The sequence below is a fragment of the Amblyomma mixtum genome, chromosome 2, assembly GCF_055824585.1.
Source record: "Amblyomma mixtum isolate Tamu chromosome 2, ASM5582458v1, whole genome shotgun sequence".
NCBI lineage: Eukaryota > Metazoa > Arthropoda > Arachnida > Ixodida > Ixodidae > Amblyomma > Amblyomma mixtum.
Window position 1 is genome coordinate 135,100,377 of NC_143013.1, and position 61,492 is coordinate 135,161,868.

Sequence of the window (61,492 nt, forward strand, 5' to 3'; positions counted from 1 at the left end):
TGAGGGTGAAAAATGACGAGGTGTTGTAGAGCAGAGCTCCAGAATAATTTCGACCCCCTGGTTATCTTTAGCGCACACTGGCATCGCAAAGCGCACGTGCGTCTTTGCGTTTCGCCTCCGTAGAAACGCGGCCGCCGCGACCGGGTTAGAGCCCAGGAAGTTTGATGATCGATAAATGTAATCGATCATTGGAATTAGTACTTGGTAATTAAAAGCGCTTTATTTATTTTTGACGCTGAGTGTGCCGCGCGGCATAAAACGTGGTGTTAGTGACTAACGGTAGAATATGTTACAAAAACGCATGAAGCCCGGTTGCGTGTAAAAAGTCACATAAGCTTCGGGCGTAAATGTTTTTCGTTATCCACACGTGCAAATTAGAGTCATTGTTGGCAGACAGGCCTGCCTCTTGAAGAACTCGAGCGCGCACCAGAGAAGTTCCTGGACATGTTCACAGAAGGTGGTGGACATTGGTGTCGGAAGCGGGTGCTTCGCAGTGAGGGCATTTTTGCGGCGCAGGAATCTTGGCACTTTGCCACTGGTTGCGAACTGCAGGCGTAAGGGCCACTCCGACACGCAGCCGCCTCAGAGAGACCTCTTCCACCCGTGATAGGTTGGGGGGAAGGGGGTAGGTACACGGGGGAATAAGAGCACGTGTACGCTGCCTGAGGGAGGCTGAAGATGTTAGATGTTTCAGAAGTGGATCTGGTGGCAAAGAGGCAGGTGGAGTTTGTGGAATGTCAGTGGCACGAGATGTCATGTCAGGTGCGATGATGTGGACATCTGTGCGAGCTTGTGCCCAGTGAATGAGTATAGGCACCGGGAAAGATTTGCAAGCAGCATGTATGGCCTGGGAAACCCGAAGGGTACCGCGGACTCACTTTAGATGCTTCACGGCTTCTTGTGAATGGGTACATAGGTGCACCTGGTTATAAGAAGGGTCGTCAGGTAAGGCTGTGATGGCATTTAATATCGCTTGCAGCTCCAAAGAAAGAGACGATAAAATGTCAGTAGAGTAGGTTTGTCGGCCGTAGAGCTGAGGGTGGGTGGGGTTTTAAAAGTAGTTGATCCTCCTGTTGGGGTTATGGCAACATCTGTGTAAAGAGTGCAGCTGTCATGTTGCGTAGAAAAAGTTTGTGGTAGCGGCGGCGAGAGGAACTCCGACTTCTTATGACGAGCAGGCTTGTTTGATGTAATGTGACAGTAGTCCCATGGAGGTGGTTGAGGCACGAACATCGGACGAAGAGAAACTTTCGTGCTCTATTGGTTTCTCTCTGGGTAATTAAATCTTGAAGTGTGTTAAGCTGCGCATGCTCTTGCAGCAGACAAATAGGAGTTGCTCGGGGTAGGCCAGTAATGACTCGCATGGCTTCGTGGTTGAGTGCTCCAAGTGTGCACCACTGTCGTTTAGTAAATTGTTGGAACTGAGCCTGGTATAGGAGCCGAGGTTGAAAGACAGTACGAACAAGTTGACGAGCTGTATCAGAACGGGCACCTCCAGAGCGATTGGCTATCCTGCGGATGAGGCCAAGTGTGTTTATAGCACTTTTGCGCATTGCTGACAACCAAGTCGTGCCCTTGCCTGAAGCATGAACGTGCAGGCCTAAAACATTGGTATGTTCCACCTCAGGAAGTGGGGCATTGTCAATAGTGAGCACGAACGGTGTGGCTTTGAAAGTACGGCGGCCAGCTTTATTGCCCACATGGACATAGCAGGATTTGGAGAGGTTGAGAGAGAGGCCAGTGTCGGCAAGATAGTTGTGGAGGATATTGAGAGCATTTTGCCGGGAGTCTTGCTGCACGTGAGCTGAGCGATTTGTGGACCAGAGAGTAATATCGTCTGCATATGCTAGAACCTGAACATTAGGAAGGGTGGAGAGACTGTTGTCGTGCCGGCGCCCACATTTCGCTGGCGGGCCTGTCTAAACAAGCGCTGCGCGCTCGCCGACGCTCAAAGCAGGCCCAGACTTTCTCGGACAAGTCGCGACATGCAGCGTGACTCATCCCGACGCCGCGGCGCCGACACGGACCCTTCCTCCTCTCCTCCTCTCCGTCGGTGCGAACTCCTCCGCCGCTCGCTGGCTCTCGACCATTGGTCTTATTTGAAAGGTGGCCAGTGATTGGAGGATTTGAACGGCTGGCTGCCGTAACCGTTTCCAGCGGCTTTAAAAGCGGAGCCGCGCTGAAGCCGAGCAGCAGACGGGCAGCAGAAGAGCCATCACGCCGGAGCTACGCTCGCCGCCGGGGCCGCCCTTCTTCTGTGTGCTAGCCCGTGGTGCTCTTGGCCCTTGTATCATGTAAAAGCCCTTGTACATACTGTACATAAAAGTTATTTGACTCACCGTCGCCTCGACCGTTTCCTGGCTCGGACCACCAGTCCCAACAGTGGTGGCAGCGGTGGGATGCCCCAGTCCCAACAGTGGTGACAACGGTGGGATGCCTCAGTCCCAACAGTGGATGGCAGCTGCGGGATCGACCGGCGTCAGCTACCTCGGCGCGGTGAGTGCCTGATGTTTTCCCCTCAATTCGCCAGACTGCTCTAGCACAGGTGATTGTAGTCTAGAGTAGGGCTGTGTGTGTAGCACTGTAGAGAGCTTTGCTGTTTCGAGCCAAGTCGGAGCGCTTTGAAACGAAAGCTGGTGCAGAGGGAGTAAACGAGGCGTTGTTGGAAAGAATTACTTGCGCGTGTCGTACTAGTAGCGCTATAGTAGTGAACGGCAAGGGAATTCTAAGAAAAGGGCAAGCTACAAGAGGCTATTGTGAGCGATGGAGAACTTCAAAGTGAAGGAACTCATCGAAATTTGTGAAGAGTTGGGCATTGATTTGGGCCCCGCAAAGCGAAAGCAGGCTATTCTTGAGATCATGCGAAAAGAGGAAGTAACGGCTGAGGAAGCCAATGAGGCCTGGGATGAGATCAAAGAACGCCGTGAGAGCGAGGAGGCCAAAAGACGCCGTGAGCGCGAAGAGACAGAAAAACGGCGTGCTCGCGCTAAGAAACTGATGGAGCTGGAGCTTGAAGCGCATGAGATCGATTTCGAGAGATATAAAACATTGTCCGCTCTGCATGAGACCAACGGTCAGCAGCTGAGAGACAGGCCGCAGCCCTTCGGGATCGCCGAAGATATGGCGAAATATTTGGCGGAGTTCGAGCGCGTCTGCGAGAGAAAGCGCGTTGAGCGGAGTGGTTGGGCGCAGCAGTTGGTAGCCCTGCTTTCTAGCGAAGCGTATGACGTTGTCAAGCGCCTGTTGGACGGCGGCTTGGCGGACTACGATGAGCTGAAAAGCTCCTTACTGACAAGATATAACGTGTCACCGCTGGACCTTCGCCAAAGTTACCTGCGAGAGTATAGCACCCCATCGTTTTACGATTTTCCCTACCAGTTTAAAGCCGACATTTTAGAATGGCTCGAAAATGCGGAAGGTTCGGAAGATCGGGACACAGAGGTAGAGTGCGTCGCTGTGGAGCAGCACTGCCAGTGCGGCACAGAGGAACGTAGTCCGTACGTGGCAGATGTAACTGCTGCTGTAACAGTGGGAACTGCCCCGCATTCGCCAACTGAGAAAGCCTCTATACGATCGGAAAAGGTAGTCACAGCATCGGACGATGCATTTACAGAGGTCTCGCCCATTGAAATTGTGGCGGAGTTACCGGAAAGCAAATCTCCTAGCGTGTCGAAAGCAGGAGAAGTTGCCGAACAGGGCAGAGAGGACGTCCGTCTGGACATTAGTGAAAACGCTTGCGCCGACGCAAGCGAAGTAAACGAGGACGGCGCACCGCGTTGTGCAGCGCGTTCGGCAGAACTGCAGAAACCCGACACTTACGATCAACGGAAGCAGGCGCATGTAGAGTTTGCGGACGCTGAGTTGTGCGTTAGTGTTTCTGGCGAGGAATGCGAAACGAGTCCCGTGCTTTCGCACTGCTCTGAGCTTTGCGACATTCCAGAAAGCAGCTGCAGTTGCGGGAACACCGCGACTGAGTGCAGAGCCGACCCTCATCCGAAATTGGCTGAAACGCGTCAGGAGCATGACGAGAGCTGCGTGTCAGCAGTAAAGTCAGTAGAAAACACTGGTTCGTCTGCGCCTGAAGAAACTAAGGGGCTGGACGACAGTGGAGAACAGAACGTTCCAGACGACATAGGGGCTGTAGACGTCATTCCTTCCGTGAAAGATGAGGACGAATGCGCACTCAGAGACGCTGAGCAGGAAGAGCGCAGCTTTGAGGAACTTAGTGAAGGCGCCAAAGACAGGTCTGATCTAGGTAGCGAACGTGAATCGGCTGAGAATCGTAGTGACATTGTCAGAGAACAGGAACCTAGGCGACGAAAGCAGCATGTGCTTCCTCAGGAGAAAATGATAGGAAAGAACGAGAAAGAAAGCTGCAACCGGAAGGAAAGTAACAGCCAGTTCCGAAAAGTGAGCTATCACCACAAGGTGACCGACAAAGAGTGCTGCCGCCAAAAGGACAGTAAAGGCAAGCTCGAGAGAGAGAGCTGTCACCGAAAGACGATGAAAGGCAGGCAAAAGAAAGAGTGGTGCCGCCGAAAGATGAAAGGCAGGCATAAGACGGGCGCTGCCGAAAAGAGAGAAGGGGCAAGCGCGCGGAAACGGGTTGCCACCATCGGAAGCGCCAACGTCGCCGGCAAAATGACTAGTAAAGTCAGTCACGTTGTTAGCCCTGAAACTAGAGTTGCAATCAGAGCTAAAGAAATGTGCGAAGCATCACTATCGCGCAAAGCGAGGCGCATAAGTGTGTCGGGGCACATAGGTCTGGGCAGTAGAATAAACTGCAAAAAGAAATCGTGCAAACATTCGCGCGGAAAAGTGCACCCAGGCACCAAACCGAGATTCAAGAGAGCGCTGCCCGGGAGGCGAAAAATTAAGGAGCGGGACAAGTGTGAATCTTGCCGCCAGCACAGAGAGAGCGAGAAGCGCAAAGGCACGTGCTCTCATGCGGGCTCTCGCTTTCCGCTGCATTCACGGGAGAGACCGCGCTCCCACAGAAAGCAGCACGCGCGCGCATGGAAAACGCGTGTACGGCTCAAAAAGTGCGAGATCGTACGTAGCCGTAGTGACAGAGGCAAGAAGGAACTGCCTAAGCGCTCGACCAAGCTTAGGTATCGCGATGGAAAGCCGCGAGTGGAAATAACACCATTTAGTAGGCGCAAAATCAAAAGACCGGGTAGATGCGCACTTCGCATCGAGCGAGAATGCAAAAGGGTGCGCGAGAAATTAAACCTCGTGGGTCTCACTTACCGCCTGAGACAAACAAAAAGAAAGAACGGTCCCATCGGAAGCGTTGCGCACTCGCTATGGAACGTCGCGACTGGCGCGCGAAGCGCAAAGAAAGGGACAAGTTGCCAGTCTATGAAAGCGAATCGCTCTCGTACTGTAACTCCCGTAGAAACTGGAAAGACAAGTACAGAGAGAAAGAAAAGCGCGTATACCGCGAAAGAGGCAGAGACATTAGCTACCGCGGTGGTAGAGAGAGAAAGAAAAGCGCGTCTACCGCGAAAGAGGCAGAGACGTTAGCTACCACGGTAGCAGAGAGAGAGAGAGAGAAAAGCGCAGCACAGCGAAAGAGGCAGAGTCACTAGTTTCCGCTGTAGCGGGTGTCGTTTACCGTCCGTTAGAAGCGAGGAAAACGCGAACGTAGACGCACTAAGCCGTGTGTTCTAAGCAAGGCTGGCTTCGCCTCCTCGTGACCTACATTTTGTCTCTTCGCGAACAGCTGTTAAGTTCGCTCGTAGATCGGGAAAAAAATTGATATCCTCATTTGTGGCCTCAGCTGAGTGTTTTCCTGGCCGAGTGATCTCAAGAGAGCGAATTTATTTTCCATTCATTTCATTCCGAGTGTTTCATGTGTTTGACACTTTGTTTGAGTTAATTACTTTCAAGTTCTTGTATCCCACATGTGTCTCTTGTTGGAGAGGGAACAAAAAGGGGACATAAATGTAGCCAACAGAGATTTGAGACTTTAAGTCTGGTGTATTGACGGGTGACAGAAGGCACTCGCTCGTGTTGGGTGTTGCCTGTTGTCGGTCGGTTCTTGGCAACATGCAGAACGATCAACGACCGATGCTGAGAAGCAAGCTCTTCCGAAGGACCGAGCGAAGCTGACCCAGTCACCTGGGCGACAAAGCTGCGGAGCAGTAATCCTGTACTGACGAGCGGGACCCGTTCTCGGAAAGGAGCCTGGAGCTACCTGCGGCTGAACACCGGACGAGAACTTGGAGGAGCCTGGCGTACGAGCGCGCCCCGCATCCGAGCCACGCGGAAGTAGCTCGTCTTCGTGGCGCATTGTCTGGCGGCGGTGGTGCTGTCGTGCCGGCGCCCACATTTCGCTGGCGGGCCTGTCTAAACAAGCGCTGCGCGCTCGCCGACGCTCAAAGCAGGTCCAGACTTTCTCGGACAAGTCGCGACATGCAGCGTGACTCATCCCGACGCCGCGGCGCCGACACGGACCCTTCCTCCTCTCCTCCTCTCCGTCGGTGCGAACTCCTCCGCCGCTCGCTGGCTCTCGACCATTGGTCTTATTTGAAAGGTGGCCAGTGATTGGAGGATTTGAACGGCTGGCTGCCGTAACCGTTTCCAGCGGCTTTAAAAGCGGAGCCGCGCTGAACCCGAGCAGCAGACGGGCAGCAGAAGAGCCATCACGCCGGAGCTACGCTCGCCGCCGGGGCCGCCCTTCTTCTGTGTGCTAGCCCGTGGTGCTCTTGGCCCTTGTATCATGTAAAAGCCCTTGTACATACTGTACATAAAAGTTATTTGACTCACCGTCGCCTCGACCGTTTCCTGGCTCGGACCACCAGTCCCAACAGTGGTGGCAGCGGTGGGATGCCCCAGTCCCAACACTGTGTATCAGAGGAATGAATGCGATGTTGAATAGAACTGGGGCTAAAACTGAGCCCTGCGGTACACCCCGATCAGAAATGAAGCGGCCTGTGGGTTTACCATTGACGCGGATAGCAAATGTTCGTTGCGAAAGAAAGGCATGAATTGCTCGACAAAGCTGCAAGGGCATGCCAAGTGATTCCATAGTGTTGAGAATGGCTGCGTGGAGAATGTTGTCGTAGGCTTTCGTTATGTCTGTTGCCAGGACTGTGCAAACGAGACGGCTGTGAGGTGAGCGACGTAACACTTCGTTGGCAAAGCGGTCAAGACCATCCTCAGCTCCGTATCCTGGTCGGAAACCAATTTGAGCAGACGAATATTTCTGATGATGGTCGAGCCACCAAGAGATTCGAGTGGCAAGCAGTTTTTCATAGAGTTTAAAAATAGTTGGGGTAAGAGAAATCGGTCGTAGGGCTCCAAGAGTTGTGGGTGGTTTTCCGGGCTTTGGTATCGGAACAACCACTGAATGTTTCCAATCGGATGGCATTTCGGATGGCGAGTGTTACCCTCGTGTCTTCTTCCACGATTTGTTTAAGATTGTGCGAAAACATTATTTGCAGCAGTGCTTCGGAACTAGAAATTTCAACGTTCCCAGGTAGGAGTCTGTCCCAGTTAATGCTAGGCAAATTAAAATCTCCGGTCATTATTAGTCTGGTGGTACGGTTCAAGTGAGTGGATAAGAACATATTAAGGTCATCCAAAAACTGTGGTGAAGTGGCAGGCGGCCTATACACTGCGCCAACAAGGTAAGCAACACTCGCATAAGTAATTTGGCACCAAACTGTTTCAGGCAAAGTGCACTCGACCATTACTGCATCTATAGATCTTTTGACAATGACTGCAACACCCCCACCACGAGTATTCCTGTCCCATCTGAACATCTGGTAGTTTGGGGGCACTATACAGTGACTAGGCACACCGTGGTTTAGCCATGTTTCGGTTACGACGAGCACGTGTGAACTTTCTGTCATTAATACATATTCTAACTCGGTTACTTTGTTAAAAAGGCTACGAGCATTCAATGATAAGATTCGTAGCTATGACGGGGTGAGTTCAGGTGTTGATTCGCCGGAATTATCCGAGGTGTCAGAGCCATCATGCGAGTTGCCTGCTTTTCGAGTGCGTTGCTTGAACTTATCTCGGGAGTTCAGGAGCGAGCGTGCGTTTTTCTCGTTGTCCCATGTGTATAACTTGTCATTTATTTTGAGCTTGTCGTCGATCAAAAATACCTTCTCGCCCTGCGCCCTTTCAGCAAAGGCACTTTCCCACAACTTCCTTCGCACCGCTACCGTTTCCTTTGCATAGTCATTGCTCACACTAACCGATTGTCCTTTCAGTTTGCTGCAGTTCTTCAGCACTTGTTGCTTTTCTCTGCTGTCATAAAATTTCATAATAATTGGCCTAGGCCGTTCTTTGTTCTTTTTCCCTATGCGATGGATTTTTTCGACGGTTTTTACTTCAACTCCCAGCGTATCATGAAAAATTTTATCTATGACAGCTGCCTTTAACTCCTTCTCTGAATCGCCGATTTTTTCAGAAACACCAAAAACCAGCAGATTGTTATGACGACTATAGTTTTCATACTCAGTCAGTTTTCTGGCCTGTTGCTGAACTGTTACCTCAAGATATTCAATTCTTTTGTTCAATTCTTGTATCACTGCCAGACAATCAGTCAGTCTATCAGTCTTTTCATTCAGCTGACCAATATCCTTGCTGATATTAGTCAACCGGCAGTCAGACGCGGCTTGATTATCTATAATCGTCTGTAACAGCTCAGCTGTCTTAGGTCCGGGGTTTTCTTCTATGTCTCCCGACATCAGCAGCATCAGCACGGACCAACAGTCAATAACAATGCAATGAAGCCTACCAGGGCACGGCAGGACGACTAAAAATCTATTGTCACTACGGTAACAGCAGTCTGTGGATGGGGAACCAACCTGCACAAACAGCAGCAGCGGGTGAGCCATGCTGTCCGCAGGCCAGATGCCGTGCCCTCTGATCTGGTCGGTGTCGCGTCGTTCCTTAAGTAGATCGGCTGCTGGTGACTTCACATCTCGTGGTCGATATCCCTTGATTGTGTTGTTGCTTGTGACGTGGCACGCGCAAAGCATCAGGGGTTGTATCACGGTGATGTTGGTCGTTGATACCGGGGTGGGCGTCGCATGCAAAATCCACGGCAGAACCTGCACAAACAGCAGCAGCGGGTGAGCCATGCTGTCCGCAGGCCAGATGCCGTGCCCTCTCAAGGGCACGGCATCCCTGCATAGGCCGCCTGCCACTTCACCACAGTTTTTGGATGACCTTAATATGTTCTTATGCACTCACTTGAACCGTACCACCAGACTAATAATGACCGGAGATTTTAATTTGCCTAGCATTAACTGGGACAGACTCCTACCTGGGAACGTTGAAATTTCTAGTTCCGAAGCACTGCTGCAAATAATGTGTTCGCACAATCTTAAACAAATCGTGGAAGAAGACACGAGGGTAACACTCGAATCCCGGTCACTTTTGGACTTTGTGTTTCTTTCGGGCAGAGTGGGTGAATGTACTGTGTCTGTTAAAGACGGGATATCTGACCATAGAATGGTTTCTGTGCACATTCCGATCAGAACAAACACTCGTGGCCAACCCTTTGTATCTGTGCAATTTAAGGCTTATAGGCAGGCAGACGACACATCCATTCAAGATTTTGTACAAATGTCATATAATGAATTCGAACATGCCTGCGATTGTGAACCAGTTGAAGACCTATGGCTACGTTTCAAGAATATCATAAAACATTGCGTTGACAGATTCATTCCAACTCGAGAAAAGAAAATAAAACCCCGTAACCCTTGGATTAATCGACCTATTATACACATTAAGCGCAAGATAAAGAGGCTGCGCAGGAGAAAAGACAGCTCAGCTGAGGTGTCGAAATTGCGAAGGAGTTTAAAAACGGCTCTGGTGGAATCAAAAGAGCATTTTTTTAATAAAAAATTAAGTAGCTTCGTTAAAACGGCACCTCGGAAGTTTTGGCTTTACCTTAGTGGCAATAAAGAGGAAATCAATAGAATTCAAATTGGTGAGAACATAGTAACAGAAAAAATAAAAATAGCAGATCATTTCAATAACTTTTTCCAGTCTGTATTTTCTAAACCAAGCAATGATGACTGTGACGCGTACCCGCCTTCCTCCCTTTCAAGTTCGATGGAAGACCTGGTCGTGACTCAGGCCGGCGTGTTTAATCAATTGTTACTTTTGGATTCTAAAAAGGCTAGCGGGCCGGATGGGATTCCAACCCAGTTTTTAAAGCGATACGCTGAGTGGATATCATTTTTCTTGACGATAATCTTTACAAAGTCCCTACACACTAACTCCTTGCCACAAGATTGGCGGTGCGCAGTCGTAACACCTGTTTTTAAAAACGGCGACCGACTACTCGCAAATAATTATCGCCCAATTTCCCTGACAAGTATCAGCTGTAAACTATTGGAACATATCATAAGTAAACATATACTAACTTTCCTCGAGGATAACGCGTTCTTTTATCAGCATCAGCACGGGTTCCGAAGAGGGCTATCTACCATAACACAGCTCATAGAAACGATACATGATTTTAGTTCAGCCATAGATGCCCAAGAGCAAATAGATGTCATTTGCGTAGATTTTGCAAAAGCATTTGACAAGGTTCCACGCAGTAAATTACTTTTCAAGTTACACAAAGCAGGAATTAGCGAAACCATTCTTAAGTGGATTAAAGCCTATTTGAACAATCGCAGGCAGGTTGTGCATGTGGATGATTGCTTTTATTCTACATTAGAAGTATTTTCTGGCGTTCCTCAAGGGTCGGTTTTAGCTGCATTACTGTTCCTAATTTATATTAATGATATTAACGAGGTTACCGAGTCTCCCGTAGAATTGAAGCTTTTTGCAGACGACTGTTTAATTTATTCTCGAATAACACAAGCTGCCGACCAAATTAGAATAAACCGTGTCCTTAATTCCTTGCATCTTTGGTGCGAAAAATGGGGCATGGAAATTAATTACACAAAATCAACTTTTACGCATATAACTAATAAGAAGACTGTGCAGTTATTTTCTTATAATGTTGGAAAAAATAATCTAAAAAATGTTGATACCTTCAAGTATTTAGGCGTCACAATTGCACATAATCTGCAGTGGCATAAACATAATAACGTGTGCTCGACAGCTTCCCAAAAACTTTACTTTCTGAGGAAGAAATTGGAACATGCAACAAAAGATGTCAAACTGATAGCTTACAAAACATTCATCCGCCCATCCTTGGAGTACGCTTGTGTCGTCTGGAGCCCGCACCAAAAAGTTCTAAAAGATAAACTGGAACGAATTCAAAGAATGGCTGCTCGGTTTATTTCGTCAAGATACAGAAGAAGGGACTCAGTGACGGAAATGCTGAACTCATGTGGGCTCGAGTCACTTCAAAATCGGAGAAAAAAATCAAGACTAAAGCTTTTCTTTCAAATAATTCAAGGGCACTTCAAGATATAATCAGATAGATATGTTCAGCCTCCGGGAAGACGCAGCGCGAAAACAAGCCACACTCGATCAATCAAGCCTTACGACTCACGTGTTGATGTTTTTCGTTACTTTTTTTCCTGATGTCATCGAAATGTGGAATGCTTTGCCAGTTGAAGTTGTCGAGCAATCGGACGTGCACAAGTTCGAACGTTCTATCGATATTTTGTGTCGGGGGCACCCAACTTGATGTTATGAGACATGAATTTTTTCTGTTGTACATTGCATTTGTATTCCCTCCCTGTAACGACCCTCAAGCGAGGGTCAACAGTATCAATAAAAAAAATTCACTGGATGTCCAGATTTGGTTAAAAATTCTGAGAAGTGAAGTCCATGCTTCACCTTCTATATTCCGGAATAAGGCATAAGGTACATCGTCATGACCAGGTGCAGTGTTAGGACGGATGTCTTCAATGGCAGCTCTAAGCTCAGCCATGGTGAACGGGCAGGTGATCTCATCCTCTGTCTCATGTTTAGGACTGACTGGAACAGGCGCAGGTGAGCAATCATAATTTGGAAAGAACTGAAGTGCAGCTTGCGAAGCGAATTCATCTGGAGAAAGACGAAGGGCAAGGCGAATACTTTCGGCATAGTCTTTGACGGACGGCTTGCGTTCCATGGAATGAAATACACGCCACAAGTGGCGGTTGCCGACAGGGGTGTTGAGTTGAGAACACCACTCTGTACAGCGCTTGTGCAGAAGACGTTTAGAATACCGACGGGCTTTAGCTGTGACTCTATGAAGTTCCGTTCGTGCGTGTTGATCTGACGGATGGTGAGTGACGTATACGTCCAGCTGCTTGCGCCTTGCCCAGAGATTAAGCAGGTGAAAGTCAGGATTTGGTTGGTCTTCGTTGATAGTAGAAGAAATTGTGTTCTGAGTTAAGACAAGCTTGAATGTAGAAACGGCCGAGGCAGGAGTTATTGAGAGGAGGCGACCATCCATACGAAGACTGTCCCAAGAAGTGATATGGACCTTGCGGCGAATTTTACGTAATGTACTTGAGACAAAGTCAATTAGAATGGGGGAGTGATCACTGCCCCAGGTGTCTGCTTCGCAAGACCAGTGAGGATTGCCGGGACCCAGCCACCAGGTAAGGTCCGGAGTTGATGGAGGAGCACGCGGTCGGATATAATTAGAGGAGTTGTTCAGAAGTGTAAAGGACTGGTCGAAAAACGTGTCGTAAATCTGATCTCCACGTTTAGAGTTATGAGTGTATCCCCAGGCTGTATGTGGCCCATTAAAATCTCCTCCAACTAGTATGGGTACACCTGGGTAGGAGGTGCGTAGATGGGTAAGCCATCCAAAGCTCAGTAGAGAGGTTTGGGGCCGACCATAAAAAGAGACCAATAATACTGGAGTACGCTGCGGCTTAGTGATAATGGCAATTACTTCTTGACGGGTATTGCACCAACGAGATAGGTCCACGGGAGAATGTGGTGTCGAACAATGAACATATATAGCTGCTTTTCCAGGAGCAAGACCACTTCGGCGGTCGGGTATTGATGGACAGTGATATGCACAATAACCAGACAGAGGAAGCATGGCATTATGTTCCTGTAGAAGGAAAGCCCAGGCAGAGAGTTTGCCGTCTTGAATACGCAACTTCAATTCAGGGAGCTTATTAGTAAGACCCCGACAGTTCCATTGTAGCACATGGGAAGTAGCGTTAGTGGCCATTCGCTTGCAAAACAGATGCAATCATCTGAGGCAGTTGCTGCAGCAGGATAATCAGGGATGACATTGAGGTTGTAGTTGCAGATTGCTCGGGTTGTTCATATTTTGAGCCTGAAGGTTGAGGCACTTGGCAGACAGGCGCAACTGGGGGTAGACGCAGACGTTGTAGTAGGAGAGAGCGACGTCGGCATAGCTGGTCAAGTTGTTGGCGAATGCTGGCGATCGCATCATCAACGGCAGATATCTCATCAGACATAGAGGGGTTTAGCGGAGGAAATTCGTCTTCCTTTTTCCACTTGTTACGGGAACCTGACTTTAAAACAGAGGCATAGGAAGGGCGGATACTAGAAGGTGAGGGCAACGATGCTGGCGGTTTTTCAGTATCATCCGCATATGTGTCTGCCGACAGAGCATCAAAACGGTTGGAGATCTTTACTCCAGGCTGAGTAGGCGCAGCAACCGGACGACGTTTCTTTCGAGGGCATTTAGAATAAGTGATGTCGTGGTCGTTTGTCTTACAAAAAGGACACGTGAATGAGGGAACGCCATCCGCTGGTGGTTTGGGCAGAGTGTCTTGCGATGCAGGGCACAACTTTTTGATGTGACCTTGTCGCAGGCACCGATAACAGAAGACTGGTGCAGGACGGAAAGGCTTCGGATGGACGATTCGTCCATTATAGAAGAATCGGGTGGGAAGTTCTAACGGCCCCGCAAGCAGAAGAAATGTGCTTCGGTTCCCTAGTCGGCGGGCATTAAGCACTGAGTGGGTGTCGGAGTACAGATCCGTCATCACTTCCTTCGGAGGCGCGTTAGGTTCCAGGTCATAAATTACACATCTTTGCAAGCCGGGTCCAGATGCTAGACAGGCGTGCACAGGTACATACTGTGACTCGCTGATATATAATTTGTCAATATGACAGATCTTTTCAGCATCGGCAAGTGACGCTACTTGAGCAGTGATGGAGTTGGAGGGACGATGGTAAATAAAACCGCGGTACCCTGAGACGCCCAGTGCACGGTCAATGAGCTGCTGCACCGATCTTGAAGAAACTGACGTTATGTCGTATTGCAAGGTAGGCTTAATATGCACTCGGAAGGAGCGATTAAGTTCAGGGAGTGAATATTTCGATGCTGTCATCTTTGAAGGGATAGGATCGCTTGGAGTGGCCTTTACCTTTTTCGCAGCCGGTTCAAAGCTGGCATCAGAGACAGTCCGCGCAGGAGTGGGAAGGAGAGGTGTAGGGGTAGGCACAGGAGTAGGCAATGCGGTAGGGGTGAACGATGATTCGTCCCCTGCAGGTGAAGACGCTGACTTGAGTAGTGACGAAATACCGGGTGCAAGAGGAGTTGAGGTGCTGAGGATACATCCTTGAGGTGGAAGGGTAGGCGAAACAGCAGACGTATTAATAGCAGGATGTGTCCTTTCCATGTCATAATTACTGTCCATGTCCGTAGGCCAGGCTAAGGTAGGCCTCCGCGCCTCACAAAACGAACGTAGGCATTGTGAAGGCAGCGTCGGAGGGTCCGTCCCGAGATCTTGTGGCGTTCTTGGGATCTTCAGGCAACGTGTAGAGGTGACGCTGTGGCCGGGAAGATAAACACAGCACAAAAAAAGCTCAGAAGTAGCAATCGGTACAGACAGGGCGACCGTCCAATTTGGTCTTCATCCTCTTCCCCTTTATGATTGGCACTTTATGATTGGCAATTGATGCATGCGATTTCGGAAGCCGCTATCGCGTCTACTCTTAAAGAGTCCCTGAAAAGGGTGTTGGAGGATGTCTATAAAATGCGTGCATTATGTAGAGTACCGAGCGTTTATGTCGCGTACAAGACCTCAAAAGTATAGTGCATAGAATATACTGGCTAGTGTCTCGAGCGGAGAGGTCTCCCTATGGGAGGAGGTAGCAGCGCCAGCGCTGTCTTCCAAATTTCGCCGCCAGAGGGCGCTGCCTGTCGTAAAGGTGCTGGATTGCTGCAGTTGCCCAGCCAAGCCTTGTGTGTGTTGTGCAGTCTGTTTAGCTTGCGTCTGCGCATTTCTGTGGTGTTGTTTGCGCTGTGATTTGAGCCCATGAATTGAAAGTTGAAGCGACTAATCATGCTTAAGGCGAAGCATCAAGGCAGGGAGAAGACTTGCTTCGTTCCGCTTTGTCAGAGCGGCTACCGGTCGAATCCGGACAAGGTTTCCATGTTCGGCGTGCCGTCGGACCCTGCACGGCTTGCGGAGTGGGAGCGGCTAATCAAGCGAAAGGATCTCAAGCTGACTCCGACATGTGTTGTCTGCGAAAAGCATTTTGAGAACACCTTCATCGAGAGAACATTCAGAGTTACGGTGGACGGTGTCGTCAACGAGCTCGCCAGAGAGAGACCGCGCCTTAAGTCCGACGCAGTGCCAACGGTGTTTGCCAATTACCCGAAGCACCTTCTGCCTAAAAGGACACCGAAAAGGAAAGTGAGAAACCTTTGCCACCAATCTGCGGCTAAACGGCAAAAGTGCGGTGCCAGCGAAGATCTCAGGAACGCGTCGTCAAGCACACTTGGCGATGCAACCGAGGAGCCGCCAGCATCAGAACAGCCGAGCGACAACCCATGCCCACAGCAGCAGCCGTGCTCTATTGAAGCTCAGCACCCCTTTGATGCGATTTTTATCCCTGCAACATGGATTAAGTTGTCTGAAGCTCCAGCTGGCTCTGTAGCCTACGCGCGTTACCGGGCCGAGAAAAATAACTTTGCCGCTTTGAACATTGAAAGAATGGTAACGTTTGGAAGTGCGATGCCCGAAAACAGCTCTGTGATGGCTACAGTGTTTTTTCGTGGAAAAGAAAAGAGCAAGCATGTGCTTGCAAAAAGACTTGAAGCCGAAGAACTTATCAGGCAAAGTGCATTGGAGGTTCTCTGTGGTGGATGTGGCCTGAAACCTGATTCAGATAAGTGCACATCCTTCAGGGGATTGTACTTTGCAGAAAATTGTCGCCTGACCACCGAATCTGAAGGGGCGAGCTGTGCACAATGCAAATACCAACGGAGACTTGCACAGAACAGATTGCGCAGGAAGAGGATGAAGAAACAGGCATTAAAAAAGACAAACAAGTGCAATATTTCTGGTGCTCTGAAAAGAGCAAAAAGAAAACTGGCTGGCGCTCAACAGCAAGTGGCACAAATGAAGGCGCAGAATGAGGCCCTCAGCGAATCTGCGGTAGAAGCAAGAATCAAATCCCTTCCCCAAAAGCAGCAGCTTGCTGTTAGGACCTGTTTTCACGCTGCTCGAGGGAGATCTGTCAAGGGCATGACATATGATGACAACTGGATTGTTGAATGCATAATGATGAGAATGCGAAGCCCCAAGTTGTACGAGTACCTGCGGAGGGAGAGCATATTTGTTCTGCCGGGACAAACTTTGTTGCAAAAATATCTGCAGCGGTTTAAAGGTGGATTTGGACTAAATCCAAATATCTTCTCTGCTTTAAAGGAGAAGACAAACGACATGGACGTCTTTAGCCGCCACGGAGGCCTGCTCATTGACGAAATCAAGCTTTCAGAGCACCTCAACGAGAAGTCAGCTGGTAAGTCCGTGCTCTCTGTCCAACATAAGATTCGTGTAAGCATACACTGCACCTGAAAGGTTGTGCTTGCTTAGTTGGAAGTACCCAGGACTAAAAGCTGCTTTGAGACTACAGTCTTATTTGTGCTATATGCTTGTTCGTTTCTTTTCTCTTTAGGCGGCATAGAAGGCTTCGTCGACCTTGGGAAACACACGACAGATGACCAAAAGGGTGTCCTGGCCGACCATGGAATGGTTGTGCTGTTCCAACCTTTCACAGGTAAGGTTCATCATTTCAGAGTATGTTGTAAAAGTAGATCATTTTTGAACATTTTTACTCCCTCAGGAAGCTTGACGCCAGTCCTGGGCGTGTTTGCTTCGAGAGGCAACGTGAAGGCCCCCACACTAGCAAAGATAATTGTTGAGAGCACTGTTCTTGCAGAACAGGCAGGCCTCTATGTGGACACCATAACATGTGACGGGGCCACATGGAACAGGAGCATGTGGCGTATTTTTGGAATACAGGGTAAGTGATTCACTCTACGTAAGAATGGGCACAAATTGCGTTGACATTTATGCATACCTATAATGCAATTTTGCATAATTGAATGATGCATTCACATTTGCATAGCTGTAGTGTGAAATTGAAAATAAGTTTTTGAGGAAAGGAAATACCACAGTATCTGTCTGGCATTGCTCTGTAAGGTAAGGGATAAAGCAGGGAGTGAGAGAACAAAGAGGTGCCGTAGTGGAGGGCTCAGGAATAATTTCGACCACCTGGGGATCTTTGACGTGCAGTGACATCGCACAGCACACTGGCGCCTTTTGCGTTCCGCCTCCATCGAAACGCGGCCACCACGGCCTGGTTTGAACCCGGGAATTCCGGCTCGGTAGCCGAGTGCTCTAACCACTGAGCCACCGTGGCAGGCAGCTGCAGTGTAAATTTACTTGTAATTGAATAATGCATGACACGACTTTTCGGTGAATTCTGGAAATGGGGGTCACATCAAGATTCCTATAGGGGGTACACCCTTCGAATCGGTTGCTATTGTATGAGTACTACATACGTGCAAGCAAATGCTGTGACACTGGAGTGTAGGCACATGCATCAACAGATTTTTTCCTAAACCTAGTAGGTGTGATGCACCACAATGCTTTGCCGGTGCATGTCATTGAGTTTCTTTTTTTACTTTGAGATACAAATAATGACAGTAAGCTGTAATGTTTTCTCAACAGGCTCTGCTGGCCGACTGAGATGCAGCACGAAGCACCCAGTAGACCCGCGAAGGCAACTTTATTTTGTATCTGATTTTCCTCACCTAATCAATAATGTGAGGAATGGATTTGTGACCAAGGGTTACATGACACCGTCTGGACATGTACACTCTGGTATGATTGAGGTCGCATGGAAAGCAGATTGCGAGCATGTGACGCTCAAGGCAATGCCAAGCATTACGCTCGCACAGGTGAAACCAAATTCATTTGAGAAAACGAAAGTCGACCTTGCTTTTCAATTTTTTGGAGATGAAGTGATTAAAGGTATTTTTCTCCAAAGGAGAAAATAACCTCTGTGTACAAAAAAATGCAGCCAACAGAAGATGTTTTGCTGCGTTTTAACAGACTAATCCGTGTGATGACGTCGAGAACAGCCGACAAAGCACTAAGGCCCAAGAGTAGCAACCAAGGGTTTTTGGAGGAATTCTTAACTTATTTGGATAAATGGGAACAATCCACTCAGTCAGTCGGGGGTCGCTTTCTTTCTGAAAGCACGGCTGCTGGGTTAAGGGTGACAATCAAGAGCACGCTGGATTTGCTGAGCTACTTAAGCTCAACTGAAGGCTTCAAATACCTGTTGACGAGCCGTTTAAGCCAGGACAAACTGGAAAACTTCTTCGGTATAATTAGGCAGTCGTCAGGCTGCAATGATCACCCGACTGTTTCACAGTTTTTGGTGACTGTTAATCTAATGGCATTCTACAACCTGGCCAAGTCACCAAGGGGAGGAAACTGTGCACCAGACGTAGTAAAATCATTCCTGAGCCAGCCGTCATTGAAGGGCGCACCCCCCAAAACTCTCTTGCCATCTATAGATGACCTGTTCGAGAGAGAAAAGGTCGATGAGGCTGAAGAAGTGATTTATTTATTTATTTATTTATTTATTACAATACCCTCAGGGCCCGCAGGGCGTTATAGAGGGGGTGGGTGTAAAAAGAAAACAATACATATTAAGAAGTACAGGCAGAAGGCAAATTCATGATGCGACGCTTGTTCGATGATATGCTTGGTGATAAGTGGCTTGGAAGATTTCGCGTCTTCAATGCAGGCGATATGGGGTGGAAGGTGGTTGCACTCAGTGCTAGTCTTCGGTAAGAAAGAATTAAAAAGTACATTCCTTTTACAAAATGGGATGGAAACTTTATGCGGATGGTCAACACGTGATGACAGGTATGATGGCATAGAAGAGAAAAATTCCTGTTTTAGTGTCTCGTTATTAAAGAAGATGCTGTGGAAAAGACTGAGGCGTGAAATATTTCTGCGAACAGCAAGATTAGTCAGACCAAGTTTAGTTTTCATTAAAGAAACACTAGCCGTGCGAGAATAATTGGAAAGGATGAAGCGAGCTGACCGGTTCTGAACAGATTCTATAGCATCGATTAAAGTGAGTTGTGCGGGGTCCCATATTGATGATGCGTATTCTAGTTTTGGCCGTATTAGTGTCTGATATAAAAGTAACTTCAAATGGGATGGAGCCTGAGAGAAGTTTCTGTGTATGTAACCAAGAGCACGGTTTGCATTGTTAATAACATATTCTATGTGCATGCACCAGGATAAGTTGCTAGTGATGTGAACACCCAGATATTTATAAGATGAAACGTTCTCTAATGAAACTCCGTTAATCTTGCAATCGAATGGTTCAGACGGGTTAGATTGGCGTGAGATGGACAGAATTTTGCACTTTGATGGATTGAGAACCATGCACCATCTCTGACACCAAATTAGGACTTTATCAAGATCGGACTGAAGGAGGGAACTGCTGTTAATGTTATGTATTGCGCGAAAAAGAACACAGTCGTCAGCAAAAAGCTTAAGGGAAGAGTTAATGCCAATCGGAGGTCATTAATATATATAATAAAAAGTAAAGGACCCGGAACAGAGCCTTGGGGAACACCAGATGTCATGGCACATGGGGATGATAGTCATGATACAGCGTCGTTAGCTGATACAAACTGGGTGCGGTTAGTCAAGAAACATTCAATCCACTTGAGAAGATTAGGGTCAATATTCAGGGAACTCATTTTAAGAAAGAGTAAGTGATAAGAGTAAGTGATGAGATACCTTATCAAAAGCCTTAGCGAAGTGAAGAAAGATGCAGTCGGTTAGTAAACCAGTATCTAAAGACGACGCTAAGATATTAGTGAAAGATAAGAGTTGAGTCACACAAAAAAAATTTTTTCGGAACCCGTGCTGACAGGAGCTTAAGAAAGAGTTACTTTCCAAAAGAGAAGCGAGGTAAGAATATATAATGTGCTCTAGAAGTTTGCAAGAAATGCTTGTTAATGAAATTGGTCTGTAGTTAAGGGGAGAATTCGGATTACCTTGCTTGAAGAGTGGAACCACCCTCGCTACCTTCCAGTCAGCCGGCATTGTGGCGTGTTCGACAGACTGGGTAAAAAGACGCGATAAATATATGCTGGAATAAACAGAAGTGTTCTTCAAAAACTTCGAATTGATCTTGTCGACACCGCAACTGGACGATAAGTTGAGAATCTGGATTAACGTCACAATGCCAGCAAGATCGATGACAATGGCGTCCATCGGAAAAAAATCGTACGTAAGCACTTCTGGAACGTCATCGAAGGAACAATCAGAAAACGATTTTGCAAAAGCAAGGTTTAAGGCAGTACAACATTCTTCAGATGTCATTGTATTCCCAGCACTATCAGAAAGTTGAATGATTGTTCGTTCTTAGGGCCTGATAATGTTCCAGAACTTAGATGGATTAGTAGAAAGGAGTGATGGCAGTGTGTTATTTAGGAATACACGCTTGGCTTCTTTGATAGCTAGTCGGTAAGCTCGGAGAACTTCAATCAATCAATCAATCAACTTTATTCAGCATTTTTTGTCCTGAACAACAGAAAAGAAATGCTAGGGTAGGAGCAAAAAGCCACAAACTCAGTAGCTTGACGAGGCTCCCACCCCTAATTGACAAGGCCAACAGACTGTCACGTTATCACATATATATTGCCACGCGCCTAACGCGCCGCGCGGCCTCCGCGCTGAGTCGAAGACGACGACGAAGCGGCGGTGGGCTCTCGTGGCGCGCTGTTCGGTTCTGTGTCGTGGAAGCTGGCTCCATAATTAAAAGAAGGCTCCCGGTCTTGGGTTCTTCCCGACGTCTACCTTCACGGCTCGTCTGGTCGTGACACTGGTGGAGGTGCGGCCGATGCCGCACCTCCTGAGGACGACTCGACGCGTCCGCCTCTTGTGACCACCCCTGTCCATCGTGCCAGCCGGAGGATCCGCGGCCTGTCCCCCGAGGCGCTTCCTATTGTCAGCGCGCCTTCAACTACCACTCCACTCATGGCGACGCCACTGCCCGCCCTGCCTACGACTGTCCCTGCAGCCAGCCCCTCCTATCTCACCCTTCAGACTCCACGCACGCCTAAGCCCTTTCACGGCGACCTGTTTGAAGATCCCGAAGACTGGTTGGCTCACTACGAACGGGTCGCGACCTTTAACTGCTGGGACGACGCTACAAAGCTGCGTAACGTTTACTGCGTAACGTTTACTTCAGCCTTGAAGACTCTGCACGAACGTGGTTCGAAAACCATGAGACTACTTTCTCTACGTGGCCGGACTTTCGACGTCAGCTCCTGAGTACGTACGCCAACAGCGACCGCCGGGAGAGCGCAGAGCGTGCACTGTCCTCTCGAATTCAGCTTCCCAATGAGGGTGTTGCCATGTACGTCGAGGATGTGAAGCGTCTTTGCCATCGCGCCGATCCGGCCATGCCTGAAGAAAAAAAGCTGCGGCACCAGATGCGCGGCGTAAAAGACCAGGTGGTGGTGGTAAAAACGTTTATTTCCTCTGAAAAGAGGGAGTTACATGGAGGTTGCTCTGGAGTCAGGCTTAGTGCCCTTCCCCTCACAAACACTAGGTGGAGTCCCTAGTACGGGACCCCAGTGGCTTCCGCTGCCGCCATAGCTCGTTCGACCATCGCCTTTTGGGCTTTCAGGTCGCAACAGGCGAGTAGGGTCGCCTCCCAGTCCTCTCGGGTGGGGTTTGGGTTTGGAGTAAAAGCAGGGTTGGAGGGGCACGCCCACACCATGTGGTAGAGGTCCGAGGACCTCTCCCCACAGTGCGGGCACTCCCCGGAGAAGGCAGGGTCAAAGTGCTTTAGCGAGGCCGGGCACATCATGGTGTTCGTGACAAGGCGGAGGAACAGGCGTTCTTCCGCTCTCGTTAATCCTTTACATGGGTGGGGGTACAGTTTATGTCTGTCTTGGTATAACTGCGTTATTTCCCTGTAAGTGTAGGTCGGCGTGGCTTCCGCTACTTCTTCAGAGGAGGCGGGGGACGAGGTTGCCCGGTTAGAGAGCGCGCGGGCGGCTGCATCTGCTGCCTCGTTTCCTCCTAGCCCCGAGTGGGCCGGAGCCCAGACTATGAAGCGGTGGGATGGACCTCCTACGTACGAGCTGTTTTGCAGTAGCCGGTAGGCCAGGTACGGGACCCAGCCCTGTTGGACGTTCCGACACGCCCCTCGCGAGTCGGTTATGATTGTCTTGGAATCGGAGTGTGTTGCCGCTAATGCGATGGCGACTTCCTCTGCTTGAGTTACGTTTCGGGCTTTGAAGGTGAGCCCGTTCACCGTTTTGGACTCGTGGATCACCGCCGCCGTGTACCACCCGCCTTGGTGCGGGCCGGATGCGTCCACGTAGTATACCCCGGGTTTCCTTCCGTAGTGGTGAGCTAAGGCCTCTGCCCTGGCCCTGCGTCTACCCTCGTGGTCGTCCCTGGACATCTTAATTGGGAGTGGTCTTACGTGCAGGGCGTAACGCCACTCCTGAGGGAGTCTTACTCTCTCCTCGGTTAGAGTCGTGTGTTCTATGTGCAGACGGGCTAAAAGGCGGCGTCCCAACGGCGTCTGCGATAATCGCGTGTATTGACCTGTGAGGTGGGCTTCTCTAAGTTCATCGAAGGAGTTCGTCATACCCAGACCTTGGAGTCTCAGGTTAGATGTGGTTATCGGGAGGTCGAGGGCCTTCTTCGCCATTTTGCGTATTATCACCTCGATGATGTTCTGGTCGTGTTTGTTGAGGCGGAGATAGGGGGTCGAGTACAGGATTCTGCTTGTTACAAAGGCATTGGCCAGCCGCAAGGCGTCTTTGCTTCGCAATCCCCCTTTCTTGTTCGAGACTCTGCGGACCATTCGGCCCACCTGATCTCCCACCTTCTTTAGTTTGTCGAGCGTGGTCGTCGCCAGCCTACGCTGGTGGATGAAAAGACCTAGGACTCTAATTTCTCTTCTTTCGGGTATCGGTTCCGATCCAAGTCTCAATTCTATCTTGTTTGTGCATTTTTTGTTGGGGCGAATGTGCACGAATTCGGATTTTTGAGGGGAGCAATGAAGGCCACATCTTTTCGCGTACTCGTTCACCGCGGTGGCCGCCTCCTGCAGGCTGGCCTCCATTTCTCCGAGAGAACCCTGCGTGGTCCAAATGGAGATGTCGTCTGCGTACAGCGCGTGCTGCACACCCGGGACTTTCTCCAGGTGGACCGGCAGGTTCTTCATTGCCAAGTTGAAAAGCAGGGGGGATAGCACCGCTCCCTGTGGCGTCCCTCTCGTGCCTAATAGAAAGGGGCCGTGTTCCGCGTTCTGGATCCTCACGTAGGCCTGTCTGTCCGTGAGGAAGCGTTTTATGTACTCGAAAGCTTTCTTGCCGCATCCCGTCTCTGATAGGTGTGTGAGGGTCGCCTCGTGTGTCACATTATCGAAGGCTCCCTTCAGATCTAGGGCCAGCACTATCTTATCCCCGTTCGGATATTCGATCGGGTTTAGTACCTCCCTGCTGAGCTGCAGCAGGATGTCCTGAGCCGATTTATTTGGTCTGAAGCCGTACATCGAGTCGGCGAAGACTCGCTTGTTTTCTAGGTACTCAGATAGTCTATCTCTGACCATAGCTTCCATCAGTTTGCCCACGCACGAGGTGAGAGAAATAGGTCTGAGGTTATCCGTATCTATGGCCTTGCCCGCCTTGGGGATGAAAGTTATCAGCGCCGTCTTCCACTCCGTGGGAAGTGGAGCTGCGCCCATCCAAACCGAATTAAAGTGTTCTAGGAGGGATTCGTATGCGCGGTCCGGCAGATTGGCTAGGAGTTTTACCGAGATCCCGTCCCTTCCTGGCGCGGTCCCGCGTTTCATCCTCGATAGAGCGGCCTTGAGTTCGTATATTTTGAAAGGTTCGTCCTGCTCAGCATTTTGGGCTCCACTGTATATGTAAGCTTCTCCCCTTGGATCTTGGGTCGTGCTCAGGTACTGGTCCCGAAGCTTCAGTGCGAGCTGGGCCGTAGTTCCTTGAAATGCATGTACCGCTCTCTGCAGGTGCTTCTGCGTCTCGGTGCGCGTCTGGTTTGGATCTATGAGCGCCCGGAAGAGGCGCCACGTGTTTTTGCTAGACATCTGCCTAGCGGCCGCGTTGCACCTATCTACCCAGTTCGCGTCCGCGAGTTGCGCCGCGTACTCCGCCGCTTCTTTAGTGATTGCAGCTATCCGAGCTCTTAGCTTTCGGTTATGCTTCTGTCTACGCCATCTTTTGACCATGCTGCGTCTGGCTGCCCAGAGGTGGAGGAGGTGGGTGTCCACGTCCGTCACCGCCTCTGAGAGCTTTACCTGCGTCTCCGTCGAACGCAGGTTGATCAGCAGCTGTTTTGTCCAGGCTTGATATCCCTGCTCCTGGATGGAGCTTACCTCGTATTCCTTTCGAAATTTCGTCCAGTCCGGCAGCATAGTGTGCCCCGTAGGCCTGGTAAGGGGTTTCGTACGGATCGTTATGGTGATCAGGCAGTGGTCACTACCGAGAGTTTCCTCCGTATTCGTCCACTCCACTCGCCTCGCGTTTTTCGTGAAGGTTAAGTCGGGACACGTGTCCCTCTGCACCGAGTTCCCTATCCGCGTGGGGCACGCCGGGTCAGTGTGTAGGGTTAGACCTAACGCGGACGCCGCCTCCGCTAGCTTCCGTCCTCGTATGTCTTCTCGATGATAGCCCCATGAGGGACTCTGCGCGTTGAAATCTCCCATTACTAGTAGCGGGTCTCGTCCCGCTTCCCTGATAGCTCTGCTCAGGAGTCTGGAGAAAGTTACGTTTTTTGCTTTAGGTGGGCAGTACACGTTCAGGATGTGTAGCGGTGAATCCTCCTTCTTCAGTGGCAGAAGAGTCACCATCACGTGCGAAAAGCTGGTTTGTAATGTAAAAGACCAGCTCTTATCCGGCCTCGCGCGGAACCCGCCCAACACCGTCGCGGAGTTCCTGGCCGACGCCGTGCACATGGAGAAATTGCTGCAGCAAAGATCCCATCAGTGCGACCGGCAACTGCGCCAAACGTCGACTCTATCAACGTTGGACCGGTTCGACCATGATCCCAGGACGAATCCGGACGTGTCCCGTGTGCATATTTGCAGCATGCCGCTCCATGCTCTTCCACATGTCGGTTAGGAGCTCGACGTTGCCACCGTTGAGGGCTGCACACCAATATAGGTGATTGCTGGCTGGCTGGATCCACAGTTCTAGCCGACTACATCCAGCTCTTTTTGCATGCGCAGCCAGCTTCTTCTTGATGCCTGTAAAGGAGGTGTAATAGTTTATTAATGAGAATTAAGCCTTCATAATATGCTAATCTGGCTTTTGGGCTTGCCCCCCGAAACGCCCGCTTTCTCTCCCCTCACCTGCAGAACGCAGGGAATCTGGTTTCGAACAACAGTGCCTATCCGCAATGTCTGCAGGCATGGTGGGCCCTACCCTCGTCATCATTCACATCAAAAATAGCCAGAAAGAAAAGCGAACAGATGAAACCTTCCCCCATTTTTGTGCCACTTACATTTCAGCAACTTTTCCCACTGCTTCACTATTTGTTACAATTTTGCTGTCCGGCCCCTTGTATTAAGTCTTCTTGATCCAGTGAAATTTAGTCTAAAATTTCACCGCATTCTGCACAACATCATTGAGGAAGCAGTCTTATCTGTGAAGTGTGGTAATGAGCATCAGATATTTTCATTCAGTGCTACCTTTTGAAATGTGCCAACAATCAAAGTAGTGCTGGATGGTGGGCTCCTGTGTCCGCATGTACTTGGTGACTTGGACATGCCGGTCAGTTGTCACCGACTTCACCTTGAGCCCCCGCTCCTTCACCATTTTGAGGCTCTTCACAAATGCATGCTTTTCCATGGAGGTGCTCGATTTGACATCTGCACACTTGTGAGAAAAAAAAGCTAAGTTACATCACAAAGCCACTTTATTAAAAAGCTCTAACCTACCTCCCCAACTTGCACTTGCTCGAAGTGAAGAATTTTGTTGAGCTGGGCGACATGTACAGAGTAAGCCAAATATTTTGCCGAAAACCCTGGCGAATCGCAGCGTCCATCGCCAGCCAGGTCCACAGTGCAGCCCTCCAACTGCTGAAACAGCTCTTCCTGTTGCTGTTGCCAGATCTGGTACAACAGAGGTGCAGATTTTAAACACCATATCAAACGCAGAACACTAATGCACTGCCCGTTTGCTTCTTTCTTTAACAGGTGCCATGAAACGATTTTGAGAACTTTTTTTCAGAACCTCTTTTCGGATTAAAAATTATTGCTGCGTCTTATGGAAATTCAAGATTCTTTGAGGTCAATCTAGCTGTCATCATAAATTCATTTCATGGACCTTTTATGTATGTGGACCCCGAGATATTGGTTTAGTAATTCTTCGTTTGACAATGCACAACCTTTCTCCTACCTTGTCGATTGCAGGAAGTAGGTAGCCTCGCTGGTAGTTATAAAATGTTCGTGGCGTGAACACCTGCACGTTTGCGTACTTGAACATTCGGAGCACTGAGGTGGGGCTGGTGCCAGCAAGTTGTGAAGGTATAGGATGCGCAATCAAAGGACGAACCACGAAGAAAGACACAGAGACACACACAAGCGCACTGGAACTTGTCTTTGCGCTAGCCCGGCGCTGTTCTTTCAAAATGCACATCCACCTAGCTTCCGAAAGTTGCGCGGCAAGGCGTGTGAAAGCACGAAACTTCCGAATAGCAAGCCATTCGGGGTCAACTGAAAGGCACACAGACCACAGCCAGTCTTGGTAAAGACGGACTTGCCGCCAAAGCTCCGAGCGTAGGAGTTTGAGTCTCTTGACATGACCCCACGAAGGCGATACAGGACCGAAGAAGGCACTCACATCTGCAGGGACAAGTCCTTTACGGATGGAGAACCCGTACAATCTTGCTCGGCACGTAGCATGGATGGTGTGGCTTAGTAAAGCGCTCATGAAGGTAGAAGAAGGGGAGGACACACAAAAAGAAGGGCCTACTGAACTAGAAAGGAACTTCAATAAAACTTGGGTTGGGCCTAGTTGGTACATGATGTTGTGAAGGTATAGGATGCGCAATCAAAGGACGAACCACGAAGAAAGACACAGAGACACACACAAGCGCACTGGAACTTGTCTTTGCGCTAGCCCGGCGCTGTTCTTTCAAAATGAACATCCACCTAGCTTCCGAAAGTTGCGCGGCAAGGCGTGTGAAAGCACGAAACTTCCGAATAGCAAGCCATTCGGGGTCAACTGAAAGGCACACAGACCACAGCCAGTCTTGGTAAAGACGGACTTGCCGCCAAAGCTCCAACAAAGCTCCAAAGCAAACAACATAGCTGCTGACATCAGCACATTGCCTGCTGCTTTGCCGTTTATCATGGGTTGGCTTGTCCATGTTAGGGTGTGGTTGTTTGCACAAAGTGTCTGTATTTCAAGCCAGGTGCCAGACACACGACTCGCACTTTTTCAAGCGGCAAAGCACTTGCGGCACACTTGAAATAGTTCGGATAGACAACTTTCAAATATTATGAATTTTCTTTCATCCTGAGGGGGGACTTCTTCAGTGCTGGAGTCAAGTCTGAAACAATATAAAGTGAGTTTTAAAGGTTAAATTGTCATGTCTTATGCTGCTGGAATAACTGGAGGCTAGAATTTAACAGGAATAAAGAGCAGTAAATGTAACGGCAGCCCACACTGACACTATGTCTTGAGTGTTCTAGTGCACATTTTTGCATGCTGTGCATTTTTTTGCTTGTAAGTAATGTCAGATTTGCAAAGCTCCAAGACTTTTTGTCTCATTGACGCTGCATGAGCAGCTCCTTGTGCCACTGAATACTGTAAAAACATTTCGATGGATCAAGATCTGCTTTATGAATATTCATACAGTGTGAAGTTGGACAGCTGCTGAGAGGACATGTGCATCACCGCAATGCAATTATGCGAGTGCAGACAATATGATACTCATGCCTACCCCTACCCAAGAAAGGGGAGGACATCATTATGGTGCTCTTCCATCGCCTAAATGACTGATCTGATTTTTAGTCATGCCGCCATAATGAAATGACATGCAATGCACATGCTAAAGGGGTGCACATAAAGTCGTAATTATTACCCAAGGAAGGTCTCGTTAAGTGATGGGAAAAACTCCGAGCTCTGCCGAGTGTTATCCTCTTCTTCACAGTCTGAGGCATCAGATTGTATTGGGGCTAGATGAGTGTCGTGGAGCGAATGGGATGGGAGACGGTGCTCGACCATCAGTTGGTAGTGAGGAGACTGTTTGGGAGGGAGAACGTGGCAGAGGAGAAGAAAGCGGTGGTCCTGTGTAGGCTGGAGCAGCACTTGTAGTGGTGCCAGCTTTGCAGTATGTGCCGGTGGACTGACAGGCATCTGTCTGCACATGCATATCCTTTCTCAGGGAAATGTGGAGGTTCACCTGTGTATCTGAAAAATAATGAAGAAAATGAAACTCATGCTGTGCCAGTGCTCTTTGTTTATGCAATGTTGATATCGCATAGTCATTGACACCACATTAAGAGCTACTACCAAACAATATCAGCTACACAATCACTACTTGCGTGTAAAATATGTGATAGCCCTCTTTGGAGGACCAAACAGTGATTTATACACACCTTCCCAGCACTTCCCCAGATTGGAACTGACACAACACGAATGCCTCCACCAGAATTTCTCTAGCATTCAGTGATACCACTCGATAATGAACCAAGTGGTGCTCCTTAATTCCCTTTCCCCCTTCCTAAGACCCGGCAAAATTATTGCAACACAATTTATTCTCGTGGAATGTGGGAAGAAAACGAACACACCGCTGCTGCGAGGAAAATCTTACATTGTGTTTGCACATCAACGCCGTCGGTCTGGCAGGCAACAGTGCAGGTATTCATTGATGTTTGTGTGGAGCTCTCAACCATTCGAGGCGAAATTTGCGCCTCTTCTGCTGCCATGACAACTTCCATATCCTGCGGTTCGGGTGTGTCTTAAAAAATATAAAGCTGTTAGCAACCGAAAGAAATGACAATAAACTGTAACACAACTAATAATTTTCATCACGCGTACTTACCTCGGACGTTCTCCGCTTTTTTGGCGGTGCATCGGGACAGAGGTTTTGCGTCGGTACGGCGCCTCGCTTGAGGCGAGCGGTCTTCATGTCCATACCGAGGCTTCGGAGGACGTCCAGGTTCGTTTCATAGTCGCCCGGTAGAAAGTGCTCGGAGCACACGAACCCGGTCTGACTGACCATACCCTTTGGACCATCGCGGCTAATTGCTCGAAGCCACACGGCTCTTCGCTGCGGGTCATCGGGCAGCTTGTGGAATCTAACATTTCCACTCCGGTAAGTCGTGCGACACTGTCTCACAACGCACACGGTTGGCATGGCGTGCACCCAAACGCGGAGAACACGGTGAAAACCACAGCGTAGCGCTGCCACAACAAAGAAAGAGCGGCGTGCTGTTGCGAGCTACCGGAGGTCCGGGTTGAATCGCATTGTCGGGTTGAAAACCGGTTACTATAGTTCATGTAAACGCCGGAAGTCGGGTCGGACTGGACTCGACCTCTCAACTCCACCCAAGGGGTGGGTTGAAAAGCAGCCCCCTCCGTAAATAACGCATAAACATTCACACACAGGTTTCCGAAAGCATTTTTTTGCAGGGGAGGACCGAAGCGGGAGCCGGTTTACTAGGTGCGCACCTCGCAGGACGGGCCATGAGAGTTGACTCATTCGTATCTAGCTCATATAAATGGAGAGGCGTCGAGTTTAGCTGACCTTGCTTTACTCGATCCCTTGACTGAATCTGTCGTTGTTGGGTTCATGTAAACGAAAAGACCCCACGCAGGACGGAGAAGCGCAACCGAAACCGATCTCAGGCCAATGACCTATTGACGACCACGTGCTGTATCTTACTGAGTACAATTGCGTGTGCAAATAATTGCCACGCCTTTGTTTTACTTTCTGACTTTAATACAAACCTATTATTTTGGGATAATTGAAACTGAGTTGAATCTGTTTCTAAGCGTCTTAAAATGACGTAGTTGAATAGTGCTTATGTCTGCCGATGGCGCCGCATGGTCGTTTTATGAGGTCGAAAAGGCAACTATTTCTAACGTGCTTTATTAAATGCAGACTCAATATTGCGCCGAAATATTTCGGAATTGGCATCTCCAATGTTTATTGAAGCAATGAAAATTACAACCGGGCAGCTTCATTTTCTTTTCACAACCCCTTTAACTGTACTCGCTGGCCAAAATGATCGTGGATGCAGGGAGTTACCGCAGTAGATGCAGCGTCCGTCATGACGCACTGAAGAGCTGGCGTTCCCGCGTTGAGACTTTTTGTTACGTCCCACGGCGTCGACTGTTGCTGCTGAGCCAACTGTCACATTTTCACAGGGAAGAGGTACCCTCGAGGCTTGGGCAGCCGTGAAGTTGCGAAGGAGTTCCTGATGCTGCTGAACCGTCTCTTTAAGGCGTGCTTTTGCAACGGCGGATGCAAGAGACAACTTAGAGTCCATCTGTAGCGACTCTGAGAGTTTTTCGCCTGTCAGTCCGACGACGAACCTGTCTCTGATAAGTCGTTGCTTAAATTCGCCAAAATCGCACCGGTCTGCCAAGACATGCATCGCCGTCATGAACTGGTCTTACTGACTCACCGGGCATTTGATGTCGCTTGTGAAAACAAGCGCTCTCGTACACGACGTTGACCTCTTTTATTAAATATGTGTCGAACTTCTCCTTGACGACGTCGAACTTCTTCGATTCCTCGTCTGAGAGACCGAAAGTGGCAAAAAATCCGCTGTGGCTTAGCTTGGTTAAAAGCCCGGTAATTGCGAAAGCAATATCCGTACCTACGCCATGGTTCAGCTGGTAGTGTAGCTGGTGGTGGTGCTTGTGGTTAGACTTGTGGCGATGCATCTGTTATACAATCCAATGCAATCCAATCCAATGTAATTTTTTTAATGCGACGTTGATTGCATAAAACGGCATGTAATGATAAAGAGGATGCCTAAATAAATGAGTAAAGGTTCGCTGATCTAATGAAATCGAGCAGTAAACGATGATGAGGCCCTTGCGTCCAAGCGGTGTATGAAGCACTATTATCGGGCGAAAGGCCCGCAATTCAATGTAATCTAATGTAATCTATTCTAATCGAATTCAATCCAGTCCAGTCAGGCCGCCGTTCATGTGCACCGCCATCGCACACGGACGGCGCGAGATCACGAAGCAATGTTAAGCCGCTGGTGGTTGGCACAGCTACTGCTTTCTAGCGACGTGAGCCGAGCCTAATCTCGTCAGCGTAACGCCACAATCGCGCTCCTAGCGGAGAGCGCAGGAGTTAGGCGCCGGTGGTGGCACCGCCGCGGCTTGCGGCGGCGCGAGTCGGTCGCCCTTAGGTCTCCTCGATTTGGCTGCACTTTCTGCACTAGTTCACAAAAGTGCCGTGCTAGTGCAGCGCCAGTTCTTGCGGTGCGAGTGCAGCGCGACACTAGCGCTCTTCGTGCAGCGGCCGAATCAAGTGCACAAGTGCAGTATAGTGCAAGCCTTGTCGTCTGCTGGGTCTGCTGTGAGCATGTTGTGAGCGCCATGCGTCGCTACGCCGCACGCCGTCAAGTCTTGCCGTGGTAGCCGTGCGCCGTTGTTTGCAGCCTTCGACTGGCCGATTAAACCAGTGCTTAAACAAGTGATTTTAGTGAGTGAATCGTGGACGAACGTGACAGACGGTGTTCAATTAGCCATGGAAATAGTCGAAGACGACGACAGTGAAGTGCGCGTAATGTGTGAATCGCGGAAAAACGTGGCGGACATTGTTCTGTTAGCGATGGAAATTGTAGAGGACGACGAGAGCGACGACGAGATGGACGCGGAGCTAGAAGCTTCAGTTGCCCTTGCGGCATGCAAGTTACTACGTGTAGACCGCAACCGCATCAGTGGCTACTTCGAAAAGGTGACGTCCAGATACTTCAACTTCGAGTTCAAAAAGCTCTTCAGGTTGTCCCGAGAGACTTGTGAACTCGTGTGTGAGCGCTTCAGGCGTTCTTCCTCGTATCCAAAGGCTGTGAGCGGACGGCGGCAAATTTCTGCCGAAGAGACAATTTTGATTGCCCTCAGCTATCTCGGGAATCAAAGCAGCATGAATTCTGTGGCCGACCGATTCGACGTGACCGAGTCTTCTGTTGTGTTGTGCCTTCGGAGGGTACTGGACTTTCTGCTGAACATCAGCGCCGAAGTAATCGCTTGGCCAGACTGTACAGAGCTGGCCCGTAGCAAGGCACGTTTTCTCTCTAAGAGTGGTGGGAAAGGTCCCCGCAATACTGTTGGCTGCATTGATGGCAGCCATGTCGAGATTAGCAAGCCCGAAGACTCCACTGCTTCCTATATCAATAGGAAGAAGTGGCCGTCGATAATATTGCAGGTAATCTGCAACGACCAGAACAAATTCCTGGATGTATTCATTGGATTCCCCGGCTCTGCGCACGATGCCCGCGTGCTGAGAGAGAGTCCCTTCTTCTCGGAAGCCACCACAAAATGCGGGGACGATTACATACTGGGTGACTCGGCCTACCCGCTTCTTCCGTGGCTATTGACGCCCTACAGGGACAATGGGTCAAGCTTTCCTTCCTGGAAAAAGAAGTTTAACAAGTATCATAGCCAGCAAAGAGTGGCTGTAGAGAATACGTTCGGGCTTGTTAAACAACGCTTCAGGCGGCTGTATCTGACGCCAAGAGCATTCTGCAGTGATGCAAGATTGTACTGGGCGCCTGTGTGCTTCACAATTTGTGTAATGCCGAAAGAGATTTCATGGCCGAGCTTGGAGACAACCCTCACCTTGACGATGTCGGCAACGACGATGAAGATATCGGAATCACCTCACCAGCGTGCTCTGAGAGCCGAAGGCAAATGATTGCTCAGCATCAGTGCTAGAAAAACTCTTTGCCCGACACGTTTAGATCTCTACTCTTTATTAGAGCGGACGACACTAATCAGCTCCTTCAGTATAGCCATCCTTTCTTCGTGTCGTTTTTGCCGGGCAGCCTCCGCATCGGCAATTATTTTCAATAGGCTTTCTACAGGGGTGTCCCTGCGACGCCTTTTTCTTGGTGGCTGTGGCTCTGCTTGGGGCTCGCTGCTGGGTTCAATTTCTTCCCTGTAAAATGCATGAGAATGACTTCCCTTCATGTCTTCACAAATAAAAACAACTTACCCTGAGGCAGTGTCTTCTTGTTCAGGGGCTTGCGGGGCAGTAATGACTCTGCCCTGTGTCAGCAGCACAGTTGGCGAAATGTGGTGCTGTTTTTCCAGCACCTCCGCCAACTCACTGAAAAATTTAAGAAGCTTTTATAGCTGTTTGAAAAAAAAAGAAACACAAAATTGAATGAATTTACTTACCTCTCGAACTCGCATGATACTCGAGAGTGGCCCGATGAATTATTTTTCGCTTTCGCGTTTTTGTAACTTCGCTCTAGCGATTTCCATTTATTCTCTGCCTGAAGCGCAGTCACGTTGCTGCCGAACTCGGCATTTATGAGGGCCGCCAGCTTCGTCCACATGAGCTTTCTCGTTCTGTATATGTTGGAGTAATGCATGTGCACGCAAGAAGCCAAACAAATTAAATGTTACTGCTAGATATATACAAATTTGTTTACTATAGTAATGCACGACTTACCTGAAGCCGCCTTTCTTGCTCCCCAACTCGAGGAACTCTTTATATCTTGCTATCAGAAAAAGCGTCTTAGGCCTCGGCCAAAATCCTCTTTCCCCATCGGGCTGGGCCTCGGCGCTCGGACTTGGGTCTGGCATCGCCAGCTGTGAATTAGCGGCTGCCGGGGCCGCACCTCTAATGTCGGCTGCCGGGGCCGTACCCCCTTGGCTTCCGTGCAGCTGGGCACTGCCATCTCCGTCGGCCTCGTTCATAAAACGAACGCTGACGCGGAGGCCGTCTACGAAAAATAAAGAGTAAAGAAAAAAACAGGATCAGCAAGCCATTGTGGCAAAAACAGCAGTGCGAACTGCGCGCCCGAGAAAGTTACCACACACGTGCTATTGTTGTTATCACCGTCACATGTGCTCAAATGGTGACACTCACCTTCGGTCTCGTATAGCAATCCTCCTTGCTCCCCTGCCGCATGGACCCCGTTCTCGTCAACGACGGGGAACACGTCCCTTTCTCTGTCATCGATAAACAACTTCATGTCGTCTGCTGTGGCACCTCGTGCACTGAAGTCTGACTGAAGTGAACTGACAGCGGCGCGAGTGCAAACGTGCAGAGAACTCGTGCACGAAAAGGCTTGCACGATGTCAAATGAAGTGCGGCGGTGCAGGTGGCGCGCGCTGCACTCGCCAAATCGAGCACCAGAGTGCAGCACTCTTGAACTAGTGCAGAAAGTGCAGCCAAATCGAGGAGACCTCTTCTCTTCGGCGTGACGTCACACCTGTTGCGCTCCTAGCGGAGAGCGCAGGAGTTAGGCACCGGTGGTGGCACCGCCGCGGCTTGCGACGGCGCGAGTCGGTCGCCCTTCTCTTCGGCGTGATGAATGCCGCGAGCACCCTGATAGCGGCGTCCGGCCGCTATCGGGGTGAGCGTTCCAACCGAGCGGAGACGCATCGAGAAGCAACGAGGTCCGTGTCCAAGCCCAGATTTTGGAGTCGTCAACGTAATGGACGATACCGAAGGTCCTTCCCGCCTCAGACCGTAGTAGATGGCCACGCTGCCACCACAAACGCGCTGCAGTCGTCGGAGGCGCTGAGGAATGCAGGGTGCGAGGCGAGGAGTCGCCTATTGCCACGAGCTCCGCTGCCGCGAACGTCGCCTCGAACAGAGGCATCAGTACCCACGAAACACAAAACGTCTTACGAACGTCTCGGAACAGCTTCAAATGACTACAAACGTCTTGCGCTGTGTTCAAACGTCTCGTAGATGTCGACAAGAAGTTTCCTCTGCGGCGTCTCTTAAACATCTGCGGTCAGACGTTTGCTGTGAAACTTCTGTGAAACATCTGTAGTCAGATGTTTTCTAGACTTGTTTCTAACACGTGGAACTTGAGACCACGTCAAGGAGATGCGCCAGTAATCAGCAGATTTGCCACCGTGGATTAAACATGCTGTAAATCACGGCACATAAATTAGATGGCTCTCCTGCTTGACGTTTCGAAGAGCAGGCGCGCCGGTGCAAAGACCGCGCTCTTTGTATTCGAACACAGAAAGCGCGTTTTCTCCTACGGAGCCCGAATCAAGTTCCACATCGAGTGCAGCTAACCCGCCACTCGTAAGGCTGGATTTAGGTAATTAATAATGGCCCTGAAAGCCGACGTGAGCGAAAAAATTTGCTTCATGTTGCGAACGCCTCTGTTACGCCTCGGCTAGCTGGCGGCAGCATGCGGATTGACAGGCGCAGCGCACGCTGCATTCGCCGCCTTCGCCGAGCTCGCTCGTGCGGTTTATCGCGCAGATCACCCGCGCGCTATCTTTTCGTGGCGGCGTATCTTTGGAGGCAATCTTTCTTGAGTCACGCCGCAGCTTGCTGCTTGGTGTCGCTCCGCACGGTGGCGATGCAGGATAGTTTGCCAAAGTGGTTTTAGCCGTTTAAAGCAGAAAAAAAATCTTAGTGGAAGCTTCAAGTGCTTGTTTTACATCAAAGTATTAGATTCAATTTCTTTTTTGGTTCTTTGATGATTTGTTTATTTCTACGTTTAGAAATTTAGTACTTCATTTGGTCATTTGGCGTTGCAGAGGCTAGCGATAGCTACGCGCGCGAAGCGGATGATGCGCACGTTGTAATACGTTTCGCTGCGCACTTTTTTCCGCGCTGGTTGGCACTTCACGCCGCTGCAGTTTGCATTTTCCCCTTTTTCTGCGGTATCGTTTACTTCCAGTGTTGCACTGAGATGTGAGCCTCGTTTTCCGCAAAAGTAAGTAACCTTCTATTTCTCTTCTGTGGTGAAAGTATCGGCTTTGCCGGCTAAGCCACTAACGCGCCTGATTGAACCTTTGATTTACAAATAACAAACCAGTATCAGCCAGTGTGTTACATACCAAAGTGCAGCGTTGAATGTATTAAAACAGGGCATTTGCATGTATTTGAGCTTTTGTTAAGTGGATACAACTAGGCTGCTATTGCATGCGAGTTGCTTTCTTTACCAAGGCGATGACAAGGTGAACGGTATTCTTGCCAAGGACTCTCATCTGGCCACCTGTGAGCTCCAATTCTCCTTGCTGTGATTGCCGTCAGTGAAACTCGCGTTTAAAAGGCTTTGGTTATCGTAACTGCGTCAAGCTTTTAATTCATTGCGATTGAGAGCCCCGGCACAAAGGTAGTTTATTCAGTGGTGCTGCTCTGTATGTGTGCAGGCTGTTTGACAGTGCAGTGAAGTACTACGGCTCTTTGCAGGCATGACAGCTTTTATTTTTTGGAAAACCATTGCACCGTGCACAGCTGGCGTTGTCCCTACTTCACTGTGTACATTTCGTTTTGGGTACAGGCTGTTCAACAGTGGTTTTCAGAGGACCTCCTTGCCTGCTCAACTTCTCAAGTTTTGGTAAGCACACTTTGCAACTCCTTCCTTTTCTTTCACTTCATCATTTCTTGTATAGGTCTAGGCTCTTTGCTAATGTTCATTCCACAAGCCCCATTATTTGTTTGTCCTTTAGAACTTCAACTGTTTGCCGGAGGAGCAAGGACCTGGTCTAGTTTCACGCAAATTAATAGCAGCACCTTGTACTTGGTTGTTCAGACGACTTGGCCTGGAGATTGTTTCAGTTCTGAGGTGGGAATCTGGACTAATGCTTCTTGTGCAGTGGTGTAAGTAATCTCTTGCAGTGGTGTAAGCAATCTCTTGCCCACTGTTTGAGCTTCATCGTACAGATTAGAAAGGGCTTCTTTGGCAATGCAGTGTTAGAAACCTTATGCACACGCACTTTTATTTGTCTTATCTTTCAGATGTGCCCTGTGTGGCTGTCAAGTTAAGGTCCAAGATTTAACACATCTCTGGTGTATACTGAAGTGATGCAGGCATTACCAAGACAGCAGCATCTCTGCTATGTTTTCATGTGACGGTGCAAGATGTCAAACATCAACCACTTTTGATTCAGCCACATCTTGCAGGTAAGAGAAAGCCTGTTTGCAAGATGCAGCTTAGGAGGTTCTATGAGTACAGTGTGCATCACAGTAAGGCAGTGCACTTGCTATTGACTGCTTGGCTTTCAGTGTCCATGCATGCTGTTTGGATTTTGCTTCTGTTAAAGGCCTCCACAGTGATTGACTTCTTGAGTTTATGGTGAGCCGTAGTACTCTGCTGAAATGCCGCTTGCAGTGACATCATATGCATCTGTTTTTAATTAACTTATTTTATTGCCTGTGCTGTCACTCCTTGCCATTTCCTGGTCTTATTTGCTTCAGACTCCTCATTGGCCATTCTACATGCACCTGACTGACTGTGCTTTTGGCTACTCTAATATTTTTCACTTCTGCAGGCTGCTGAACAGAGCTGGATTTGATTTCCCTTTGTTACCATCTAGTTGGCATCCACCTTGCAAGAAAAGCGATTTTTGGAACACCTAGCGAGCTCTTAGTGCCATCCACATCACAGCAACTTGCTCATCAACGCATCCGTTGTGAACATGCCCGGGGCCGAATGATTTTTTGATTTAACAATTGGTTGCTGCTCGACACTTTCCCGCCATCCAAGTGCTTACCGTTGCAACGTCAGCCAAACCAGTGAAGCTACCTCCCCCGTCCATGGCTTCTAACATTAATTTCCTGATCCTTTTATTTTTTTTGTGTGGTTGTATATGCACTGGATTCAATGAAGAGTAACGCAGTGACTGAAAAGTGTGCTAGCACATGCATTTATATCTGATTACTACAGCCATACATCCCTTGTAATGTGGGCTCATTGTTCGGGTCATTGCAAATCAGTTTTGAGTTCATTTTTGAGTGGTATATACCAGAAAAATGAACTATAACATTTTTAAAGCTTTAGAGGGTTTAAAGGCAGCACTAAAATCAGTCTTGAAATGCGTAAAATAATACAGGCACCCATTTCGGGAAAAAAAAAGGAACGTCTAAAAAAATTCTAGAAAAGTTCTACCTCAGAAGTTTTCTAGCCGTATACAAGCGTAGCGTTAGCAGAGCTAATAGAGGGCTAGTAAACGTCTAAGTCTAAAAAACTGCTTAGGTGAAACTTCTTCTAGATGTCAAGCTTTTTTTTCCGAGACTTTTTTTAGACGTCTATTAGCGCTTTTTGTGTTTCGTGGGTAGGGCCGTGAAGCTGCGCAAAGGACTTGCGATGCGCCGCCGCGGCGTCAGTTCCAAAAGGAATGGTATGGGCACGTAGGTGCGCGGGAAAGCTGCCGTGAATCCGTAGCTACGAAGTCCACGACAGCCCAGTTGGCGCAGTGACGAGAGCAAGAACTGCCGCGCTCTGGGGCTTGTGCTCGAACGTCTGGGGCAGCGCGAATAAACGTGCTCAAAATGGCTTCCGTCCAGCGAGGAAGCCGGGCGAGCGACGGGAGGCCATTACTGCACTTCTGGTAGACAGCGGCGCAGCGAGGAGTGCCGATAGTCGGAGACGCCTGGAGGGACCACCACACAATGTTGAAGTTGGGCGGAAACTGGGAAAACGCTAGAAGACGGGAAAGCTCCGCCGCTGCCGGCGACGCGATGAAAATGCAGACCGCCGTCGCCTGCCTGCAGCAAGGAGCCGACGGCCACGTGCGAGAAACGCATGCGCCGAGAGAGATGCGGGGTTTACCGTTTCCTTCGGCTGTTCGAATGAAACTGCTGTTTCATCTCTCAAAGCGACGAGTGCAAGAGCAAAACCTTCTCTCCCCGCAGCTTGTGGCGAAAGGAAGAGAGAAAAGAGAGCGAGGAGTCGATTTTTTTTGTTTCTTGTTCAAAACCATTGGTCCCGAAAACGTTATACCCAGTTGCCTTTCTGGGACCAAAATGCATTAATTCGTTTTTGTTGCTGCTTAAAACTCGAAAAAACGTGTCTAGACCTTTAGTGGGAGCACTGCCTTTTTGCTTGTGTTTCTATGTCTTGCCTCTATGGTCTGGAAACGTTTGATAAATGCTGTACTGGGACTTGGACATTCCGTCCTTTTGTGGAGTTTGTGAGGAGGTTTTGCGTTTGTTGGGCGAGCAGATCGCTCGTGCGTGTCTCTTAATCTGTACGGCCCAGCATGCCGAATAAACATGTTGCTTAGTCGCTCTGCCTCTGCTTCGCTCGCCGCGGCTACAATAACCACCCAATGTACTCGATACACACCTATGCATGAAATAATTCAATAAATTTCAGTGCTGTATACCGTTTTGTGCATATTGTTTTTTTTTGCATTTAATCCAGGGTCCAACGAAAACCCGTCTGGTCGGGAAAATTCATGGCGGGAAATAACAGCGCCTACCAATCATTAGACACAAACAAAAAGAGACGCTTCGCCATGCAGAAAAAGTCTGCTCAACCCCGAAGCAGCGAGCGGCTGATTTGACGACTACACGACGTGACCTGTTGTCCTCAGGCTATCCCAGTTCGGTAATTCGGACCACTGAAAATCGCTTGGCGCATCCAGCACCGGAACAACCCCAGCGACAGGAAATAAGAAAAAGGGTCGCAATACACTATAAAGCGAGAGCCTGTTCCGCATAATCCGGTCCTGTGATGTCGACATCGCGCACATTCCTACGCACAAGCTTAGACACGCGGTAGTGAAAGTGAAAGGTAAGCTGGGAAAAGACAAGTTCCGTGGCGTTGTCTACAAAGATCCATTGCGCTGGCTGTGACCAAGCGTACATAGGTGAAACGTGTGATTTTCAAGATTGCAGCAGCACAACAATGATGTCAACAAGCGGCACGTGGCAAAAAACGCACAAGCAGAACATGCTGTTTCCACGGGTCATGCCATCGACTGGGATAGCGCGAGGATAATTGGAAAATAAAAGAACAAGACGACAAGGATTTACCTGGAATCCATTCATATCCAAACCACGTCAGACAGTAAACCGTAACGAAGGAAATCTATCCCCGATCTACACGCGCGCTGCTTACGTGATAGCATATAAAATGAACTCTCACTTTATTCGCCCTTTCATTGTGAACAAGGCTCCCGTAGCGACGCCGAAACGTCTCCTTTTGTTTGTGCCTAACGGTTGGTCAGCGCTTGTTATTTCCCCTCAAGATTGCATCTAGTTCCTTGGCACTGCTGTAAACATTTTTTCATTGCAGTAATGCTAACTGTGTGATAATTATTGCACGGATCTTGCCACGGACTTGGACGCTATCTGAGGTCCCAGCCGCAGTGCGTGACGATATTTCATATGGATTTTTTTTTTGCAAATAAATTTACTGTGAAACTAGTTTTTCCTGTCATTATGAGACCATCTAGTGCCTGAAAATTGGAGCAGATTAATTGATGTCTGCTAACTGGACTGGACCAGTTGGTGTTGGCCAATTGTTATTCTTCAATGATGTTGGACAATTGGAGTGGTCCAAATGGTATTTTCCAATTGTCATTTTCTATTGGTATGTTCCAATGGTGTTAAAAACACATTTGGAAATTTCGTGGCTTTTTTTTACTGGCGTTAACTCCAGCGTCATTAGAATGGTGATGCCATTGGCTCGAGAGCCACTTACGAGGGGTATTCACTGCCACCTTCTTCAGTTGTATCTGACTATTGCGGATATGGTCAATGTTGCATTGTTTTTCTGCTTTCCATGAGCTCTCAAAACGGTAGGAGTTGGTGAAAGCACGTTTTACAGTGGGAGTAAAAAAAAAAGGCATGTGGGGCCACATGCATTCCAGCGGGCATTACAGCAGTTAATAGAAGTCGTATCAATGTAGCCAATACATATAAGCACATAGTGGATCAAAATGGAAGCTCTACTTTTCCTTCATTTTGTAGAAATGTCGTTAATTTCTCTGTGTTTTCCTCTGTACAGAGCCAGATGTTTGAAACACAACAAAATATATTTGAATCGTGTTTTGGATGCTCCAGTTCTTGGGAAAGTATGTTTAGTCTTGACCTTTAACAAACCACACAAATTCCGTGTTGAATTTACAGTCTCTGTCGAAATTATATGGCCTAAGGAGTTCACTTCTGAACTGTGTAGTGGGGTGTTTGTAGCACACATAGAAATATCATGTTTCTTGGGGTCACTCACCTTCTAGTAATTTCAAATGCTGGTGATCCACAACGAGCTGCAAAGCATGGCACAGAAACAAATGTCCTGGGCAACATACTTATGAAAAAGGCTGTACCACACTGACATGTGGCAACCTGTGCAGTATGTCAGTAACCAGCATTGACAATTCATGTTTACATTGCATGCAATTGATCTATACAACAATTTTGCATGCATTCCTAGTATGCACGTGTTTACAAGTGCTGTCTTTTAGAAAAATAGTTCTGGCATCTCTCAAGCTGTTCTATTTATTTATTTACGAGATACTGCAAGCGAGTTCCCAAGCAACAGTGGTATACATGAAAGATACATAAGTGACATAAAAATAAGGATAAAAATACAGCTAACAAACCATGATAACATACTTGTGCAAACTAAAGAAGTACATTACACCTGAACGCTGGAAGTATAAAGTCAACATGTGTGAAGTACTACGACTGGTTGCCACATCAAACATTTGGAAACTTGAAATACTCAGTTCCAGCCTCACTAGAGGCTGGAGAAAGCAGGCAAGTTATTTCAATTAGCTGTTGTACTGAAGGGAAAGGAGATTTTGTAAAAATCAATCTCATTAATGCACAAGCAAGTTTAAAGCATTCACAAGACAAAATTATAAGTGCAAGAATTTCGATGCCGTAATTTGTTTAATGAAGTGGGACATCAGATTGTTGATTTGTTTGCTGCTGTGATTGGTTAGCAGGGCAATACAGCATTGGGGACCATGGGCAGTTGTTGACAACTGTTTTTTTTTACTTTTTTTTAATCGTGAGGGTGCTTAGGAAGAGAAACTTGGGTCTCAGCCAGAGTCTTACTACTTGCAACACCTGCCATAGCACCTGCCTTGTGCCACTGCTCACCTGCCCACAAGGTGGCTTACTTGCCAAGGTGTGGCCGGTGGTTACCAGGCGAGAACCTCTGTTGATAATTAGGCAGCATCACCCCTAGGACACTGTCCTTTATAATTGAGGTCACGCTAGCACATATCCTCATTTGGCCTAATTGCCCAAATCGACTTACATGTTTTACATTTTTGCTAAAAATGAATTTTTTTTCTGTTTGATAACGCGTTGCTGAGGCTCATGCGAATCTCTAAGCGAGAGGGGGTTTTAACTCGTAGAAAATCTGTTACCTGAAACCATGTATCAGTAGCATATGCCCATCTCGTCCTTTCTTTTGGTCACTCAACTTGCTCATTACATTCGTTAGCTTTTGCGTTTGCATATATGCTTTTGCAGCCCTAAGAATATTTGCTCAAGGTGCATCAACTTTCAACATGCATCACGGAGGTAGAAGCATTGGGAGGCGAAAGTTGCCTCTCTCCCGCGACCTCGAAGAGTCACAGGCGTAGACTGCTTCCTTCGACCTCTGCCGGATGCTGCCCTTGTCGGATCCCCGAAGATGACGCGCACATTTCCATGCTTCCGTCGGAGAGTATTTCTGCGGCAAACTTTTCCTTCACAATAATGTCACGCTGCCCTGACTTACTGTGTGATAAACCGTGGCTTCATAGTACGGAAGGCAATCTATGTTAAAACTCCAACCATTGATGGGCCTGTGGCTCGGCGCTCTTTCGCCTATTGGTGGGCTGCCCTTTTTATCCGACGGTCGTGAAGGAAATTTATTGCGTACACATGGTGCAGGCGAAGGATTTTAGCTTTGTGTGCTTACCTTCAGGGACTTAGGGACCACGAGAGAGAGGCATTCAACAAAGCTTGGTGAAGAAGTAAAAGATGAAGAGCTGAATATATGCTCCTGGCGACAGCATCGGTCATAATTAAGTCAACACGTACATCATAGCCTGCTTATTCACGTGTCTTCTTCAGCCGGAACAAATCAATCGAATAAAATTCAGTGCCAGGTTGTTCTCCAAAGTCATTGTAAGCTGCAAGTAATCCATCATTACACTTTATAACTTCTTATGGTTTCGTGGTATTGTTTGATTTGCTGCTTTCGATTCAGTGAGCATGCAATTGTTGAACCTTTATATAAGATAAGACAAATGAACAACACTATACGAAGGCATCGCATTTATTCACATTCCCTCCGAGGGGGACGCACCACACGAAATGTTTGTGGAAAGCATTACACTATATACAAATCTATTTCAATATATGCATTGAGGGTGTCAGTTAATACTGTGACAATCATTTTTATTTAAGTTCTTTTCCTGTGCCACTTTCCGCATGTATTTCATAAATAGTCAGCACTGCAGACTCTGTGTCTACGCTGCACTTTGATAATGCACAGACGCCTGATATTGGGAGCTTCTTGAAGTCGCTGAGTGGTACAACTCGCACAAATGCTTGATGCTCGCACGGTCTCAATCCTTACAAAATTTCGACATTGTTATTTTCTCAGTGCCCCGTGTTCCCAATGTAACGTTGCCTCATACGCATTGCGAGGGAGTAGTTCAGAATCTTCACGATAATGTGATTTTTATGTTAACGCAAGGAAACCTTACATGAAAGGTGTCCAGAACGTGGTCGATTGTGCACCAAAACACATCGCAGTCGTCCATACTCTTAAGAAAAAAGTCTTCTGCGCAGCGAAGCATGTTAAATGGTTGGGTGTTTGGGCGCAGGAGTTCACCCCTCATTTGCAGAGCGTCAAAGAGGCTTCTTTCATCGTTGGCACTGCAAAAGAGACGCGCTACATTTTGAGCAGAGAAACACTTCTCTTTAATTCCTACTCAGGAACAGTCATATAATATAAAACTGCGTTCACGACTTCTGCATCGTTGTTGTCCCTGCACAGCACCTCACCGCTCTCCAATTCTTCGTTTTCAATGATGTCGTCCAACTTCTCTTTTAGCTCATCAAGCGGTGATTGTTCTGAATCCCTTTTAAAATTTTTCGGAAAGCAGAAAAATGCAGTACCGATCCTTCTTCTCGGGCTTCGCAGTTGCCGAACTTGGGTGGTTTCAGCAAGCTATAGGCTTAGTATCCAATACAGCAGCAAAAATGTAGGCATACCAGGATGGTCATTCTCACCTGCAGCTTGATGAGTTTTCCCAAAAAACCGTTCGAGTGGATCTTGATTGAACGTTGCGGTGAGGACGTATCCGAACCTGCATGCACTGAGCAAATATTGTGTGAGGTCTAATGTTGACAACATCGTAACTCGCAGGCCTTCAGCAGTTGATTGGGTGAAGAACATATCTTTTGTTATCAGTCCAGTTCGGAGGTCGCTTTCCCATGCGTTCCGCCATTGCAGGCTTTCCGTAATCATAGAGAGGTCATAACTTCCATTGTGCACTCCTTCACCTGGATGCCGCCTATTCATGGCGTCGAACAAGTCATTCATTCTCTCTGTGAAGGCGATGGTCCCAGCAGCTTTAACAGCATTCAGCACTTTCATTTCGCTGTAATATTTGATTGCCGAGGTGATAGATCGGCTGAAGACTTGTGTTGCAAGTTTTACACACATCAAATCCGTGTGTGATGGGTATATATGATGGTTTATTATCTTAGGACACACCTTGGGACCACCAGCCTTATTGATGTCTTCCTTGTATACAGCCATGTAATAGCTCCAGTACACCCACTAGTGCTCCATTGACTTTCAAGAGTCGCTGCTTCAGCAACCTGTCGCTGATGCACTTTAAAAGATGTGGTACGTCAGAGAACATGTAGACTTTCCTCTGCTCATTTAATGGATGCCGAAAGAACTGCTTGAGAGCCTGAAGTTTTCCATCTACGCCAAATTGGGTCCTCATTTTCCTACAGGTGCTCGCTCCGTCGCATACAATGCCATCAACAATGGCGCTAGCCTCTTCCAGCATTATGCTGGCTTAGATAACCAAGTGGGTCAGAACTGTGCCTTTTGTGGCTCTTTTCGAGGCAAACACGCCCACTGGCAGAGCATAGCTTTCCCCAAATGGAAAAAAACATGAAAACAAGTCCATGATTCGCCAGCGCAGAGCACTCTCCACAACATTTTCCGTGGTGTACGAGGCCAGTGTATGTCAGCGTTGTGGAAATTACAAATTTTCTTTCCCTCACCTGTATTTTGTAAAAGAGGAGCATTCCATGTCTGAAATTCTGATTTTCCTGCCATTTTTTTGTCGAGTGCCTCAAAAAAATTTCAATCGAATCCACACTTCATTCTTACCATGTCAATATATTTTCTTATGGTTCTAACGCCGGGCAAAGGCAGTATTTGTTCTCTTGAAGGAATCTGTAGCCCGATGGTGTACGGATATGTAGAAGACACAGTAGGAGCCAGTTGTCACTATAGCGCCTACCGTGTTTTGACACAGCCTGTGCAGCTGCTACACGTTCCGTCAGGAGCATGCGATGCGTTTCAGGAAGGTTCGCCTTCTGTGCCAGGTTTCCAATTTCATTTTCAGTTAGTGTTTTGAAGTGCTCTTAGAACTTAAGTAGTTCAGTCTCTAGTGCTTCCTTCTTTTTTCGCAGCCTCATCTTTGAGTGGTAGCAGGCAATGCATTGCTTGCGTAGTCTAATTTCTTTTCTTTTCGGAGTCTTATGCGTGACTGTTTCACTGGTTTTTATTTTCGCGCCTTGTGGACATGTAGCGTGTTTGATAATAATGCCTGGCGTGATGAACTGTGTGCTTCCACATCACTAAGGAGAAGGGGGCACCTATTGTGCCTCCAAAATCCAGTCTTGTTTACAGAGGCGCATTCTAGTGGAATTCCAGGAAAATTCTGCTTCACAGGGCCACCTCGACATACCCGTATTTAGTTAAATGTTTCCACCATGCTTGCTTGCAGTTGTCTGCTGGAAGCTCCTTGACAGGCTGTGGCTAGATGGTGATGTGCACCCATCCTGGTGGCGCTAGGCACATTGTCGCAAACATAGCAGCTCAGTGCATGATTGTATTTTATATCTTCCTTGGTGCCCCTGATTGTGATGGCCACCCAGCGGGAACAAGTGCTGAGCCCCTTGGTAGACAAGGTCGGTGCCTTGCCAAGCTTATCAGTTGTACCTTTATCTTCTGGCCTCGCCATCTGTCTGGTGTTGTTGAGGCCTTTACTGTCAGCATAAGTGCATATGCAGCACTACTCGTTTACACTGTCAAGCAGTGTATTCGTGCAATCAATAAAGGAAAAGGCTGAGTTCAACGGTGCGCTAATACAGAACGGCATTCCTAATGATGTTAAAATAAAAATTGACTTTTCACAATCCCTCAAAATGGTCTTGCTGAGTGTGTAAATTCTGCGCCAAAATGCTTCTGTAAAATTGTTATTGGGTTAAAGTTATTAGGTACAAAGAATGTCCACATGTACAACAAATGTATACACAAGAATATTAATGAAATTGATGCGCAAAGAGTACGTTGCGATTTTATTATTTTGAATTTATTTGTGAGAAATGTTCTCTCCAACTGCTGCATTTGCAAGGTATTTTTGTGATGGACCCGACACTAGCCTTGGCTATGGGCCCAGTACCAATGTACATAGTTTCATTATACTTATTTCAGGTTTCAAATACAAATTTTTTTTTAAGCGGCATATGATGGGTCTCCTGCGGCAAGTCTGTGAATATGTCGCAGGTGCTACTCCAGAGCCCTGTATTTTTCTTCGAGGCTCTGCAAAAGGTTAATGAAGTGGACACAACCAGAGTGGAAGCTTGGGCGAATTGGTGATGGTTCTCTTGCCACATAGCGCTGAACAGACAAGGACACACAGGGAGACACACAAGACGGGAGCTAACTTACAACTGAAGTTTACTGCATGAAACCAGGCAATATGAGGTCATTCTTAATAGAGAGGAGTAAATAAAAACCTATGAAATAAGGAAGCACACAAACAGCGTTATCGTTGAACACCACTTTATGGATTAGCAGACGTGAGAAGCATTTCCTTGTCAGATAAAAACACTCAGGCAGCACTGATGCACTGACGCACACAACCAGTTCATCACCTTCGTCTTCACGGCGTGTGGTTAGTTCCGATTCCTCGGGGATCACGTGGCCTGGGCTTCACGTAGGCCTAAAGATCCCAGCCGCAGCTCGCAGTACTCGTTGGGTGGCACTGCGCGGAAGTTGGTCTGCCATCGTGCGACTGTATATGGATTAGCAGACGTGAGAAGCATTTCCTTGTCAGATAAAAACACTCAGGCAGCACTGATGCACTGACGCACACAACCAGTTCATCACCTTCGTCTTTGCGGCGTGTGGTTAGTTCCGATTCCTCGGGGATCACGTGGCCTGGGCTTCACGTAGGCCTAAAGATCCCAGCCGCAGCTCGCAGTACTCGTTGGGTGGCACTGCACGGAAGTTGGTCTGCCATCGTGCGACTGTATATTAGCAGACGTGAGAAGCATTTCCTTGTCAGATAAAAACACTCAGGCAGCACTGATGCACTGACGCACACAACCAGTTCATCACCTTCGTCTTCGCGGCGTGTGGTTAGTTCCGATTCCTCGGGGATCACGTGGCCTGGGCTTCACGTAGGCCTAAAGATCTCAGCCGCAGCTCGCAGTATTCGTTGGGTGGCACTGCGCGGAAGTTGGTCTGCCATCGTGCGACTGTATAGTTGACCTTGGGACGATGGTGCCTGCAGCAGAGCAAGCAAACGAATGTCACCAGTTATAGCAGCTGGAACACTAAGTAGCTAGGAGTGTAATTATTAGACCCCAAAGAATGCTAAAGGCTAACTAAAAAGAAAAGAAGTATCTTGCAACATGGCTGTGCATCTCTGCCTGCAAGACTGCTTTCTTTTCGCTCACATCTGATAAAATTAAATAGAATGAAAGGTTCTGCCATACCTCTGGCTTCAAGCTTGGCTCAGAAGCTGCCTCGTTCAATGCGTCCATTGCCTGACCACAGCAGCTGGGGTCTTGGTGGGTGTCTGGTTCCTGCAAACTGGCAGGAGGTGAAGGCACAGAAGTGCCTGCAGGTGCCTCGCCTTGCAGGTTTCCCTTCACGGGCATAAAAAAAACACAGTGCCGAGCACCTCTCACCCAGTGCCAGCTGGCCCAGCTAGACACAGTCGGCAGGTGTGAGCTGTAGGCTGCTAGAAAAGGGGCCATCCAAAGGCCCTCTGCCCAAGTGCCTGGTGTTTGCACAAGGCGCTTTGGCTCCCTGCCCAACAGCTACACACCCCAATGTCAGCATGTACTTCGTAGATCCAAGTCCCAGCCGAGTTTGGGACGCTGTAAACTTCATCATGCTTTTGCACAATAGCTTCGGTAGCCATGTTTGGGACCTTGTCTAGAAGACGGTCAATGCTATTTCGATGCGCCGCTTCTCTGTTGTGAGCATGGCGAAGAATTCTTGTTTCAAAATACTTCTCCCACGTTGTTGTTATACATTCCACCAAGGCCACTGCACTGTATGTCTTTGTTCTGCCCAAGACAATGTCCTTCCTTTAGAATTCGAATCGATGCCTCGCTGTAATTGTACATGTTCTGTCCCCTTATAATAATGCCTGCCTGGTACATAGCCACCCATTCCTCCTCAGTCTTCAAGAGCGAGTAGACTCTTTGCACGTAGCCCTGGTGAGGCAATGAGTGAAGCGCTGATTTCGCTTCCTCAAAGTCTTCCGTGCTCTTTGAATACAGGACCTATGAGAGAAATGTGAACAATCGGGAGTGTATTAACCATGTTTAATGAATGTAATGATGCACAATAGTTTTTCTTTTTTTTTGCCGTGATCATACACGAGGAGGCATTTTGTAGGAGAAAATTTTAGTTAAAAAAGAAAACAACTAAACTCAAATTCTCCAGTTCCTTCTGAAGCCATTTTACTAGCAGCTCATAATTCAGTTCCAGATCAGTCATTAGGATTTGGTTTCTGAAAAATTATTTCCAACTGCTTTTAGCTGTTTCGTAAGGTAAGGCTGTTTGGACACACATGTACAAGCACACACACGAAATGCCTGCAGCATCCATACTGGTGCATTATTCTCTGAGAGAAAACCGAACAACAGAAGAACGCAGAATGCATTATAATAAACAAGTGATATCACATAGTACAAAGCTCTTAACATGTACCATGAATTTTACGAGCAAAAGAATGAGGTAGTAGAAAGAAAAGTGAGCCAGTGCAGGAAAAGGAAGGAGATACCGAGGGAAAGATATGTATATTGTCTCTTCAAGTATAATAAGATAGTGAGCCCTTCTTTATGGCTGCAGAAGGGCAAGTTTAAATTACGGTTGGCTTTGCCAGATAAATTGCCTTCTGCATTCTATTACAGGTCACTCTAGAAAAGAACATCCAAATGCTTGAAAGTTGAGGCATCATATATTCCCATGCCACCAAGGAACGGCCTTATTTGGAATGATTGTTTCTTGTTTGTAAAGTGGACTATATTGTATTTTGAAGCATTTAACGTCATGTTTCACTTTTGTGCGAAGGGAGCGCTGTCTTAATGTCATCCTGTAGTACTATTACTAAATCTGCTTCTAAGCAAATGCCCAAGGGTGGTTAACTGAGCTAGTTGGTTCATATTTCGTGGTGGTTCCATGAGATCTGGTATAGTGAGGACAAAGAAAGGAACGGAGAGACAGACGTGGATGAAGCTGACGAAGCACCAGCTTCATCCATGTCTGCCTCTTCGTTCCCTTCTCTGTCCTCGCTCTTCCCATTCTGCCCTAACCATCCTGGAGGGGGAAGCTTCGTGGTAAGTGCAGCACACAACAGCTTACCGTTTGGTAGCACTTGAAACATCACTAGCAAGATCGTTTGTAAATACAATAGACCCCTAAAATGGACACCCAAGGCCACATACACTTGTTGAACTGCACACTGCTTCCTTCCCACTAGGCATGTTAGGAATGTTTGCTATTCAGAGTTTCTGCAATATTAAGCACTGAGCTAATAAATCTGAAGCCTTCCAAGAAGCCAGAGAAATGCAGTATACGAGGGGGTACCCAAAAGAAACCGGACTTATTTTTGTTTGAACTTATTTGTTCACATTTTCAGCACAGACCTTCAATATCCTTCAAAGTACCCTCCACTTACAATGATACGTTTGTCGAATCTTTCATTCCATTTTTCAAAACATTCTTTAAATTCATCTTTTGTGATGCTTGACAGTCCCTCCGTCGTTTTTTTCTTCACCTCAGCAACATCAGCGAAACGCTTTCCATTCACCTGTCTTTTCATTCTACGAAACAAAGAAAGTAGCACGGGGCAAGGTCGGGTGAGTATGAGGGTTGAGGAACAGAGGTCATGCCATTTTTGGTTCAAATTTGTCGTAGAGACAGGGCTGTGTGAGCAGGGGCATTGCCGTGGTGGAAAAACCAGTCATCCGTCTGCCACAAATCAGGCCACTTCCACCGAACACTGTTGCCCAATCTTTTCAAAACATACAAGCAGAAAGCCTGGCTAACTGTCTGACCCTGCGGAAAAAATTCTGAATGGACGACTCCTCTCACGTCGAAAAAACAAATCAGCAGTTTTGAGGTTTGATTTCACCTGACGAGCTTTCTTGAGGCGAGGTGAATTTGAAGTTTTCCATTGGCATGACTGTTGCTTTGATTCAGGATTTAATTCAGGAACACTTGAGTTGCCCCCATAGCGTCGTCCTTGAACGTCTTTCTGAATATTTCAAGAGTTTCCGTTCCACTTTTTTCGAGAAAAAATCAGAATTTCACCGGCGCACGCTGTTCACGAAAATCAGCCATTGCAAAAACGACACTCACACAAAACAGTCGTCACTCTAAAACTCTGCCTAAACTAGTCTGACCTCCTTCAGCGACGGCATTTGGCTTACTGACTCTGGAATGTTCGTTCTATGCATTCCTAGCGGCAAAATGCGGTACCACAGAAGCTGTGCCAATTCAAAAAATTATTCCGGGTTTTTTTGGGTACCCCCTCGTACTGGGAACAAAATGTTGAGATCAATTCTATGAGTTGTGTTTCACAAAATAAGCCTGACCCAAGTCCACGTTGCATTTAATGGAAAAATGACCATTGTTTTGTAGATGACTTCATCATTATCATCATCAATCTCACTATGCCCACCTGCAGGAAAAACACCTCTCCCATGGGCCCCTTATCCCTGCAAACTTCTTAATATCATTGACCCACCTACTTTTGTGCCACCCCCAGCTACGCTAGCCTGCTCTCGGAATCTAGTCCGTTACGCTTAACAAAAAAATTAGAGTACTGACGCATACCAAATATGATGTCTTTTTACGAAGTGATTGGTACAAATGTACACCCTTTTGTTGTACAAAGCCAGTGGCCAAAATGAATTGAAGAGAAGTCGTTGAGTTTCTAGAGCCAGTCAGATTGCAATTTTACTATATGTAGGCATGTGATACAAACACAGCCTGCAACTTCTAATGGATTAAAACACAGTATATTTTCGATAGTCGAGCCCACTTATAACGGCCACAGATATAACAAACGCTCGGTTATTACACACAGGGCGGCGCTACCGTCAAAATATGCATTAGGGCAATGGCAATGCATCCCAGATAGGACGAACAACTGTAGCAGAACCACTCGGTTATAGTGAACGAGGAGGTGGGGTAAACTTGCCCCCGAAGTCGAAAAACTCATGCTTTGCACAAATGCGAAGACCAAAGAGCATCTCTCATTCCCTATGACACCATCCCGGAGAAAACATGGTGACAAAAAAAAAGCATCAAAACGTGACATCGAAACTGCACACAACCGCCAGCCAAGTGTGCACCAATGGTCTGCAAGTCAATCGTTTCATCTACGCTGGTTGGAAAAAGTATGTAAGTAGGAGAAGCGCAGTGGGCACTAGACAGGGGCAGCGTTGAAAGTGAAGCTACTCAGCACACTGTCGGGGATGAATCAACGGCAGCGATTTGAAAAGTTGGAATGCCTCGCTGGAATAGCAGGTACGCGACTCCTGCCCAGTCGACTAGACCTTTTCTGCTTTGTGCAGACGGCGCGCAGACAACAAACAGTGCAGCTGATACATTCTGTGCCAACGTACACTCTACATATAGGCCCAGGAACGACACATGACGCTGTCAAAAGCCCCGGGGATCAGACGCATGTGAATTTCTTTCAACGCATCTTTGATCCACAACTATTTGGATGTCTCATGGGATGACTTCGTTGGTGCAGATGGCAACATTGCAGAGATGTGCTCTAAGGAAGCTATTCTACGCGAAGCACGAGCACTCTTCAACCAACAGGAATTTGATTTAAGGTGCTCGAACTGCCACCAGCTACTGTGAACGATTCATCTGCGATTAGCTATAAGTTATAACGTGTTCGTAAAGCATACTGTTAGCAGCAAATGTCTCAGCGAGGAGAACATGACCGCTCTGCAGAGATTGGAAAGCACCGTGGTAGGGTCAGCTTTGAAGAAGTAGATACACAAAGCTCACTTTCTAAAAAACTAAATGCCCTTTTCGCCGGACTTAGGTTTCTTGGCTGTAATATGGGAACTCCATTTACTATGAAAATCAGATAAAAAGAACACCACCAGATTGACTGTCAGGTTCATTACAAGTGGGCTCGACTGCATTCATTATTTAAAGCAATTTTCTAGCATAACTGTCAACTTTCGACATTGAAAGTCGAGAAAAAAAAAACAGTTTTCTTGAGTACAGCAAATCTGTAAGGCATGGCTAGCTACAAGCAGCTTCACTATAGTGCACTGCACGGGCTCGGACGGGCCGGGCCGGGACATGATCTGTTTTGCCGGGCCTGGGCCGGGCCTGAAGTTGCGGGCCCGGGCTGGGCTCGGGCTTAAAGCTGCGGACCCGAGTCGGGCTTGGGTCCGTACAGAAACGGCTGGTGTCCGACTATTCATTCACTACTGCAGAGTGAAGTGCACAACTGCGGCATTGGAGCACCGACACGGATGAGCTATGGGTTGTAGTACGCGCTGAGAAAAAAACTAAGCTTTATTCATTGACTTCCGTGGTGGCTTAGTGGTCAAGGCGCTTGATTACTGAGCCGGGGAACCAGGGTTTGCTCCTAGCCTCGGCGGCCGCATTTCTATTGGGCGGCAAGCATGACAGCCATGTACTTTGCAGTATAATTGCTCGTTGAAGAAACCCAGGTGGTCGAAATGATACCCAGCCCTCTGCTTCGGTGTCTCTCACAGCCTGACTCCCCTTTGGGCCTTAAGCCCCAAAAACATAGCTTTTATTTTATGGCTATATTTTTCTCATGTGCGAAAATCCACAAACTAAAGCGCGTTTGGTTTTATTTTTGATCAGCTAACCGGAACGTCTCGTTGCCTGGTTGTCATGGCAAGTGTTTTGCCCTGTAAGTTATCACATGGTTCGTGCGTTATCTTCTGTTCCATCAGTAAGAGTAAAATTCAACCGGTCTTAATTGGCTATTGATCGTTCGTCATCCCAAACATACCTATACGCTATTACAAATGCATTAGGGAAGAACATATTAGTTTTGGACGCTTATAGTCTCCAAACACACACCGTGAAATACTCAAGCCTTTTAGCTTTTCGTTTCTGCTGAAAGGCGACCAGTTCGGCTATGAGTTCAACCTGTGAGATCGCGCTCACTAAAAAAATGTCATCCCACTGCTTGCTAGGCAGCTTTAATGTTTATACTTCCGGGCGGCAAAATATAACTGATTAAAATCATAGGGGAATGCAGGGTAGTCTATTATGTGCGTATGCAGCCCTTTTTTATTTGGCTCTCGAAACTTCCGAGTTTATCATTGCGCACCTACACGAGATCACTTTTCAAAAGACGGGCCTGGTGAGCACTACACTTCCTTCTGGGTTAAAAAGAACCAACTTTATGCAAGCCAAACTGTGGTTTCAGAACCTTTGTCGGCCAATTTCTTATCGGTCTAGTAGCAGTCTACTTGCTCAGAGTGAGCAGTATATCTCAAGCGTTATTGTGAAACAGGCCGGGCCGGGCCCGGGCTGGGCTTCACTCTGGTATTCACGGGCCGGGCCGGGTTCGCTAGAGCGATAATTTAGCGGGCCTGGGCCGGACTTGGGCTTCAGGTCTCGAGCCCGGGCTGGGCCTCAGATTGAGGCCCGTGCAGTGCTCTACTTCACTAGATGCCACCAGCTGCCCCAGCGAGAATGAAGTTACGATGAGCAGAGCAGCACGTCAGGTGGCCAGGCACACTGTTGTCATCATCATCAGCCTGACTACGCCCACTGCAGGGCAAAGGCCTCTCCCAGGTCTCTCCAACTGACCCTGTCCTTTGCCAGTTGCGGCCACTGTATCCCCGCAAACTTCTTAATCTCATCCGCCCACCTAACTTTCTGCCGCCCCCTGCTACGCTTGCCTTCTCTTGGAATCCGCTCCGTTACCCTTAAGGACCAGCGGTTATCTTGCCTTCGCATTACATGCCCTGCCCAAGCCCACTTCTTCCTCTTGATTTCGACTAGGATGTCATTAACCCGCGTTTGTTCCCTCACCCACTCCACCCGCTTTCGATCTCTTAACGTTACACTTATCATTTTCCTTTCCATAGCTCGCTGTGTTGTCCTTAACTTAAGGTGAACCCTCTTTGTTAGCCTCCACGTCACTGCCCCATAGGTGAGCACCAGTAAGATACAGCTGTTTTATACTTTTCTCTTAAGGGATATTGGTAAACTGCCATTCATGATCTGAGAGAACCTGCCATATGCGCTCCACCCCATTCTTATTCTTCTCGTTATTTCCCTCTCATGATCCGGATCAGCGGTCACTACATGCCCTAAGTAGACATATTCTCTTACTACTTCCAGCATCGCGCCACCAATTGCGAACTGCTGTTCTCTTGCTAGACTGTTGAATGTTACTTTGGTTTGCTACATGTGCACTCTTGTGCAGCCAAACTATTCTGTGAATGACACAGTTATGGACACTTCGCCCCTATTGCCTGCCCTTCATTTCTAAGAAAACCTGCCATCGAGTACAGACAGAAGACAATCTAAAGAGCACAATCGAGGCTCCTAATTATCTGCGGCGGAGAATTTTAAAGGGGGACGAGAGTCTTAAAACTGACCTTTTTATTTGTGGCTACAATCTGATGAAATTTTGCACACAGATGTGTTTTTCTCTTCTGCATTTAAAAATGTAGTCATAATTGAGCTGGCGGTCTTAGATCAAGAGTTATCTTAAATTCTAAAGTGCAAGTAGGGAATTTGTTACGCAGTTTTAATGAACTTTCTCAGTGCATTTTGTTGCTTTTAATTACATGAATTGATAGCCAGCAAATTCTCATACTCGATGACATTCTTACTTTTTTTGTTTATGCCATATATAAATAGCAATTTACAATTAGCTTAACAAGTTGCAGTGTAAAATAATGCGACCTTTTACTCTCGACATAGTATATCAGGATGACATGCCTTTGGAGAAAAATGAAGAATGTCATCGGGTATGGGAACTCTCTGGCTATCAATTCATGTAAATAAAGGCAACAAAATGCACAGAGAAAGTTCATTAAAGCTGCGTAAGAAATCACGGTTTGGTTTGGTTTATGGGGTTTAAAATCCCAAAGCGACTCAGGCTATGAGAGACGCTGTAGTGAAGGGCTCCGGAAATTTTGACCACCTGGGGTTCTTTAACGTACACTGACATCGCACAGTACATGGGCCTCTAGAATTTCTCCTCCAAAGAAATTTCAGTCGCGGCGGCCGGGGTCGAACCCGCATCTTTTGGGTCAGCAGCCGAGCGCCACAACCACTGAGCCACCGCGGCGGCGTAAGAAATTACCTAATTACATTCTAGACTTTGTAAGATTTAAGACCGCCAACTCAATTATGATTACATATTTGGAATCAGAAGAGAAAAACACATCTGTGTGCAAAATCCATAAATAAAAAAGTTCGTTTTAACACCCTCGTCGCCTCTTAAAGGTGCAGTGAAGAGGAATCTGAATTCGTCTTTTTGCCGCGGGAACTCAATCTACATGTTCCGAGGATTCTTAGAAACTTCGATTTATTGCCCTGTGTGGCCGATTTCCCTAATTAAATCGAAATAACGTCCAGCTCCCGCCTTTTTTTTTAATGCTCCCCGTACGGTGGGCGGAGTCGACCAACGCGTGGAGTGCATTTCACCCAGTCCCGTGGCGGCTTGCCGCTCTGCCATCGGCAGAGTAATACCTAGTAATCCATAGTAGCAAATAGTCCGTGCATATTTTTATTTCTGTGGGCTTATTTTGTGGCTATATTAGCTGCGAATGAAACTATTCATTCACAGAAACCTAAAAATCAAAATAAAGCGAAACCAAAGCCTCCACGGAGCTGGCTGAAAGACGCTCCATGCGTTGGTCGACTCCGGCCACTGTACGGGGAGAATTAAAAAAAAAGAAAGGTGGGAATCGGACGTTAATCCGATATATATAATTAGGTAAATCGGCCACACAGGACAATAAGTCGAAGTTTCTAAGAATGCTCAGAATGTGTAGATTGAGTTCCTGCGGCACAAAGACGAGTTCAGATTCCTCTTCACTGCACCGTTAAGTGCAGTAAATTGAGAACAAAGAATTTTACAATATTCCACCGGTAGCTTCTCGCACGTTATACATTCTTGGGATGGCATTGCGCACATGAACAAACATACACTCTGTCTTCTTCTGCTCCTTCCTGTGTATGTTTGTTCGTGTGCGCAACGCCATCCCAAGAACGCTATGCACCAACTCGCTCAGCAAGAAGTTCTTCTACGTTATACATGCGGCCTTTTGCACAGGTGCGGCCCTGCACTTCACATCGTTGGCCCAAGATCATTGAGAAGTTGGCTCATTAGCCTAGTAGATGAGCTCGTTGTGGATATCTTAAAGAACAACAGCAAAAAAAAATTGCTCTATAATCATGTATTTTGCCTTCAAATATACTAACTCGAGGTGCTTTCTGAAGCAAATGATTCAAGAAATAAGAATACTACTCGCATTGTATTTCCACAGATATGGTAACACTGCTTTCGACAAGCACCAGTATCACGACAAATCCCACTGAAACGTGCGGGCATGCTGCTGCCACAGCCACAGCGCTTGACGTGCCATCTTGCTTGAGCGGATGGGGAAGCAAGCCTGCCATGGCACCAACATAGCGTTGTTCCTTCCCACATTCTGCATTTCAAGAGAATGCAGGCTCTTAAATTAACCACACTTCCATTATTCGTGCTACCATCCACAGACACAACATTATCAAACAAAAAAAAAGAGAACGTGGATGCGAACAGATAATCTTCTCTAAAAAATGCTAACATCCATGATTTTTCCTGCAATCACGAGACAGTAGGGGCCCCAGGCATAACGTTTCAAGGTATAATTTGAGATGTCAGGCCCTGGAACTTATTTAACTTTAATGTTTTTTATTAACAATGTGACACTGCATTGAAATATCTCTGTCCTTTAGTTTGATAAGGATGCTTGAGGAGTAAGAAACGCTAGCTATAATAAGAGGATCGGAAAACATCAGTTTGATATAAAGAGTGAAATTAAATACCTTGTGGGTAAGAAAATAATGGTTAGATTCACTAGCCGTTTGCTGTTGAACTGACAACTTATGTTTGCAGCCACTGGTAAACATTGGAAAGTGTGCATTAGACGACATCAGCACCATGATCATGGTGTCGTGAGACTGTTCTGACAGCTAGGTGATGCCAAGGAACACAACATACAGTTGCTACTTAATAACCATTTCATTTTTCTACATAGAGAGTAATTTATGGGAGCCCACCCCAAGTGGTCGTGTAACTGAAGGCCATTGTAGGTGTCATACAAATCTGCAACTCAAGAGATAAAGATCAGAGAAAAGTTGGCTTTGCGCTCGAGTGGATCATTGCTAAGCCAAGCCAAGAGAAAGAAGTGAAGAAAAACAAAAGCCAAGTCAGCGGAGAGAGTGGGAGGAGGGAAAGAACGTGGCAGCTGCGGCTCTGGCCGAATGCTTTAACTCAGCTGCTAAGTCACTCAGGACATTAACTGCAAAGCATGACCACTGAGTCAGACAGGCAGAGGAGAACAGTGGGGCTAAAAATGAACATGTAGCTGTGCCCTAGTTTAGCCAGTCTTTTACAGCGAAAACTGTAACACCTTTGCAGAAGCCATTTAGTAGAGCGAATTAAGAGGCTACAATTGCAGCTGTGTAGGGCATAATGCGTTAGGTGGACGCCATCACCATGTATCTCAAAGCATGATAGACACCTAATTCTACTGTACTGCGTGCTTTCATCTTTTAAATGATGTGTTAGACATTTGAATAGTACAACAACTTTGTCGGCATTTTGATTGCACTCCCTGAATCACCTTGACTGATGTAAATAAAATGACAGATCGATTAATTGACTGATTACAGCATGGTGTTTGCCTATGACCCCTGAATAAAATATAATTGAATTTCTTTTGTCATGCTGTTCCGGTTTCGATGTTATCAACCAACCGACGGTCGTGACGTGTAGCTGAACTACAGGTCACGTGAGAGAGAGAAAAAGTGCCATATAAACGCAGATACACAGTTTTGACTCACCACAGCACTGAAATAAGCCTGGTTCAAGACTAGAATGAGAACAAACGACATATCAGCTGCTACATTGCCGTTTTATCGCAGCTTACGTACATTAACTTCATCTACACGTCACAGCCATCGTTTGATTGATGAAACTAAAACAGCATCAAGAAAAAATTCAATTATAAATTATTCAGCAGTTGTAGGCAAATACAGTGGGGTGCTATGTGTATAAAAATGTCTAACGCATCATTTGAAAGAAGAAAACACGCAAGCAAAAATTAGGTGTCTACAGTTCTTCAAGATGTCCGCTGACCCTGGGAGCTAGTTACTACTATATGCCTTTCCTTTCCCAAAAACGAATGGAGTGTCTAGACTGCAAATAAGACAACACTGGGAACTAGACTGCTTCATGCAAAGAGGTCCTGGAGTCCGTGAAGTGTGCTGGGAATGGGATCAAACCAGAGGTCACAAGTGGAAGAAGGCAGAGTGTTCGTGTGAGCATTAGATGCCAAAACAGGCCTGCAAGACGCCCCACTGGGCAGAAGCCTGTGAAAAGTCGAACTGGCTCTGCCACTCCAGACCGCTCAGCTGCTAATGCCAATCAGTTTTTACTAATTAATGCGCTAAGCTGAGATCGAATATTTTTCGTTAGTGTAAACACAGAATTCTGCCTCAGACGGGGCAAAACCCAGTTTCCACATCACTATTCCTTTAGTATTTGACTGTCATTAAGGATTGCATCAATTTCTCACCAAAAAGATATTCATCTTAAGCTCACTAGGCTCAGATGTGGCGCGGGAAAAATAGAAACCCAGACAAGTTGGCAAGCATTGATATTGTTTGAGGACCATGCCAACACGGACAGAAAACCTTGATCCTGTTTAGGTTGTTCTGTCTGTGCCATGTGTAGCAAACAAACAGCATGCTAGCTTAGATCTAGTGCTTCCATCATTTAAGTTTCCTCACCGAGCATATGACCCATTCTTTATGTGGTTCTCATCGAGCAGTAAGTTAGCAATACCTTTTGGAAGGCTGACACGAAGTGGTGTTGGCCACCTTTGTCCACCTTGTTATGTGAAGAAGTGACCTACCTCTCCACTCCGCCTGTAGGATGGTCCAACAGCTGCTGTGCCGAGGGCCAGACATCACACAGGGCATCCTTCTCAGGCCGAGGAGAATCGGACATGAATGCAGCAGGGGCCTGCAACTAGAGTTGGCATCCGCCAAAAGGCAAGCATTCTTTCAGGTGCTGCAGGCAAGTGTAGTGTGTTTGTGCGCTTGGCCAGTTATTTTCATCTGTCAATGCAGCGAAGGAAAGCTATGAAATAACCTTTAAAACATTACCATGCCACTCTTTTGTGCTCTTGGGTAGTAAACGCATAAACCCATGTGTCAAGCATTGATATTACCATATGTGAAGTTTAGCTGTGCAAAAGTAAGCCTGGCATGGCGTGTAGGTGCTTTGATATTGTGAGACCTTCTTTTCTGATACCAGCTTCACAGGGAAAACTGATGTTAAGAAACTAAATTTGTTCAAAACAAAGGAAGTGGTCTGCATGTAATAGCATGGTTTCTAAACATCTGGAAGCAAGCATCTCACTTCCAACAACAGTGTTTCAGGTGCTGATGACGCCATTTGATTTGCCTTGATGAATAAGCAACATTAAATACAACTGTCACCCGTTCAATACTGTTTTTAATTTCCAGCTCCTGCATCAGTTCAGAAACTCTTACCTCTCTGTTTCCAAAGCATGTAGGGCACCGATGTTTCAGCAGAGGGAAAGCCAGACTGTAGCCCTCTGTGAGCTGTGTATGAGCACAGCTATTGGCACTGCACCAGCTTCTGTGGCTGTCAGCAGCACTGCAGCTGTGCTCCCTGAAGTGTCACACGAGGTCGCTGAGTCAACTAAGATGGGTTCTTGAGCTGACTCCAGGCTCTGAGCACAACGCATAATGGGTGTGACCACAACTGTTGCCCAAGAGTCATCTGCCTTACTGCTGGTGCAGACACCTGTGCGATCAGAACATGCAGAATGGTGGTTGTTCAGGAGACACGAATGCAGCAACATAGAGGTTATGTTCTTTGGAGGTTATGGCACTTTAATGAGCACTGTGGCATTTTGAAGTTCTCCTTTCTGTAGTAACTATATTTTATCACTTTGGTATGTGTTCGGTATGACTGAAAGTTTAGCGAGATGTGCGCACACAATCAGGAGTCAGATTTGTGAGCTACTCAGCATTGATACATAATACAAAAATCTGTCTCAGCGCGAACGAAACGGGACAACAAGAGAGAACAAACACAACAGGACGAGCGCTGCTTGTCGTGTTTGTTCTCTCTTGTTGTCTCCGTTTCGTTCGCGCTGTGACAGATTTTTGTATTGTGTATCAATACTGAGTAGCCCAAACTTCAGTACTTCTGCTCAATTTTGATGGCAGGACAAAGTGAAAAGGTGCGAAACAATGTTTTCAGCTTTCTACGGGAAATGCATCTCTCTTGGTTGTGTCAGAAATGATGTTGGATCACTGTTTTGGCTAGGGGGCATGACTGCTACCACAATGCTCATGACTGATGGCACACATGTAGTATGTGAAAAAACCCTGACCAAACTAGGCTGCAGATTAGTTAAAACATTTGGTGATAGCCGTGATGTCTCTCGGTTTCCCCTCCTCCTCTCATTTCTCTTCTTCTTTGTATTGGCTTACCTTGCAGGTTTCTTCTACTACTACTACTACTACTACTACTACTGCTACTACTACTACTACT

The 61,492-nt window shown here is 47.5% G+C and overlaps 3 protein-coding genes, 1 long non-coding RNA gene and 1 pseudogene across 7 annotated transcripts; 2 read left to right on the forward strand and 3 right to left on the reverse strand.

The window, feature by feature from the left end:
- Positions 1-16,359: 16,359 nt before the first annotated feature.
- Positions 16,360-17,177, forward strand: LOC149360991 (uncharacterized). Its single transcript, XM_089569435.1, has 3 exons — positions 16,360-16,665; positions 16,822-16,923; positions 17,029-17,177. Exons 1-3 carry the CDS (start codon positions 16,389-16,391, stop codon positions 17,175-17,177), a joined length of 528 nt encoding a protein of 175 aa, XP_089425561.1. The 5' UTR covers positions 16,360-16,388.
- An 8,078-nt stretch (positions 17,178-25,255) lies between these two features.
- LOC149360992 (uncharacterized) lies at positions 25,256-30,003 on the reverse strand (annotated as a pseudogene).
- Positions 30,004-32,996: 2,993 nt separating this feature from the next.
- On the reverse strand, positions 32,997-39,494 carry LOC149360993 (uncharacterized). The gene is made up of 6 exons (XM_089569436.1): positions 39,467-39,494; positions 34,308-34,421; positions 33,888-34,161; positions 33,611-33,784; positions 33,426-33,539; positions 32,997-33,368 (listed from the first exon to the last, which is right to left on the reverse strand). The coding sequence occupies exons 1-6, from the start codon at positions 39,492-39,494 to the stop codon at positions 33,176-33,178; spliced, it is 897 nt and encodes a 298-aa protein (XP_089425562.1). The 3' UTR covers positions 32,997-33,175.
- Positions 35,953-38,472, forward strand: LOC149360994 (uncharacterized). 3 transcript variants are annotated; one of them, XR_016288365.1, is made up of 5 exons: positions 35,953-36,129; positions 36,609-36,756; positions 36,869-37,019; positions 37,158-37,322; positions 37,691-38,472. It is a non-coding gene; the product is annotated as an uncharacterized LOC149360994 (long non-coding RNA). The 3 variants fall into 3 exon arrangements; XR_016288366.1 differs by having other exon boundaries at positions 35,956-36,129; positions 36,700-36,756; XR_016288364.1 differs by lacking the exon at positions 35,953-36,129 and having other exon boundaries at positions 36,138-36,756.
- Positions 39,495-46,867: 7,373 nt separating the features above from the next.
- On the reverse strand, positions 46,868-60,641 carry LOC149360995 (uncharacterized). 2 transcript variants are annotated; one of them, XR_016288367.1, is made up of 4 exons: positions 60,460-60,641; positions 59,817-59,926; positions 48,129-48,926; positions 46,868-47,917 (listed from the first exon to the last, which is right to left on the reverse strand). XR_016288367.1 is itself a non-coding variant. In XM_089569437.1 (4 exons), the coding sequence occupies exons 2-4, from the start codon at positions 59,909-59,911 to the stop codon at positions 47,807-47,809; spliced, it is 303 nt and encodes a 100-aa protein (XP_089425563.1). In that variant the 5' UTR covers positions 59,912-59,926; positions 60,460-60,641; the 3' UTR covers positions 47,139-47,806. The 2 variants fall into 2 exon arrangements, 1 of the variants encoding a protein (XP_089425563.1); XM_089569437.1 differs by having other exon boundaries at positions 47,139-47,917; positions 48,129-48,225.
- Positions 60,642-61,492: the final 851 nt, after the last annotated feature.

What these genes read in the sequence shown, in the direction of transcription:
- LOC149360991 (XM_089569435.1), top strand. Translation starts at nt 16,389, where the DNA reads ATGACATATGATGACAACTGGATTGTTGAATGCATAATGATGAGAATG. An exon ending in CCTCAACGAGAAGTCAGCTG is followed by an intron (nt 16,666 to 16,821) that starts GTAAGTCCGTGC and finishes TTTTCTCTTTAG; the next exon opens with GCGGCATAGAAGGCTTCGTC. An exon ending in GCTGTTCCAACCTTTCACAG is followed by an intron (nt 16,924 to 17,028) that starts GTAAGGTTCATC and finishes TTGCTTCGAGAG; the next exon opens with GCAACGTGAAGGCCCCCACA.
- LOC149360995 (XM_089569437.1), bottom strand. Translation starts at nt 59,911, where the DNA reads ATGTCCGATTCTCCTCGGCCTGAGAAGGATGCCCTGTGTGATGTCTGG. An exon ending in CCTACAGGCGGAGTGGAGAG is followed by an intron (nt 48,226 to 59,816) that starts GTAGGTCACTTC and finishes ACCTCCTGCCAG; the next exon opens with TTTGCAGGAACCAGACACCC. An exon ending in AGCCAAGCTTGAAGCCAGAG is followed by an intron (nt 47,918 to 48,128) that starts GTATGGCAGAAC and finishes GCTCTGCTGCAG; the next exon opens with GCACCATCGTCCCAAGGTCA.
- LOC149360993 (XM_089569436.1), bottom strand. Translation starts at nt 39,494, where the DNA reads ATGCATAGGTGTGTATCGAGTACATTGG. An exon ending in GTGTGTATCGAGTACATTGG is followed by an intron (nt 34,422 to 39,466) that starts GTGGTTATTGTA and finishes GAGGTGCCACAG; the next exon opens with CAGACGACATGAAGTTGTTT. An exon ending in CAAGAAGACACTGCCTCAGG is followed by an intron (nt 33,369 to 33,425) that starts GTAAGTTGTTTT and finishes TGCATTTTACAG; the next exon opens with GGAAGAAATTGAACCCAGCA.